Raw genomic sequence first — 72,089 nt, 5'->3', positions numbered from 1 at the left:
CCCATAGAGTTCCATGCGACAGTGGACATGCGTTTTCCTAACACTTGTAGAGCCTCGACCATCTCCCCTCTTCTACTTGGCAGGAATGCAGGAAAGAGAGGTAGCTGTCTTGCCCAAAGAAGAGAAAACATGGATATTTACCTTATTCTAAGCCTCCTTCTGATGACGGCAGATACAAAAACCGGAAGTGGCAGTTGAAATCCATCAGCCGTGGAGATAGCCCTTGATTTCTTATTCTTAACAGAGAGAACGTTCACTTTTGCTTTGGGCCGAGAGTGCCTGCTCTTTGTAGCCGAGCACATTCCTGAGTACCTCTGTCAGTTAGAACCTTTCTCCCTGTTATCTTTACATCAGCGCTACTTCACTCCTGAGCATGCGTATAGTTCCGTAATGTACTCACTGCTCCTTGTAAGTAGACCTGTCTCTGACCTGCTCTGATTTCCAAGGTTCCCTTTGGTTCACAAGGCAGGGCCTCCTTTCATTACTGACTTTCATCTGCTGCTCTCGTGTCCCTCTCCTTGCCACGAACGCATGCTCACCTGGGCAGAGTGGTGCAGCCATCTTGCTAAGTCCCTGTGAAAAAGAAATACCATAGGAGCTGAGTCAACAAAAGAACGGTTGTTCAAAAATAATTCAAAATTATTGCTGGGGAGTTTGTATTTATTTATGGCATTTTCCCCCCTCTCTGGCGGTATCGGTATTGAGAGCGAGGCTTGATAACCATCATTAGCTCAGCTCAGTTCGGCTCCGACCAGTGCCTTGACTCAGCCAGCCCCATTTCAAGTTTGCTTATCCTTTTTATCAAAATGCTTGCACGTTGCTGCGAACCGTCTTTCTTCCAGCCTTTGAATTGGGTGCAATCCTTGTTCGACCGTGTGTAGTAACACCTTGTGTGACCTCTTTTACCTGTGTGCCTTGTGGCTTGCTTCTTGTCCCCACCCCCACCTCGGGGGCACATCTCTGGGACTCCTCATAACTGTGTGCTCATTTGGCTTCTAGAAGGTTCGTTATGAGTTGGTTTTGGCTGAGTAAGCTGGGCTTTCATGCTGTTCACTTGTCCCTGTATAAATACTACCTTTGTCCCCTGGCTTGAGGATTTCATAATGGGGAGAGACAGATTAGCAGGCCTCAGCGTGACACCAGTGAACTGATTTAGCTGCCAGCTCTGTGCTCTTGAGGCTGTGTCTCCTCTGCCCCAGGATAAGACACTGCTTCCATGACAGTCGGAAGCTGGGGGCAGGAGAGTTTCTGCTGAGACAAACCCTCCTCGCTTCTTGCTGCCAGGAACGTTAGAGTCCATCTCCTGGGATCTGTCTCCTAAGCCCTGTGGACTTACTCTGACTTGTCATCTCATGACATGTGTCATTTTTCATTGCCTGTAGAGGCCCTCCATGGTCTGGCTCTAGATGATTCTAGTGTCTTCCTTTGGAGCTTGGAGATATATATGTATATATATCTCCACACACATTTCCACTGCTATTTGCCCATTATATGTGTTTGGAAGGTAGGTTCTCATTTCAGCAGAATCTGATTTATTCTTTTGGATGTGTCTGATCCAATATATTTCAGTACATTTTATGTAAGATTAATGCAATAAATGTGGCAGTTAATCACACACTTCTTGAATATTTATTATATATATGATAAGGATTTTATATTTAACCCTTCTAGAGTGTTTATTCTATGCTAATATTTTATATACACTACTCATTTTTCATTTCTCTTCACTCGCCCTGGCTAACCTACTATGATCTAGCTGTTCTAGAACATAGACTATAGGCCAATCCTGCTCCTAGGTGTGTGTCCATAAGGACTCAAAATGTAAGCCCCAAAATTTATACAACCCAAATTTCCATCAGCTAACAGAATGTCATTCACTCAATAATAAATTCCAACACATACTGCAGCATGAATAAGCCATGCAAATCTTCCATAAATCGAAGAAACCAGACACAACAGTCACATACACATTTTTACAAATAACAGAAGAGGTATGAACAGGCAAAGCCCTTGAGAAAGAGACTCAATATTAGGGGCTCCTTTTGCTTTCCTCATGTCCCGACAACTTTCCACATCCTCTCGTTCTGCCTCTGGTATGATGACTCTCTTCATTTTATAGATGCAAACGCCAAGATGTGCAAGATCAAGTCCTTTGCTTCACACCTGCTTAGAAAGATTCCCAGTCCCTAGGATGAAGCCTGGTCTCATTCTGAGATCTGTCCATGATCCTAGTTCACAAGGTGTTTTCGTCCTCAACCTCATGACCTGGAGCGGTGTTCCCTAACCAGTGTCCACAGGTAGAGCTCAGCCCTAAGACACGGTCTATGTAACCCAGGGTTAATCTGCATTGATTAAAAATCTGAGTTTGTTGACAATGTTGTAACCTTATACCACTTCACTGGCTATAGTCAGAACACTGGGCCCAGACTTTTTAGTCTCCATGACAACCATTTGATGAGGGGAGTAACCAGTGGGCCCGGGATACTTTGTCTAGGTTTCAACAGGTTTTCTGCTGGCATTTTCAGTCCTAATACCAGGGCCATCATTTAGTGGTATTTTTTAATAGTACATTTAACAAAAAAAAAGTTAACTATTTTTTTGCAATGTGTCTTTAGAAAGGGACAAAAAGGAGTGAAGAGTATATACGTGCAAAAAGAGTGAATAATGATTTGCATATAAAAATAGTATTCTGTGTTCCTTTCCAAATAACATGACTGGCTAGCTCACGCCTTTGTCGGCTTCTGTGGATAGTGTGTGTGTATGTGTGTGTGTGTGTGTGTGTGTGTGTGTGTGTGTGTGTGTGTGTGTGTTAGAGTCAGCAACGAAGATGCCTTGGATGAGTTGGAACTTTCTGAATCATTATTTCTTCATCTGGGAAACCAGAGTATAAAACTGCCTAATGTTGAAGAGCAAGGCAGTGATGAAGAGGCAGAAAGTTACTGTGTGAACCAAAGAGTGTTATAAAAAGTTAACACAGTCTCTGTGCCCTTCCTCGACTTCATATGTCGAGATTGTAATCTTGAAGATTACCAGCACCGTTTGAAGATGAGTAAGCCATGAAACGGAAAGGTTAATCTGCTCAGTCATGATGACAACCTTGAGTTCTTTTTAAGATAATCTTTCTGTTGCTTGATGTAATTCCTAGGAAAGGGACTTAAGACATTGCCGTTTTTATAAGCAGCCTCCTGTCACATGTGGGTATTTGGGGGGAACCCCTTCCTGTGACGGAGGAGAAACAAGAGGTTAGAAAGACCCTGGCATTAAGATTGTTTATGAAAGTGCCAAAGAGTTACACTTTGTGGGTATTGTTTTATGAGACCCAGCACGTTCGTGGGGAGGCACTTACTCAAGGGGCACGAGAGAGCCTGCCTACAAGAGGGGAAGAGAAAGATTCTGTCTTGAGTTGCATGGTAATGTAATGTGCACAGAAACTCTCCACTCCACATCAGCACTCGTGGTACGGATGCTATGCTCTCTCTCTTCTATTGTTGGGTTTCACAAAATTGTACCCCAAGGTGTGCATTTTGGCATACTAAGTTGGAGGAGTGGTCTTGGAGAGGATCCCTTGAGTTCCGTCTCCTTTATCCCAACCCTCCCACAAGTACAGGAAAGGACTTACTTTGCTTTAAGACCAAACCCACAAAAGATCACAACTGCCTTCCATTCTCATGAAGGAAGATCATAGTCTATCAAAGTGCATCCGCACAGGGGTGGACTCTGTCCCAAGATAACGTCTCTCTTTCAGAATCCAGAGAGTCACTTTATAATCTCATGTCTGTCTCCAAGCCTATCCACTCCCTTGAGAATCATTTACTATCTGATTAAATTGCCTCTATTTCCCCCAGGGTTTTTTTTCCCCCAAATGGAGCAGGGTATACAAGCATCCCAATCTCACTGGGTTCGTGGGGAATCACACTCCTGAGCCTTCTGAGACAGTGAGGGGTCACGCTAACATCTGAACTTCAGTGGCTCAGTGGAGGCACAGTCCCATGACTGCCTCCTGCGCCCACCAGCAAACTGCTGTATCATTTCTCCTGACAGTCTATGTGTTGTCAGTTCGTGTCAGTCAGTACTCCAAGGTGAAAGGGAGGGGGATTTCCTTGACCTTTATACCATCTGAATAATGAGGAAGGCAATTCAAGTAGCTAAGTAGTGACATCTGGGTGCCCTGCCAAGTTTCACCTGTTTTCTTTCTAAAGAATTTTTGTTTTGTTTTGTTTTGTTTATGGTACTGGGAATTGTATGTATCACATGCTAGGCAAGGGCTCTGTCACTGAACTACAGTCTTAGCCCTTTTGAGTTTTAGACAGGACCTCACTGAGTTGCCAAAGGCTGTCCTTGAGTCCTCCAGTCCTAGCCAAGGAAGTATTTCTGCTGCACCCATCTCCTGAGCAGCTGAGGTTCCAGGCTTGCCCCATCAGGCCAGGTTTGTAAAAGTTTTCATGTAAGAATATCTATGTATTCACTGTCTCAATACCAGTGCTGAGGGCGTGGTAATTTATGGTGTTTGGGGTAATAACGATCGCCCTTCACTGATCTTGCTTGGAGCACACGTGTTTCGTTTTCCTGCCCTCCTCACGGGTCCTCGGCACTGTGACTAAGGATACAGCCAGGTATGACTGAGTCAGATAGCACGCCTTTCAGGAGCTGATTTCAGGCTTTGTCTCAATATCTCCAACTTCTGAGCTTTAGCCCAGTGCAGCTTAGAGTTGTCACAGTGAGTCAGCAAGAGCTTAACTGCTTAGTGTAAACCAGGAGCACCGTCCCATGGGAAGGAAACAGATCATTCCTGTCCTCCTGCTAGCTCTCTTTGCTTTTAGATCGATATGGAGGACCACCTGATACCCGGACAGCAACGAGAACGAATGCATTCCCTGGACTGACAATGCTTTCCTAACAGGTCATTGGCTATGGTGATAGGTACGAATGGAAGAAAAAAAGTGTGGCTGTTCTTAATCACTGTGCATTGAGACAATCCAGGGAATGTGCACGTGTAACGCTGATGTCCTCTCTTTTACAATGGACCAGCAGCCCCCTCCCTCTGCAGTCTTCGGTGCCCGTGAGTCCCTCACGACTGCACTTTTACTTCAGCCATGGCTCTCCTAACACCATGTAGCTCCCTGGCTTTCCAAACCCATTCAGAAACTTCCAGTACCAAAGAAACACTTCCCTTCTTAAACTTCCCGACTCTAGTAGTCCTCTCAGGATTTATGTGAACTTTTTTTTTTATTTGTTCCCAGGCTCTTTTTTCATGAATTCTCCTCACACCCAAACACATAAGTTCCCCCAAATGGTGGATACTACCTAAGTTTTGATTGAAGTGACTTATGATTAAAAATGAAATATTTACTTCTGTCAGCTGAGCAAATATTTCATTTGCTTCAGCATGATTAATGGGCACCACCATTTCCTGCTTTCAGGGAACTATTGTCTGTTGAGAACTTGTTCCTCTGGGTTTTCCTTTCCTGCCTAGCTCAGATATAGCTTATGAGGTCTATGAAGTTGAATAAGGCATTATACCCTTACTTAAAACAAGAAAAACAAACCCCAAGTTTCTAGAGCCAACACAGAACACTCACCCCTACCTACCAGAATTCACACCATTTCCTATGGGAGACCATCATCTCAATGTAATCCTGACACTGTCCAGCTAGAGGTGGGACCTTGCAGGTAAAGTGCTTTTAGAGACTGGCTCATTTGAGATACCAAGGAACACAGTAGGGTATGGTACATCTTTCTTCCATTAGCTATAGACCAGGATCCCATCACCATCTACATGAATTTGATTAATCTGCTAGCATGGCTCATAGGACTTAGGCTTACTGGTTTATTGTAAGAATTCAGAAAAGGACCCAGATGAATGTGATACACAGGACAGGGTATATGGAAAGAGAGATGGAGCTTCCCTGGGCTCTCTGGGCCTGCGTGTGCGTGTGCGTGTGCGTGTGCGTGTGTGTGTGTGTGCACACGTGCACATGAGCAAAGGCCAGAGGGTGACCAGAGGTGTCCTCCTCTGTCACTCTCCACCTTAAGTTTTTGAGGCAGACTCTTTCTTCCTGAGTCTAGAACTCGCCGTTTGGCTACACTGGCTGGCAGTGAGCTCCGAGCATCTTCCTGCCTCTCTCTGCCTTTTTCGGGTGTGCATTACTATGCCTGGCTTTTTATGTAAGTGCTGAGGTTCAGATCTCAGGTCCTCCAGCTCCAGCAGCAGACTCTATCCACTTAGTCATCTTTATGGCCTCTTTAGATTTTTATTGAGCCAGTTGATCAAATCATCGTCCCCTGTAAGAGCTTAGCCTACAGCGTCTCTCCTTTCCATGGAGGAAGAGGCTAGAGCCTAGAACCAAAAGTTCCTGCTCTCTAAACATACTTAAGTCTTCCAGTACCCACCCTTCCTCATTCTAATCACATCTAAGAGCCCTTAGCCACCAGCCATCCCAGCACACGAAAGGACTTGTTCACTTCATAGATCCCCAAAGCATTTAGGAGCTGAATGACAGGAAACAGGAAGAAGACTATGTATCATAATATAACCACTGATATCTTACCATAAATCCCAGGTACTCACTGTGGTTCCACTCCCCACCAACTTGACACAAGCTACTGTCAGTTGGAAAGAGGTATATCCAATTGACAAAATTCTTCTATCAGATTAACCTGTAGGCAAGACTGTGGGGAGTGTTTTTTTTTTTTTTTTTTTTTTTTTCCGGAGCTGGGGACCGAACCCAGGGCCTTGTGCTCACTAGGCAAGCGCTCTACCACTGAGCTAAATCCCCAACCCCGGGAGTGTTTTCTTGATTAATGCTTGATAATTAATAGACGATTCTGGGTTGTATAAGAAAGCAGGTTAAATTTAGAATGAAGAGCAAGCCAGTAAGCAGTATCTTTCCATGGCCTCTGCTTCAGTTCCTGCCTTCAGGTTCTGTTCTGGTTTCTCTCCATGATAAACTATAAGGCGAGATTATACCCTTACATCCCAAGTTGCTTTGGTCTTGGTGCTATGTCACAGTAACACAAAGCAAACTAAGACACCTACCAGGCAGGATGTTTATAGAACAGTGGATGAGTTTGCCTAAAGGAGAAGGAGCTGAGAACTTCCCCGGTGCCAGACTGCTGGGCTGGTATTGCAGGCTCCATAATCTAGCAATGTGGTAGTGCCAAGTTCTCTTTGCCTCAGTTTCTCTGTGGGGAAATGGAGACGGCCATCACAGTTTCTCTGCTGCTATGAAGGATAAATACCAGAACAGAGTTACCTCCTTGGAATTGGCACATGAGTGTAATTTCTGTAGAAGTTGCTTGCAAATTTCTTTTGCAAACTTCTAAGATAATTTTTTCTGATGTAGCAATTTTTTGTTTGTTTGTTTCTTTGGGAATTCACATCATGCATCTCGGCCACACTCATTTCCCAGTCCTTCCATGTCTGTCACCCCCCCCAAATAAATTTAAATTTAAATTTGAAAAAGTCCAGTTTGTGTTATCTATATACTCACTGGAGCATGGGCAAACTCTCAGTGGCCTGGCTTTTAAATAAAACTGAATCTCTTAGTTAAAAATGGCTGAGGGAGGGGTTGGGGATTTAGCTCAGCGGTAGAGCGTTTGCCTAGCGAGTGCAAGGCCCTGGGTTCGGTCCCCAGCTCCGGGGGGGGATGGCTGAGGGCTTCCTGGGGTTTTGTGAATGTTTTTAATGCTTTCTCAGTAACACATAGCTGGCACAAAGAAGCATTGGAAACATAAGCATTTCATAAATGTATTTATCCTCATGATGGGGGGTACTAAGGCAAATATTTATGTTAATATATTTTGTTGATACCACCAAAAATTTCACTACACTTTTATATGTATCTTAAGAAAAACAATCTTTATAAGTTAGTTCAAAATTTCATTCCAGCTTTGTTACTGATTAAAACATTTCCTCAGTTTATAATTCTCAGCCCTTTGTGGCTCTAAGTGATTTTTGAGGTACAAATATATTTTACTGTAATGGATTTTGTTGAAGTTCTGGAGTTTCTGGGATATGTTGATGATTCATTGATGGAAAACCCAGAACAGTACCTGGAAGCAGGTGGTGCGTAGAAAATCTAAGATTGCATGTGGAAAGCACTTCTGAAGTTCACGGTGTGGCCACTTCCTCTGAGACCATAACTCCAGAGTTCACTTGAGCGCAGTCCTTATTGAAACACATTTGAGGGGTTGGGGATTTAACTCAGACCCTGGGTTCGGTCCCCCGCTCCGGGAAAAAAAAAAGAAAAAGAAAACTGAAACACATTTGAATAAAATAGCTTATCAAGTGGGATGGGGATTGTACGTTTAAAATCTTACAAGTGGTGATGTGACTGTGTGGCAGTCAGCGCTAAGATGACCAATTACGTGAGGGAGAGACGGGAAAGAGAGAAGAATGAAGCGGTATGTGCGCTGTGGAGAGAGGCACGAGGAGATGCGATCGCAGTGAGGACCAGGCAGATGTGAGCGGTCTGCGCTGCCCCATGTCTGGGGCCCAGGTCCTATCACAGGGCAGGGTCTGTGTTGTTATCCAGGGCCCGTGTTACGGCGTCAAGGTGCTTGCGGGTGTCCGTGGTCTGTGCAGCAGCCTGAAGCCATGCTGGTGCCTGTGGTCCACGTGTCCACCGAGATCCATGTTGATGTGAACGCCTGCTCTGTCATCCGAGGCCATGGTGATGTCTGCAGCGTGGGCTCCCCCCAGGAGTCTTGTCTGGGTCCATGGGTCTACTGCAGCAGGTGGCTCATGATCGTGGTCTGTACTGTCACCAGAAACCACGTAGAGGTCCACGATCTGTGCTCCCACTGACGGAGAAGAGCAAGGAAGCTACTTTTGCAGTGATAACGATGATTTGATTGCAGGTGCATAGTTGAGAAAGAGGGACATGGAAGGCTTCTGTGACAATCCCTACCCCTAACCCCAACCCTCTCAAAAACAGCAATGGCAGCCTAAACAGGAAGCTGAAGAGAACTCTTAAGAGTGGTAAGGATGCTGAAGTTCGCTCTCCACAACTGATGGCTTCTGGTGGGGGTGCAGAGGGGACTCGGTTTTATTTAAGGGCCAGGCCACTGAGAGTTTGACCATACAACAGTGAGTATATAGATAACACAAACCGAACTTTTTCAAATTTAAATTTAAATTTATTATTCTTTTGGGGGGGGAGTGACAGACACAGAAGGATTGGGAAATGAGTGTGGCCGAGATGCATGATGTGAAATTCCCAAAGAAACAAACACAAACAAACAAATTGCTACATCGGAAAAAAATACCTTAGAAGTTTGCAAAAGGAATTTGCAAGCAACTTCTACAGAAATTACACTCATGTGCCAATTCCAAGGAGGTAACTCTGTTCTGGTATTTGTTTTCTTACAGGATTTCCAAATGGTTCGATAATTCCTGCTTGGATGGTGTTGGGTAGAATAATAACTTACTTGTGTAGAAAGATGTGACTTTGATTCCAAGATCACTCATGTGGCAGGCAGAACAAGAGAGCTGGGTCATTTTTGAAATGTCTTTCAAGCAGACGAAACTTAAACTAGAACAAGTCAAAAGTTAAACATTATAGATTTGACAAAAAGTCACTTATTTTTTTTCCTCACCTAGTTCAAAAGTTGGCACCAAGATCTCTAAATAGTATAATGTACTAAAAAAAAAAAAGAAAAAGAAAAAGAAAAACCCTTTTATTTGATTCATTTATAGTTCTATTTAATGAATAGCGTTTATCTTTATTCTCTTTTTTTGCTCATTATAACTTGTTATCAAATTATTTTATTTATTTATCAAGTTAATTTTTTCCAATTATGGAAAATGACTTAGGAACAACCAGTCAACTAATTAAGTTTAGAAACTATCACACCAATAAAGGTGTGCTGTTACCTTTCTGTTAGCAATTATAGATTTTAACTAATTTATCAGAAGAGTGACTTTAAACTCCTCTACCTAGCATATTAAAGGTCAACCGATAGCTGGGGCTATAGCTCAGTGGCAGGTAGAGAGAGCCCTTGCCTAGCATGCTTGAGGTCCTAGGTCCTAAATCCCTGGTATTGCCAAGGGGAGAAATGTGTGAGGTCTCATTGACACCTTGAAGTGGAAACCAAGGCAGTAACTCAAATAAGGCAGAACCTGAAGAGGCTGGAAATAGTGTGTGAAGGTTATTCTTGCTCTCATAGGTAGGTCAAGTTGGTTGTTTAAGAGCAGAAACTAGGCAGCCAGACTGACCTGAAGGCCAGAGAAAAGTCTGTTGAAAAGCCAAGTATTTCCTGTGATGGAGCAGAGCTTTTCTCTAAGGCTATAACCTTTTGTGCTCTGTAGGATGAAGCAGCTTGTCTGGGCGGGGCCGGCTTTGTTGTCTGTTTCCCCTTCGTGCTCTTTAATGGCTTTCTCCTTTGCTTTATGCAGGTGTCAGTCACAGAAGCAAAATAGCGTGCCCTCTTTTCAGATATGAGTAATGGCTCCATTCAGCAGAAGTCTGAGATCTGCTCACAGCACATAAGTGATTCCAGACGCCTAGGCAAGCGCCCTCTCTTCCCCTGTCTATCACGTATTGTACTCTAATGGCCGGAAGAGCGAAGGCAGGGTTAGCCATGGCTTTTACTGCTCTCTCTCTGTCCTGTCCATGAGGACCACATCAACGTGATCTAGATCAATGTCATTCGTTTGCAAGGAGAGGAAACAAACTTAAGCAGACAATGAGTGGCTTCTCGTTTTCAAATACATTTTATAGAAATATAGCCAAGCGTCCTATAAACCTCTCACACGGGGATCAGTCAGAGCTGCTCCCGTGTTCTCTTGTGACCATTGCGGTACCGCTTTCAAGCGTCCTTTCCAAGTTGATTTAAAACCATCTGTATATTGTCTATATGAATTTCTTTTTAAAAATTAAAAAATAAACAAATTATAAAGTGAAGACTCTCAATGTCACCAACTTCGGGCCTCCACAGGTATCCTAATAGGTGAGTACACACACAAGCATACAATACACATACACTCACACACACAAGCTACAGCATATTCATACACACATACACACACAAACATATAACACACACATACACATACACACACATACACATACACACACATACACATACACACACATACACACAGGTACACACACAAGCATACAACACACACTCACACATATATATACACATATATATATACACACAGACACACACAAGCATGCAATACACACATACACACACATATACACACATACATGCACATACAGATGCACTCACATGCTTGGCAAGTCCCCTATTGCCAAGTCCCCTATCGCCAAACCCTACCTTCAGAAGCCTAGCGTGGATGGCGCTTAGAGGCCAGAAGCACAGCACCCTGCGTTCATCAGAAGATCAAGATGACTGAGACCTTTCCATCCTCTGCCCCTCGTGTTCTATTTTAGGCTTTTATTCTTTCTAAACATGATTTGTATGATCCTTGAGCTTAGCCTCTCATTTGAAAGAAGGCACCAGGATGGCTAACACTATTGCTGTAAGTCTCTTGCCTCCTACTTTTGTGAATCTCCCTCCCTCTCCTTCTCCTTCTCTCTCTCTCTCTCTCTCTCTCTCTCTCTCTCTCTCTCTCTCTCTCCTTTTCTCCCTCTCTGTCTGTCTCTCTGTATGTCTGTCTCTGTCTGTCTCTGTGTCAATGTCTCTGTCTCTGTCTGTCTCTCTCTCTCACACACACACATACACACACACACACTCTTTAGAGAGTGTGGGTAGGGGTTATTATGGGTATGTGGTTATTGGTTAGAATATAGTCGACTCACCTGTGGTTACACCAGCCCGTGGGATATGAAGGTGGGGATGGGAAGATACTAGGATGAAAAAAATGTAAATAAGAAAGAGAGTGGGTTTCAGGAGGAAAGGTGGGGGTGGGGAAGAGTTAATAAAGACAAAGGGCTATGAAAATCACGAAGAAACTGCTTTATAAGCTAATGAACAATGTGATGTAAAAAGAGGTTAGAATGCAGTACCCTACGTGGGTAGAAAACGCTGCTCCCAGATCTCATAGGTGGTCTTTTGTTTTTTAATTAAAAGAACAGCGTCATGTGCAGCACACCTCCATGTGTTGTTAGGCAGAGAGACTCCAGAGACTCCCAAAATAATATGATCTATTGACCTTGCTCTTGACTGCCCACCAGAAGTGGCAATCTTCTATTCCTGAAGAGAGCTGGGACTAGGCTGGAAGGTCCCTCTCTGCTGTTCAGGTTGCTGGGAGAGACAGTGTGTCAAGGGTCCTTACTCAGCCGTGAACCCTGCATGCTGGAATCTCTTAGGCGAAATGCAGCTCAGTGGTACCACAGTAGCATGGCCGTTGGGGCAATCCACCTTCTGATTGGATTGGAGGCCCACTCTGAGGGAAGGAAGACGGACTTGATACTGTAGAGCAGAAAAAAAAATCTGTTCTTAGGAAGGTTGTAGGGTCCATGGGGAACCTACTACATTTGATTTTGGTGTTTTCTTCTTTCTAGAAGATGATGATACAAGGAGTTGCAACATGTACATGAATCCCTCCAGCCAAACTTGATGGGACTTTGTGCCACCTGGTGGTGTTGGCAGAAGTTTCGTTAGTCTTAGCTGTTATATCAGGACCCCATATCCAGCCGGTTTTAGTTTCAGTTCATTGTGGGACCGGTCATCCCTGTCCCATTTGTGTGTGAGCCCAAACAGTATAGAGAATGGGAAGATGTTTCTTTTCCTCCTTTGAAGTTGCTCCTAAAGTCCCGCTGGCAGCTCAACTCCTTCACCTGAGCCCTGCGTGAAGCTTTAAAGAGAGACTCATCAGCCTGGTTAATTGATTGACTGCTGGCTGTGAAACGCTGTGGTCTTAGCTCTCACAGACGGAGATGGGTGTTTAATGAAGGAGATGGCTATGAACTCATATTCTGGGATAAGGACAAGAGTAAATCAAGTACATGCTGTAAGGATCTCCCAGGCTTTGTCCTGTACAAGATCGAGCTACTACCAAGGGCAAGTGCAGGCTCTAAGCCAGCTCCGATGGTCTCAAAGAGACCTGTGTCTGAAGCTCACACATTAGCTCATGGCTCAGTCATGTCCAGCATCTGACGTTTCCAAGTCTCGCCTGAGCTATTGTTCTCATAATCCTATTATCTGTCGGCCCCACCAGCACCCCCGAGTTGCTATTTTTTTTTTTTTTTTTTTTTTTTTTTTTGGTTCTTTTTTTTTTCGGAGCTGGGGACCGAACCCAGGGCCTTGTTCTTCGAGGCAGCGCTCTACCGCTGAGCTAAATCCCCCAACCCCGAGTTGCTATTTCTAAAACAGAGACACATACGAGTGATGTGAAGGGCAGACGAATTTGCGCTTTTCCCAGGTGATATTTGAGTCGGGCCTATTTCTTGTCTGGCTGTTGCCAGAGAGCTGACATCTTACTTCCTGATTTCTAGCTCACTCCCTGCTGGAGCTCAGTCTCCTAGGGCTGGCTGTTTGGAGAACTCAGCTGGCACAAAATCAGAAATTTAAAACTTCATGCTCAAGGGACGAGCACTGAGCATTCGGCATGTCGTAGCCGTGGCTAATTTAGCACCACGTAAAAATGGATGCCATTTGTCAGAGAGAAAGTTAGCTGTGCCGGGTAAATATACTATCTATCTCTTTGAGCAGTTCTCTGTGGTATTTGGGGGAAAATTCTTACTGCATGTAAAATGACAAAAGTTACTCGGATAAGGCAGATTTCATGCCTGCGACGAGTTCCTGAGAAAAATTAACTGAAAAAGGAGGCAATATTTATTTTTACCTAAAGGTTTCAGCCCACGGGCAATGGGCTCCATTGCTGTGGACGTAACAGAGGACTGAATGTTACCACATGGAGCAAAGCAGCTCACCTTGAAGCAGACAGGAAGCCAAAGGGAAGATCATGTCCACCATTTCGGAGCAGGCTACGCTGACCTACACCCCCTTGACACATCTGCTGTCACTCCCCAAATACCACTGTACTGAGAATCCACCAGGGAATTAACTACTGATCAGAGCTTCAGAGGCCTTAGGACTCAATTACTTCCTAAACTGGCAACAATACCAACACAAGAGAAGCCTGTGGGGGCGAAAATCATATTCAAACCATGATATCCCACTCCTGAGACTCAATGCTCATGCGTACTTTGCAATATAAAATTAAGCCCACCTCCAAGAGTCTCCGATAGTCTTGACATTTCTCAGTTTAAGTTAAATATCTCCTCTGAAAGCAAATGTATACTTAACTGCGTTTCTCTGCAGTTTAATTTAAAATGGGATTATAATTTAGTTTACTATTGTTTATAATCTAATGTATGATAATAATACATTATTATCATTTAATAAGATAACAATTTAAAAATGAGATTACGTCCAGTGTATGCATGGACGCATGGCCCATGATAACTCTGCCTGTTCCAAAGTGGAGGGATAGGAGAATACGAAGGAAGGATCAACCCCAACCAGATGGGAAACCTAGAGGGCAAACATTAAATTCTGTAGCTCCGTGTCGAGGAGCGAGGCGGGTGAATGACGTCATGACGTAAGCTCCACTCACTGGCGCTTGTGAAGCACCGCATTCATGGCTTTGTTAGTTGCAGTCCATGTGACATGTTTCTTATTGATTGCCTACAGTTTTCCTCCATAGGCATTTAGGATTTGGGACCTCTAACACCCTAAGGGTCTATATATCTGTCTTAAGTTCCATGCACACAACTTCATACAGGGCCTTCCCATAGTGATCTTAACCCTTCTTTATGCTCTCAACCCTCATCACCCCTAACCCGTCCTTTGAAATCGGAATGGACGCCTCCGTGGGCCCACCATCCTTGCATTCTTGTATGCATGAAAACCCAGTATCACACAAAGAAGTGCTAGTGCTTGTGGCCCACTCAAACAGCAGTTCAGGCTCCCCGGAGTGTCAGGAGAGCCAGATGGGGAAGAAATTCCCTAGGTGGCCCTGTAACAAAAGGAGACTTGGCTCTCTCTTCTCAAAGCAAAGTCTTTGAAATGAGTTGAAAGCTTTATATAACTGAGCCCAGGATTTGGGGGGATTGAGTCAGGCATCATCTCTCACCTGATGTTCCATTCAAAGGTTGAGGCTTCTTTTTCAGGGCTCTAATCTCTTTAGAAACCATGTTTTCCTTGACCCCAACAACCCACACCCCCAAAACCTTTATTCACTGAACAAAATATACACAAACTCTTCGCCAGAGGAAAAACAAATGGTCTTTTGTCATATACCTAGTCTGGCCTTCACTCCTACCGTCTGAGTTCCACTGTCACTGACTACTAAGCCAGATGTGCTCTCAGGGTTCTAGAAGTTTTCTTGCTTCATCTCTATCGGATCCTCACGAGGGTAGTCAGACCCTCTGCATGCCTGTGAGCATTTGTCTTGTGAGATCAGTCAGGCCGCCCACGTGCCCGTGAGTACCTGTCTTCTGAGGACAGTTGGCTGTCTACGTGCGTGTGAGTGTCTTGTGAGGATACCCAGACCATCTGCGTGCCTGTGAGCGTCTGTGTTCTGAGTTCCACCATCACTACCTGCCAAACTAGTTGTGCTTTTAGCCTTCTTGAGTTTTTCTTGTTTCATCTAAACTTTCCCACATCCCTCTACTAAACCAGTCCCAAAGGCTTCTGAGCCACATTGTCAGGAAAAGTCATAGAAAGGCTCCCACTGCCCTATGATTGATTCTGGGTGTTCATTTATTCACCCCATGTGACATTAAAAAAAAAAAAAAAGAAATCAACTCCCAAGGGAGGAGTATTTATTTTAGCTCACAGTCGCAGACACTTTAGTCCACGGCTGTCTTGTTTCACTACTGTGCTTTGGGCAAGACTGGACATCATGGCAGGAAGTAGCCAATGAGCAGAACTGTGCACTTCATGAGAGACAGGAAAAAGAGTCAAAGCACAGATATATTTTCCAAGTCATGTTACCCAGAGAGCAATTTCCTCTTACAGGACCCCCTCTCCTCCTCTCCAACACCTCCCAGCGATGCTATCTCACTGTAAATGTATGGAAAGAATATTCTCTTGATTAGGCTAAGTATTTAGCACTTTCCCAATTGACAGCTGAGCCCCTGATTCATAAGCCCACAGAGTCCCTTCACACTCAAACCATCAAAAGCAAAGGTTTAAGGCAAAGGTTCTCAACCTGTGGGTCTTGATTCCTTTAGGGGTCAAAAGACCCTTTCCCAGGGGTCTCCTAAGAGTATTGGAAAACATGGATATTTATATTACAGTTCATAAAAGTAGCAGAATTACAATTATGAAAGTAGCAACAAAAATAATTTTATGGTGGGGGGGTCACCACAACATAAGGAATTAAAGGGGTGTAGCGTTAGAAGGTTGAGAAGCACTGTGCTAGGGTGATAAGATGCTTCTCAGACAACGCTTGTGTATGTTGCAGGAATGTCCCCGACTTGGCAAAAGTATATTTGTCTTAAAAATAAGGACGATGAATACCCTAGGTATTCTTGCCTTCTCTTTCTACTTAAAAGCACATTTTGAAGCTTTCTTGTACTCAGTGTGAAAACAGAAATTGAAGGATATTCAAAAGAGATGTTAGGTAATGCTTCAGCCACCTAAAAATGAATCCTGTCCTTGGAAATGTTTAATTTTATAAACTCTGTGAGCAACTATGGGATTTAAGGAACTATTAATACATGTTGGTTCATATCTTGCTAAGATGACATCCAACATAATAGATACTATTAAAATACTTGGGATAGTCAGGTGAACTTGAAGTACTGTGTACACACTAATTTATCTCACAGGGATTTAGAAAGGACCAGCAGACCATTCCTGTTTTAATATGCTCTGAGATGAGTTAACCCAGAAACAGTAATGGGAAGGCAGATTTAATAAAAAGGAATAGCCAACATATTACGTAGATGTCCCTGTGGCTCAGAGACTGGACATTTGTGCCCTCAGGGGGAAAATGATGAGGTCAGACAGACTGGGATAGACCAAGGCTGGCACTTTTGCTGCAAAGTCTGGAATCAATGTTGATCTGATGGAAAGCCAGGCGGACAGTTCAACTGAGGCATTGATCCACCAGGAGGCCCTGTTTGAGGTGAGACTGTGTTCCCAGAGACCAAAGCAAGCGAATAGAAGGACAGGGAGGAATACGGATGCAGGGTCCTAAAGATCTGGGGGACCTAAGTGTCCAGGAAACATGGAGACCTCTGGGGATGTTCAGGTGTTCAGTGGCTACTTGTGGTCACCTCATAGTAGATGCTGCCTTAGGTGAAGGAGAGGGAAAATGAGAAGAATGACGTTTCAGTCCAACACACACATAAAAACATAATATGATCTTCATTCCTTAAGTCATGAAATAGCTGTTAAGTGGTTCAGTACTTTTTTTCTGTCATTTCCAAGATTCTAACCTCCAATGGTACTGATTTTCAGAGCCCCCCATTCTTATGATTACTAGAACATTCTTATTTAGACCTGACTAGGTTTTAACAATAGACAGCATGCCAAGCTTTTTTTTTTTTTTTTTTTAATATCTGAGCTCACACGCCTATCAAATAAATAGCGATGCTGGGAAATGTCATACATATTTGTACCTGTGAACTTTGTGCTGGGTGTTGGTGTTTTACAGTGTTTTTCATATGTAGCAACATAAAGGGGTTGTAACCTTTCTCTGTTAAATTCCAACCTGTAAACGTTTTAGTCCCTGTAACCAACACAACTCTGCCAGCGTAGTGAGTGCGATCACCGGCAAGAAGACACACGGGTACCAACAACGTCCTTCTAAACAGGCGGAAATCACCTCTGTCGTCCGTAGTTGACCCGTGGTGGAAACAGACACACAGACAGCAAATGGAACAATAAATCTCACTCTCCCTTTGAGCAAGTCTTTCTTCCTAATTGTCCTTTACTGAAACAGGGAAAGTAGGGGTATTTCTAGTTCCCATTTGTGACATTTTTTATTCCCATCAGGTAACAGCCTGAAACGGAATCCCTTCTTGCTTTTAAGACACAACAAAACTAGGATATCAGAGTCCAATTTTCTTACAACAGATGAACCCCACTTTTTTATACTTGCATAGAATAAGGCCCCGGAATCTTTGAAATAAAGCCATTGATCCACGAACCTGAGCCAGCTCAAGTGCCACTCAAGTGGCAGAAATTAGTTTGTAAGCCGGAAAGATTCTTTTTTAAAAACTGCTTTCCTAGTACTACACTGTTGGATACGGCAGCCGTAGGCATGTGTGGCTTTGAACAACACTTACTTTGTTCAGTGTGTTCATGAACTACAAGCAGCCTGGCTCCACACTGTGTCCCATTAGTTGCAGAAGACATGTGTGGTGGAAGTCCTACAATTGAAAAATGCTAACGGGACACATTGACATTATTGTAAATACAAGCGAGCATAATTAAAATTGTTATCTCTCCCTCCTTTTTAAAGAAGCCCATTTCCTACTCCCCACCGCCCATCTAGTTTAGCTCTTTGCACACAGCATGCCTCTGGTAGCCGTTTAATTACTACTCGCTGGCATCAGTTCCTTCTTTCTCCAGCTTCATTGACAACAGTGGCCATTGAAGGAGCCTCCATAAATGTACCTTCTTGTGTAGCTTGTGCACACGAAGAGTTAATAAAAGACCAAGCAAATATAAATCTCTTCTAAAACCTAGAAAAACACCAAAATAAAAGTCGAGTAAAGGGCTGAACAGACAGCTCAGTAGTCAAGGACACCATTTCTTCTTCTTCTTCTGGGGGACTTAGGTTCAATTCCCAGCACCACATGGTGGCTCACAATCATCTACAATCCTGGTGCCAGGGCACTGGTTACTTTTTTATGACCTCCTGGGGTAGCCGGTACACATATATTGCAGAGACACACATGAAGACAAAAACACTCATACACACAAAATATAAACAAATAAATTGAAAAATAAATAAACAAATTGGAGGGGGAAAAAGCATTGAGTTAATTACTACTTGAAGAGAAACACCCTAATTAAGATCCAGTCCGCAGGCTTACTTTCCTTATCTTGGAACTGAAGATACTTCACAATGGGAAGAACTTGATGCACTCTTAATTCTTTTTAGCTATTAACATATTTATTGTCTGCCAAGCCGTTAAACTGAGGAGCAGAAATCCTAGCCTTTGCTACTTGTGAATCAAGGGTTGGAAACAGAATCTTTGCGAGTATCATCAAGCTAAAGTGAGGTCATTATGTCGGGCTCTAATTTAATATGATGATGTTTTTGTAAGAAGGAAATTTGGCCCTGGAGACCAAGAGTAAGGAGAATGCTATTCAAAGACACAGAGGCACACAGGGAGAAGACAGCCATGAGAAAATGCACAGTGACTGGAGTGATGTATTTATAAGCCCAAGAATGCACAGGTCAGCTACCTGATGGCTGCCAGAAACTGGAGACGAGCATGAGTCGGATTCTCCATGTAGAAGGAACCAACCGTGCCGGATTCTTAATGTTGAGTTTGTAGTTTCCAGAATCATGAAAGAGTACAGTTCTCTAGTTTCAAGCCACCCAATTGATGGGGATCTCAGGAGACTAATGTACAGGACCATGGCCAAAATAAGCCAAATTCTGGAATGTGCTAGGAACATTTTGGTCTTTGCTGTTTATGTATGTCAGTGGTTAAAACACAGTTAGTAACCTGGCGGTCTTGGCAGGCTATTTTTCTCTGTTTTCACTTTTATTTATCTTTCATTAAGATAATCTGGGGCTTCTAAATGTCAAATGGAAAGTGGCCATTCTAACTTTTCCTCTTTTTGTTGTGTGAATCCAGGGCCATTGCCAAGGGCAGTTTGGCAAACTGTCAAGGACTGATAATATGACCGACAAACCTGATATGTCAGCGATCGTTCTACTGTATTAGCTTTTTTGAGTACCATGAGCTCATAAAATATAACAAAGCATTGTACTGTCTAAACTCTCCTGAATATATGGCCAGTGTTCATGTAACTCCTATTGTCTTAGTTTGTGCCTGTCAGACGCAACTTTCTGATGTCTTTGTTCTCTTTCAATGCCTTTCCCCTTAATTTGATCTATATTTGATGACTCAAATCCAAATAATACCATGTACCTGGCATATCAGAAGCATACATCCACACTGGTAAAATCTGTGCTCCAGTGTTACACCCTTCTAAGAGGCTCACTATCGAGTCAGAGGTAGGACATTTTCCAGGAAGAGGTATTATAGTAGCTAAAATGTATTGCCTTGCTCTCTGGCTGTTTGACAGAGGACAATCCTTTTCATTAAACTACTGAAATCCTCATTGTTGAGCTAAGAGGCCTGATGATGATCTCAGCTAAGATTATGAATTCAGGTCACCTGGCTACAAGGTCTTATCTTTATCTTGGCTTTCTGCTAGGATATATTCTACGCTAGCTTGAATATTGAATGTTTTCTTTACCAAAACCCAGTGTTTCCTGACTCTACAGGTTGTGTCAAGGTTTCAGGATCTTTCTTGTGTTGAGACACTAGGTCTTATAGATGTTACCCAACTGGAGAGTGACCAGGACCATGTGGGTACCATTTAAAGTTACATTTTCTCCAATTCGGCCAGCTCACCAGAAAGATACCAATAAAATCAAATTTAAAATAGTAAAAGTGGTTATTTGCAAGTTTACTTACTTACGTACTTATATATATATATATATTTGGAGAGGGGTCGAGGTAGAGGGTTTAAGCCCAGTACGTCTTTCGAGGAGCACCTAATATTCTAGCACCACCTGCTGTCAAAATGGCCAACAGAAGAAATGGTGAGTCAGAATAGCTTCTGAGACAAAGCCGTAATTCTACCTGCCCCACATTTCCAATTTATAATAAAAACTTAAAACTCCTTAAAATTTCCAGAAATTATTTTCATAGATAATATAGCCTCTAATATACATAATTTAAAAGGTTAATATAAAGTCAATTGATATGAAGGAAGGGTATGACAATGTCAGTATATCGTTCATTATCAGAGGCAACTGTGGCAATGTCCTATCAATGCTCACTCTCATCGTGGGATCTCTGCTAAGGTGGAAACAAATGTATCAATACCTGTCCTGAGGTAGGGATGAAAGGCTCATGCTCGTACTGTGTGTGACATTGTCACAGATCTGATTTTTCCTGGTGGTGAATATCTAGGTGACATTCCAAAGGGGGAAAAAGTTACTCTTCACCTGATTAGATGAGAAGGTGACCAACAAAACAATTTCCGTTATGTTAGTGCCATTACAGAAATAACGAAGTATCATGGCCAACATTGTTTATTTAGATTGAGAAATACTAATGCGGTAGTTAGTTTTTTGTTAGTTTGACCCACAAGCTAGAGTCTGGAAACAAACTCTTGACTGAGAAAACACCGCCATCAGCATAATCCCACAGGCAAGTCTGTGAGGACATTTTCTTGCTTCGAGATGATGTGGGAGGGTTTCTCAGGCCACATTGGATGGTGCTAGACCTAGGCAGGTAGACTGAGGTGCTATAAGAAAACAGGTTGAGTGGATCATGGAGAACAAGCCAGTAAGTGGCATTCCTCCACGGCCTCTGTTTAGTTCTGCCTCAAGGTTCCTGCCTTGAGTTTCTGCCCTGACGTCCCTTAATGGTGGACTGACTGGGCGGAAGGTGAAATAGCCATTTTCTCACCCAAGCTGCTTTTGGTCAGAAACAGACAGCAGACGAATACAGCCTGCGTTCCTTAAGCATACCTCTGGATTTGCCTTCCCGGATGTTTTCAGAGATGAATAACTAAAGAGAAGACCTACCCTGCATCGGAAGCACCGTCCCAATAGTCTGGAGAGCCAGATAAAACGAAAGGGGGGAAGGAGGGAGAACCATGCCATCCCGTCTGCTTCTCGTCTACCACGTGATGCGCCCCACTTGAGGCTCATTTTAATATAAACAGCCAACTAAGGTCTGAAACCTTTGAAGCTGAGTCAAGACAAACATCTATGCCACGTATTCACACAGCTGTGATAAAACTAGTACAGAAAATGCAGATCATGAATGTGAGTTGTGATGCTGTTTGTTTACATGGTGCTTTTTTCTTTTTTTAGTTAGCATAGCTAAGCGATTTTCATGCACACATATCATTGAACTTTGCTCATGTTTAATTACTATGATCTTTACAAGCTGTGTCCCCTCCTCTCACAAGTCCATTTCCTGCTTTCAAAGAGCTCCCCGTGCATGTGCGTGCTCATGCGCGTGCGCGCACCCACCCACACATACACCCCCCCCCCACACGCACACACGCGCACACACACACGCATACACACAGCATGCATGGCTCGTCCAAGTTCTAGTAGTTTAGTGTATTTTGGGACATTTAAAAATTTTAATTCTTGTGGTCATTTACCTCTTTGGATAAGTTCATTCCTAGATATTGTAAGAGATATCAAACAGGAGTCTTTTCTATTAAACGCTATAAAACTTGTGTTTAGGACAAGGAGTTAAAATTTTCATCTCCTCCACTTTGTAAGAATTTTACACAAATGTTTTAATCCTTTCTACTGAAAAAAAAAATTGTGAGGTCAGACCCTAGTTAATGGGGAAAAGACACAGCCATCACCAGAATTAGAATAAAAACCAAATGCATTGTTGTGCGTTCTTGGTGTGTGTTCTTCTTTGCACGCATACCCTCTTGATCAAGAATAAATCATGCCACGTCCACTTTCTTTGGGTCCTGAGTCTCATTTGTAACAGTAGCGTGAAAGAGATTGTTTTCCTGATTTTTTTTCTAATCATGTTCTAATCATGTTTGTCGAGTGGGAAAGCTACTGAGATTTTTTTTTTAAGATTCCCTATATAGTTGAGGAATATAATGTTTAAAAATAATATTACATTCTAGCCTAGAGAAATCTCTAAAATAGGCCTGAGAAACTGTTTTCTGTAGTGTTTGTATGAAATATTAGGCAGGATTCTACTATGTTCATTTGATCTCTACTGTCATAACTCTGATGTTTCTTTGTTCCCATTATTATTTTTAATCTGGGTGATCTGCCTATTGATTAGAGTACTGAAATCACTCACTATTTTTGTGCTTTAAATCCACTAAGGTTTGTTTTATGTACCAACACTTGATACCTTTACATATAGAATTGTTAGTGGCTGATTGTTCCCTTGATCAATATGAAATAATCTGTATTTCCTCGGCCTAATTTTGGCTTGAAGTTGACTTTGCCAGGATTCTCAAATTTACCTTTATTGAATTTTATTTTTGGTCCTTAATATTTGGAGTTTGTTAAGAACTCCAAATCAGTCACCTTTTAATGATAGTCTTCTTTGTTGTGTAGAAGCTTTTAACTGGACGCAGTAACATCAGTCGAAATTTGCAACTTATTTTTTAATTAAAAAACCTTTTTTTTACATTTATTTAATATGAGGGCAGGGGTGCAGTGGTTGTACATTCCACAGTGCAAATGTGGACATCAAAGGACAACTCATTGGAACTGCTTCTCTATATATGTTCTGGGGATTGAACTTGGGCCATTGAGCTTGGTGGCAAATGCCTTTACCTGCCGAGCCATCTCATTAACTTACAACATTGACCCCCACTCATCTTCTCTTTGTTGTCTACTAACGGTCTTTGAGCACAGGCGAGCAGACTGGGTGGCTTTCATAAAACACAGGCAAAACCAAGGCCCATCAGTGTCAAGAACAACCAGCATCTGGAGGACTGGTGAGTAGTTCCTGTGTATTGAGAATTTTGGGGTTTTTTTAAAAGAAATATTATAAGAATATGTTTCCATCTTTTTGCTTTAATCCCAAAAAAGCAAAAAGGGGGATACGGGGCTACTTCTGATAGCAGCTGACTATAATTTACTTCATTCCCAAGTAAAGTTTTTGGTTTTTGATTCAAAATCAAGGGGTGTGATTTTGCCTCCTACACACAGTTCTGGGAGTGTGACATTTGGAATTCTGGGGACTCTTCAGAGGGTACATAAATGCTTGGGCTCCAAGGGGTGGTCTTGCTATTGGTGCATTATCGTTGGTTGGTTTCTGTTGATTGTGGTGGGTTGTGGTTTGTTAAGTAGAAGAAGAAATTAGATATCTTGACAGTGAAAATCAAATTTGCCCCAAGGAACTGGAAGCCCCTAATCAGCAGGAAGCAATCTAAAGAGAATGTCATCCCCTTTCGCCTCTGTCCTTTTTGTTTTCTATCTAGTGTTAGGGGGTTGAAAGGGTGGAAGAAAAGGGGTGGAGAAGGGTGGAAGAAAAAAAACCCACAAAGTTGCCAAAAGTCCGGCTCCATTCCTGAGTAATTGAGAGCTCAGAGCCAAGACTGGGAAAGAGCTGCAGGGCCCTGTTGGTCGAATAATTTCAGAGATGCACTAATAATGACTAGATCTGCCTTCTGAGAAATCAGAGAGAGTAGCTCGAAGCTAAACTTGGAGCTCTGAGGGCACAGCTGCAGCCCAGAGCTCCCTGACAGCTTCTAGCTCCAGAGTGCAGAGACTTAACACTATAAAGTCAGAGTGCCTCTGGCACTCACTCTTGGAGATGTACTGAAAAGTCATTGGGTGTCATTAGCACTCGAAGTTCAGAGCTTCTAAAACTAACGGGACTGTTTCGTATGTTCATGATTTCTGTCTAAGTAGAGCAGAATCAATCTCAACCAGTTGGCAACACTAAGAATTTAAGGTCTTAACTGCATAAGATTTCCTCAAAGATCCAAGTCTAACGTCTCCAAGACTAGAAAAATTCATCTTTGAGCCCACAAAGAAGTCAAAATTCATGGAGTGTACTCCCAGGATACCATGGATAATATGCACAGGGTAGTTAGCTCATTCCAAAGAGAAATAGGGAAAAGTAAATGATGGGTAAGGAAAATATGAAACCCAGTAGGCAATATATTAAATCTGAAGTTACTTGTCTGACATGCGGGTCAGCCTGTGGAGGGATATTTGCTCCCAGATGGAGCTGACACAGTTCTTTCCTTGGATATATTTTCCACACTGACTTCAGTTCCTCGTCTAAGGAGACTGGAGGTGCCTACCCCCTTTATCTTCCCAGCCTCCCCTCTGAAGTTTCAGCTTCATCGTTTCATTCTCGTGGATCCAGTATGCATCAGCCTGTGGGCAAAGTGTTTGCAGATACTTTAAGCCTGTATCACATGGTTGGGCTCCCAAACTTCTTTTTTCTTAAAGAAGCAAAAGACAGTTTGGCAAACTTAGCAACTTGGGTTCACGAACTGTAACAAAGCTTAGCATTGTTTGAACTTCTGAATTTATGGCCCGTGTTCACCTGGCTCATTATAGGAGCTACCATGACCTCATAACACTTGCCTTTCAGAAACCTACAAAAGTAGAGTGTGGTGTGGGCAATGCCAATTCTGCTCCCACCAGAAAAACTATGTGGATCTTCCTGAACTGTGACAATTGATCTGCGCGTTGGCAGGTGACTGTTGAAGCAGTTCTGGATGAATAGGGCACTCATGAGCTCTTGAGTGAAAGGATCCTGCTCTGCATGGTTGTGGTTTGAGTGTGAAGTGTCTTCCACGGGCTCCTGTGTTTGCACATCTGATTCGCAGCCGGTGGCACCATGCTTGGTGGAAAGAATGAATGTCTGGTGGAGGTGGGTCACAGAAAGTAGGTCTTTGAAAGTTACAGCGTAGCCCTGCTTCTGGCCTGAGCTCTCTGCTTCTTGTTTCAGGATTTCATTGCTATGAAGAGACATCATGACTTAGGCATGTTGACATGTGGGTCAATCTGTGGAGGGATATTTGCTCCCAGATGGAGCCGACAGTTTTTTCCTTGGACATAATTTCCACACTGACTTCAGTTTCTATTCTCTGGAGACTGCATGTGCCTGCCACCTTTATCTTCCAAGCTTCTTATAAAGACAAACATTTAATTGGGGCTGCCTCACAGTTTCGGAGGTTCAGTCCATTATCATCATGTTGGGAAGCATGGGTGGGCAGGGAGGCATGGTGCTGAAGGAGCCGAGAGTTCTACATCTATCCAAAGGCAGCCAGGAGGAGACTGTCTTGTCCAGGCAGCCAAGAGGCCAGGCAGAGGACCTTTCTACATTAGCAGAGCTTGAGCATCGACCTCAGAGGCTGCCTACAGATCAAGACACTTCCTTCAATAAGGCCACATCTATTCCAACAAGGCCATACCTCCTAATAGTGCCACTTCCTGTGGGTCAAGTATATTCAAGCCCCCATATTCCTCATCTCCCAAGCTCTGTTGTGAGCTACTGCCTGTATGGATGGAGATGCCTTGTTCTCCTGACAATGTTGGACTTGTAACCCTCAAAACTATAAGCCAAAAAAAAAGTCTTCCTTCTATTAAGTTGTTTCAATCAGGTATCTTATCACAGTGACAAAAAAGGTAGCATAAAAGCCTTTGAAACAAATCAATAATGCTACACTTAAAAAATAGTTTTCTCTGTGTGGGCATTTTGTCTGCATGTATGTCTCTTATCATGGAACCGTAAGCCAAAATAAGTGCTTCCTTTTCTAAGACACTTTGGTCATGTTGTTTTATCTCAGCTGCAGTAACAACAAAAGATAGCTTACATACAAAGTTTTTCCTTTGTTTCTTTTTACCAATGCTGTTTTCACCTTCTTTAGTTGCATCTTTATGTGTGCATCTGAGAAGTTTTCAAATCTTTTAACTTCCCTCCTTTTTCGTCCTCTTACTGAAAATGTGACTAAAAGAAGCCGATAATAGCCATGCCACAAAACAGATGCTTACTTCCCTGAAATTGCCTGTCTATAGTAAGCTCCATCACTGTTAAGGTTTGTCTTTCACAAAACCTTGGGTCTGGACAAGAAGTCAAAAATCATTTACCATAGTGCTATAAGCATGGCTGCAGCTCCACTATTCATAGAGTCTTCATTTCCATGTAAACCCAATCAACTCGGACTTTGACGTCCACATTTCTATCAACATTCTGGTATGAGCCCTCTTTAGAATTGCTCTCTAAGCTCCACGTAGGGGCCAAACTTCTTTAACAGCTTCTCCATACATGTTGTTCCAAATTCTTCCCACAACCACTGCTAAAGGTTCTTCTACATTTAGACATCCAGAAATGACCTCACTATTTGTTCGCTTTATGATAGCAAGCATAACTAACTTAGAAAGAGAAAAGATCTACTTTGGCTAACGGTTGGGAAGTTTCAGTATGAGACCAGGCAGCCTCATCCATTTGGGCCTCTGATAAGGACATCCTACCAGTATGGGTGCTTGTGATGGGACAAAGCTTTTATACTGATTCCTGAAAGAATCTGAGAGAGTACTAGTTAGGGCCTTATAACCACCTCATCTACATACACTACATTGTTGAAACATAGCTGGAGGGTGAGTCCCTAAGATGGTGGCCTTTGATAAGCTGGGAGGACAGGAATAGAAAGGTGTAGGCAGGTAGGGATTTCTTCTGCATTGAGCTTTAGAAACATGACTTCTCCCTCAGTGGACTATTGGGAAAGATGAATTTTACTGTTGATCATGTAGATACAGTGTGTCCTTGCCTGTTCTGGTGGTTACTAGAATGTTTGTAAGAAATATTCATTCTATCTCATTCCTTTCCTGGGTCCTGTGTACTTTCTGTAGGAAGGAATGCGATTTGGAGGCACACTCAGGAGTTCACGTTCTGATTTGTCTCTAGTTCCTTGGCTCCTTCACCTTCTTCATTCTTTCTGCATGTCTGGGGTAGTAAAGCGTGCCCAGACTTTTCCTTCAAAGATGTTAGGAAATCAAAGACAGAACAGACAAGCAAAGGTTGAGAAGAAATATGTTATGGAATTCTGAGGAGCCACAGATTTCTGATCTGTTCTTTTAATGGATAGTGGTAATTAATGTTGGCCATAGGTAACTCAATGTAGAAATGTCATGATATAGACTACCTTCGTGTTTTCAAAATGTTTTCCCGTATGTTGCTTAATTGTATATTTATAAGAATTTGATGGAGTAAGCAGGGCGATTATAATTGATAGTGATTCCTACAATTGCAGAAACTGAGGTCCAGATTCCAGACCATGTGTTTAGCAATTTTGTTTATCAATTCTAGTTCTTCATTTCTCATTTTAGATTGCTTTTCAAGGACCATAGAAGAGGCAAATAGGTGTCAACCCTTGTGACATTTCTTGAAACTTGATACCATATTACTCCTAGTAATGCTGAATTTCCAGACTATTATGGGGAGGATCTTGGAGGAGTTTGAGGAGGGGAAGAACATGATCAGAATACACTGTATGCTTTTTTTTTCAATTACAGAAAATAAAAACAAAAATATTCGGGTTGAAGCTTCCTCCTTTGTTTTGGCCTCTCTCAGTAAGATCTGCTGTCCATTTAGCAGCTACTCCACGAGCCCCTGCACATACCCCTGTAATTACAGATATTGCATCATACAGTTATAATTTGTTTACCTGTCTCCCCAGCCTCCTGCTTCATTTTCCTTTACCCCTAGGGATGGTGAGACACAGTCTGTTCATCTTTGCTCCCCCATACACGGAACGTAAGAAATTGAAAAAGTAAGTATGCATTTGTCTGTAATTTGTCACACCTGTAGCCTCAGGCAACTTGTGTGCATCTTCTTCCCTTAAGAGCTATGTGGACTCACCTCTTTACAGTTTAACTGATATTATTTAGTTAGTGTTCCATTTACTGCTATTGAGATATGATACATAATAAAATTATAGTTCTTAAGATTATTTTTTCAAGTATATCCAAATGCACATATTTATAGATTTCTGTATGTCATATATATGATGTACATGATATATATCTATATCTACAATATCTATACATGCCATATATATATATATGTATATATATATAAAATTTTACTTTCAGTGAAAACAACTTGAAACTACATAGCAAAAAAATAACCTAAATAATAAAGTTTTAAAGAACTTCTGAAATGAGAAACCAACGAGACCAAAACACCAACTTCTGCAGTCAATGCCTTAGGTTTATCCTAATACAAACATAATACATTTAGTTGAGGATGTTGTTGGTTGTGTGACTCTTTTAGAATTTATATGCATATTTTTAAATGAATAAAAACTGATTTAGTTAATTATTACTATAGTTTAGTTTGTTTTGAGACAGGATTTTTCTATCTAGCCCAGACTTGCCTTGAACTCATTGTGAAGCCTAGGCAGGTCTTGAATTCAGCCTGCCAAATGCTAAGACGACAGGCTGCTTTTTACTTTTATTGATTTATAATAACTGTCATAGCATACAGACATGAGTGATCACGATTTTTTTCAAATGTCTTCTACCCTTGTAAAAATTCGTTGGCATGTCCATAATTATGAGCTTCTTTTCCAGTTGAAATGGTCCCGTGATAATGGAGCCAGTGCCGTGTTGTTTATACTCTGAAACATTGCTTTAGGATTGTAGCCAATGGTGAGCCTCGATGAGAGCTACTGTAGCATTGTTTAAATCACAGCAGTCTGCATAGGAAGAGGAAAACAATTCTTGGGGAGAATGCAGGTGGAACTGTGGCTGAGGCTGTGAAGGGCTTGGGTGATCACGCTGAATCAAGCCTGCATGTGATGATGGGTGCCCAAGTCTCCAGCATTAGCTTCTTCACTGGAGGATCCAGGGAGGCCCCAAGTGTCCTAGGCCTGGCTCAAACATTGCTTGTTAGATGGGTGGCTATGACATTTTTACTGCGATACCTCAATTAATTCTCTGCTGACTTTGTACTCTGGTATGGTGCAATCAGGGGTTTCATGTGTTAACTAAAACTGGTGATCCTTTGTTCCAAGTTGCCAATTCTCAGACTGCTTGCACAGTTTGGGAACTTTCTATTTGACTTGTAAGCTTTTTATTTATTTTCTTTTCTCCTTTAAGCCCTGCATTAGCAGTTATCATGTGTTTCCTTAACACTGACGTCTGATTGACAGTCTGTATGCTGTATGCTCCTCTCTCTCTCTCTCTCTCTCTCTCTCTCTCTCTCTCTCTCTCTCTCTCTCTCTTTTTTTTTTTTTTTTTTTTTGTCAATTTGATACAGGTTAGGGTCATCTGCCTCCATTAGATTGGCCTTTAGGCAAGTTTATAGGGGCATTTATTTAATTAACAATTTACTTGAGTGTAAGGCTCAATTAACAGTGAATGATTCCATCCCTGGGCAGATGGTCCTGGAAGTCTACATAAGGTAATTGAGCATGAGCCTGGAGAGCAAGCCACTAAGCAGCATCCTTCCATGGTCTCTTTCATTCCTGTTTCCAGGTTCCCGTATGATTCCCCTCATGATGGATTGTGACCTGGAAGTTGTAAGATAGAATATACCCTTTCCCCCTGTCTTAGTTATGGTTTCTATGGCTGTGAAGAGATACCATGACCACAGCAACTCTTACAAAGGAAAACACTTCACTGGAGCTGGCTTGCAGTTCCAGAGCTTTAATTCATTATTGTCTTGGCAGGAAGCATTGCAGGAGAAGGGCAGAGAAGGAGCAGAGAGCTCTACATCTTGACCCACAGGCAGCAGCAAAAGACGGTGCCTCACTGGCCAGACATCAGCATATATGACCTCAAAGTTCATCCCCGTTGTGACACACTTCCTCCAGCAAGGCCACACCTCCTAATAGTGCCAAGCTTCAAACACAAGAGTTTTTGGAAGTCATTCCTATTCAAATCACCACACTCTCCAAGTTGCTTTTGGTCGTTGTGTTTACCCCAGCAGTAGATAGCAAAGCAGGGCACAGTGTGGTTCTCCAGAATCAAGCTCACGATTTATCATCTTCAGCCTGGTTTCAGTCAGACATTTTGGCTCATTCACAACTTGGTATGTTGGAGTTTTCAGCCATTTATTACCACCTTTTTATGTTCTCACATTTCCAAACTCTTTTCTAGTCTCTTGGGAAAGCCATTTTGTTTTCCTAAAGAAGACATTTTTTGTGGTTTTAATTTGTTCTCATCCTATTTTTTTTACTGATGATAAGCATTCTTAAACGCTTTAACCTCCCTTATAGCCCACCATCCACCAGAGGTAGTGGAAAAGAAAGGTTATTAGGATACAGAGGAAGTGGACTTGTTTAGAAATTGTTCCTCTGAGCAAATCCCATTTGCGTTATCAGGAAATCAGCAGTTTGGTTCCTAGGAGTCATCAGCGGCAGCTGATCCACTCGCAAACACTTCATGAATATACCGACTGTTCAGTTCGGCAGTATCTGGATGGCAAACACGAATCAGCAGTGGTGGCATGACCTAGCAGAGACAGCCAGGCCTCAGCCAGCATCAGCAGGAAGGACAAGGACCACCAGGGATACCAGAAGTTTTCTCAGCAAAGTGGAGATCAAGAAGCATTGCAAAGCTAGCTATGCAAGCAAGCCAAGCCCTCGTCACTGTCCGCTGAGTCCTATTTATACTCCCTCCAAGCCTCACGTGTCCTCCATAGGTCTTGCCTCACCTTGTGACTTGCCTCAGCACGTGAGTCTGTTGTAGCAAAACTCCGCAGACTCTGTATCAGCTGACGTCACTCTGCCAATCAGCCAGAGTCCTTAGAAGTGGCAAGAAGCCACCAGAGCACGGCCAGAAGTATCTCTGTGTGTTTCTCTCTACGAATCACCACAGAGCTCAGCTATGTATTGTGAGCTGAACCAGTATATGCGTGTCCTTAGCAAAGAATCCTTCATCACTCGTCCTTTCACCTGCTCGCTTTAGCAACACATCCTTTCCCCTGTGCCTGTTGCAGGAAAACATGTTTGCCCCAGGAAAACACCATCTGACACAACTGACTTTCCAAATAACCCAGAAGCTTCCACTTCACGTTTTCCATTCAAACTCTCCGTTATTTCTCTCTAAAGCTCCTGTTCATTCTCCTGAGAGCCTTTTCGTGCATTTTGATTCGGTCTCTTGGAACTGGAGTGATTTGGGTATTTCTTTCAGGGACCACGTCTGTCTTTAGGGCTGAGCCTTCAGCCTCTCGTGAGCTAAAAGTTTGTGAATTTTGCTTTTCTTTATCGAGAAAGTCTAATGTATTCTCAAGCAAAGAGGTGGTTTTGTTCAGATCTTATTTGCTTATGGATTATTTATTTATTTTTAATGTTTTATGCGTAGGGGTAGTGTGTCTGCATGTAACTAGAGTTCCAGCTGGCAATGAGTGACCATGTGTGTCCTGAGGCTTGAACTTGGGTCCTCTAGAAGAGCAACCAGTGCTCTTAATCATCGAAGCATCTCTCTAGCCTGGCTGTTATGTATTTATTGATGTCTGGGATCAAGCCCAGGGCTTTTCACATGATAACTAACACTGTACTACTGAGCTACATCCTGTGATAGGGTCACCTTTCTTGGTAAGTGCTGCTTAACGTATCACTTATAGCTTCAGAGGACTGTGTTCTAGGTGGGTGGCTGAAGGCTATGTGATCTGCAAGCATAATTGTGCCTTAATGCACATGGTACTATACTCATCTGCCCAACCAGAAAGATCTATTGGCTAATTCCCTTTCTATCCTTAAAATATGGACTCCGTATTATAAACTCAGAACTAGTAGTAGAAATTATAATCTCCAGGGAACCCGAAGAACTGTATCTAGTGTTCCATCCACCCCAAGACTGAAGGGAAAATGTCCCCCAGAGGCTCAGTTAGTGAAGTACTTGGCCCCCGGTTAGTGGCACTGTTCAGGGAGGTTGCTGTACCTTTGAGGTGGAGCTTTGCTGAAGGAAGTCCGTCCCTGGGGCTGGCGTTTGAGTGCTCACAGTCTCTCCTCACTCCTGCTCAAGGCTTGGGTTTGAGGATGTAAGCTCTTGGCTACCTGCTGCTCGACATCATGCTTTCTAGCCCCAGTGGACACTTACCCTTCTTTCCTGTAAGCCAAACACTCCGCTAAGTTGCTTTTGGTCACGGTATTTTATCCCAGCAACAGAAAAGAGACAAATCTAAGATACTGTGTGCCTGTTACAGACTTCTAGAGTTTATTATTAATTTTTGGCAGTTAGCAGGCTCTTGGTGTCTCTAAAGGATGTTATAACTCTACTTCTGGTTGCCAGTATTCAGTCTAAGCACCATTATTGATAGAATTGAACCTGGCCAGAGTATTCTTTTCTCTAAACAGACACCCAGCAACCAGGGTAGAGGAGACCAGGGACAGCTAAATCATGCTCTGCACCTTTGCTCACTGCAAAAATGGAAAGATATTATTTATGCAGTGCTTAGAGAAAAACGGAAAAGGGTGAGTGTGGGCAGAGAAGCCAACCTGTAAGCCCTGGGCACTACATACTCCGAAGCAAACCTAGGTGGGATCCTCAAAGCCTTACTAATCATAGCCACTTCCTGCACACACGTGTGCTAGTGGTGCATACTGTGGCAGAGGGCTCATGAGCCTACATGCTAGGATGACGCTTAATTCTCTCCTGGTTTATTTATTTCTTTAGCCCAAAGCCTTAAGCTTTCAATAACTGCCAAGCAGGTCTTCTCTGCCTTCTGTGTGTGGAGGCAGGTGCAGGAAGACAGAGGCAGTGGCTTGAATGTCACCAATGGCACCTTCATAATGAGGTGGGTCTCAGGACAAATCAATGGGAACATCTTAATTTCCCACAGGTCAGTTTTTGTCTTTTCAAAACAAGCATCCCTTGGTGGGGACCATCAATGATAACTCTATTCATAACCATACTGTTTTCTGTATTTGGCTCCTAAAGTCGCCCTAGGGTCAGGGTCCAGCCCACTAAGTCATCTTCAGAAGGAAGCCTTTGTTAGGTATCCCTGCCACAGAATTTGACACCTTTGATTTCTTTAAATAATATCTCACCTTCCTGATATGCTGGTGACTCCAGCATGGAGCTTCACTGTTCTCTCATTCAGGACTTTGCCACGAGTGACTTGTCTTTAGCATCTTTACCCATGAGGGAAACAACAGAGCCACTAATGGAGACTTGTCTGAGCTTTTGAAGGTCACCATGGTTTGGGTGAAAATATCTTCCTAGAAAGCTCTCTGTCTCCTGTTCTTGAGGCAGAAATGGCCTTGGGTGTCTAGATGTAAATTCAAACTTCTCAGGCTTATCTACATTATCAGGAATGTGGTTATCTAAGGAATTGACAAACACTACCTGTTAACTGTTTTAGCTTTCTTTTAGGGTAATGGAACCAGAAGGGATATTAATCCTGGAATACAAATATGTAGCTGTATCATGCACACACATGCACACGCATGCACACACACATACAACATACACACACAATTATGCTATCAGATGATGGTTATGTGTATATCCATGTGTGTGGATGTATATAATTTGAGAATTGAGCAATCACCAGCTAAACAGCGAAGCTAGCTCTGGCATGCGTTAGAATGCTTGGCAGTTGTAAGAGAAAGCTATAATTAAAAATAATGAGGGAATAGCCCCAGAGATATCAATCTTATGAGGTTGCTTAATAAAGAAATAAGCAGTAAAGATTTCATTGCCTAACTTCTTTCACCTATAACTCTTCCAAGCAATTTTGTTTCTTGTCTCCAGGCGGTATGGGTAAAGTTCTAGCTATCATGATGGTGACTTGATTGTTCTCGCCACTAGTGATTCCTGGGTCAAGAGGAAGTGTTTTGCATGTGATTGACAGTCAGCAAATGCTTGTTGATTAAATCAATGAGTAATGTTGGAACAGAAATGAATAAGGAGTAAGTCATGATGACTAATTACTGCCTTCATTCACTCACCCAAGACAGATGGGTTCTGATGTAGAGTAGATATCTTTCTAAACACTGGACATGTAGCAATGAGTAAGGTAGATAAGACCTTCATTCTTAAGAAGCATATATAAATGTATGTATATGTATACACACACATATATACCTACATATATAGATAAGCCATATATGTACACACACACACACACACACACATACACGAGCACGCAGGTTGTTGAGGCAGGGTCTCTCTGTGTAGCCTTGGCTGTCCTGGAACTCCCTCTATAAAACAAGCTGTCCCTGAACTCATAGATTCACCTGCCCCTGCATGTCAAGTGCTGGGGTTAAAGGCATGGGCCACCAGCTCTTGGCTAAGGAGCATATTCTTAAAGTGATGCCACAATGTAAACCAACAAGAAAATATGCCACGGTGATAGACTATGGTTGGTGATGTGAATACATTACAAGCCGGAAACTGAGAAAAGGGTCTTCCGGCAGGAGCTGGGGAGAGCTGTGATTATGGCCAGAAGCACAGTGGTGAAGTCAAGAGAGGTCTGGAAAGAAATATAAACCACACATAACTAATAACTTTCTCATGCTCCTAACAGACTCCTACAAATACAGGTCAGGGTGTCAGCCTGTAGGATGTAGGCCTAGGCGCTGAGAGAGTGTAGCCAGGCGTAATGGCGAGAAATAACCAGCAAAGGAGTTGGCTAGAAAACCTCGACTAACTCTGATCCCTTTGAGGGCAGACCTTGGGTTGAATTTACCTTTCTCTCCCCTGGGAGAGACCTAGAGAACACAGAGCTTGCCAAAATATGGGCTTGTTAATTTAATTGCTCTTTGTAGAGTTAGCTGGCTTTCCTTATTTAATGAGTGTTCTGGGCAACAGAGCCACCTTCTGGAAGGTTGCAGCTCTTTACCATCCCGGAGGAAGCCGTACCTTGTTCACAAGGGGGTTCTAGCTTCAGATTGGTGCCCGGCTGAATTGGATGAATATTCCCTGAACAGTGGCAAGAATCACTCTAGCAGCCGTGGCTGCACCTGTGCAGAATGAGGATATAATAAAACATCTCTCCACTTGCAACTCTTCAGTCAACAGGATTTATTAAGGCTTGGGGATGGAGGGGGGCAGACCACAGCCATTTTATTGTCCTCCTCATCCCCCCAGGACTACTCACAATAGCAACTCAGGATAGATAGATGCACATCGGTCCTCTTTTATGATCTCTGCATGTCTGCTTTCTCCCCTAGACTGTCAGATTCGGAGAATTCCTCATGGGGCTGCAGTGAGCAGTGTTAGTCACAGGTATACATACAGTGGACACTCAGGCTTAGGGCAGGAGGAATGTCAAAAGGATATTCAGAATTCTGGATGGAGAGGGAATTGGAGATCCGGGCTGGGACCAGTGAAGAGGGCATTTTACAAACAGTAGATGCTTCTTGATGGTCTGTGGGATCTAGATTTCTGCAAACGCTACAGGCTTACAGCATAAATTTCATGGCCTGCTCTAGACCTCCCTGTAAGGATGCTGGGTTGAGACAGAGCATAAAGGTAAAGACAAGGTGGCATTAGGAAGCTGAGTGTTCATTTACTGACCAGAGGGGGCTCTTATCCCTGATGATGACCATGGGGAAGGTGAGTGGCTAGTCATTTTATATAGACTGTGAAAACTACTTTTCTGGAAGGCTTTCTAACCATGTGCACATAAGACGTTTTTCCAACACATCTGCATCTAGCTAGGGCCCATGAATAGAGAAAGGAGCAGATTTGATACAGAGTCTCCATACAGACCTAGCAAATATAGGTCTTTTGCAACTCTCCCCTTTAGCTGAGAGTGGAGACAGAAGGAAACAGAAAGCTGGAATGTGGAATCTTTGGTGAAGACCTGTGTCTTCAGACAACAAGAGTTGGTTCTGTCAACCGCACCTCTTTTTTGAGCAGGCTGTGACTAGGGGTGGAGCTAAATGCTGAGTACAGTTATAGAAGTTTCCCTGTTCTGGAAATAACAATGGAAGCAAGCCAGTGTTTTTAACTTTTGGTCACCTCTGCGGTTAAAGTTCAATATCAAGGCAAAATTGGAGCTCAGGTCAGGCCATATGGAAAGGCTTAGGGGAAGCAGCTGTGTAAGGCCTTAGGCTAATCAGGCTAATGCACCTCTCCAATTACCTTCTTTCTCACTACTCCCCGCGGAGCCAGCTTGATCCGGAATTGGGTGGAAGATCGGTGTTTTCATGAGGACATAAAACTTACTCCTAAATCAAACTGTGAATGTGGCTAAACAATGACAATAAAAACTTTAGTGTTTCTGAGAACCAGCCCCATGAAGAATTCCTTCCTCCTCCAAAGTTCTTGAGATGGACCTCTGTACCACTTCAGTGAGGGGAAAGTCTAAGTACTTTCCAACGCTTTCCACCAAGCTTGGACCAAAACATCAGAGCCAAATAGTTACTCATTTCAGACATCCCTATGTAGCCTGGATGGGATTAACATTGCTAAGTGATTTCACACCTGCCTTCAACTGTGAAGATAGACCCGTGTGTGAATTGGACAGAGTAGAGACCGGAAGAGAAAGTTGGGATTACGTGGGGTTCAAAGCCAGTTCAGAGAGTTAGGGCCTCTGGCTCCTATGCTCAGACCTGGGGCTTTGGCACCAGCTGGCTTTTGTTTGCATTGCAGGTAGTCTCATGTGGCTACAGGGCCCAGAGAGCCTTAAGACTACAGTGTTTCCATTCAGTACGCACTAGATAGGACTAAGCTGACTTCAAGAGTATAACTGAAGTGCTTGACTAGAGCAAGGCTCAGTCTGTTATGTTGGTTACCTGCCGCTGGCTCATTTGGAAAGCTGGGATGGAAAAGCAGGGTTAGCGGGAGGTTTCTGCAGAATAACAAGGGTCTGTCTCCTGTATATTTACTTCACTGCCAAAGAAGGTGAGTCTGTGTGAAACGGTCTCCGTTCAGGGAGACCAAAGCAGGAACAATTATACCTTATAGGTTAAGGTTCTGTTTGCAGTTAAGACAGTTAAGAATAAATTCCTAATTGTCCCGTGCACGTTAAGGTTTCAAAATAAGCTCCCACTTGTCCTGTGTTATGTCCTTGCGAGTTAAGGTTTCTATTTGTAGTTAAGAATAGTTCTTGTTTCTTAGATCTGATGCAAACTGCCAACCATGTTTATCAACCTAAACTCGAGATCCCATTCACACGGTGTATATCCCTACCCTTGTTCCTCCTTGTTCATTGTATCTTTCTAACAATGCATAACAGCCAACTTCCTCACCCCTGGGAACACCTATGTCTCCTAGAAAGAGAACCTCGAGAGGCTGGCAGGGCCTGCTCTCTCCAATTCTGTCTTAGCACCAGTCAGCTGGCCAGTTCCAGGCGCACCCCGAAATACAGCTTGGTTTGATTGGACAATAGTGGATTTGGTCTTTTGTCCTGGAGGTTCTCGGGTAGACATGGGATGAGACTTGACACGCAATTTAACTTGTAGGTATCAGGACTGACTAGGAACAGTTGATTTCAGACATTTTAGCCACTCGTGCTGTTTTATACCTCTTTCTTTTTTTTTAGTCTCAAAGCTGTTGCAATATTTTCAACGCTTCAATGATAGTAACAACAACTAAATAAGAAAAGCATAAACACTCCAAGCACCAAAGAAACAATACTCAAAACTGCCCGCATGTGAGCATTGATTAAACTCTTTCTGTATGCAGCTTTATTAACAGTGGCGAGGTTACAAAATAACACTACATACACTTTCCTTTGTTGTTCTTTATAGGAAACCAGAATGTTTTAAGCCAACAAGACTGCCAAAACTTGCTGGATAAACAATCACAAAAACATTTTTGTAGGAGTGTCCAAGATAAGCATTTGAGGTCAAACTCCCTTTGAGGGAATGCTAAACAGCACATTATGGGGTAAATTGTTATTATTTTAATCCCTTAGTTTTAGTGATTTAGAATGGAGAATATTTGGTATAATTTGTATTGATAGGAAAAGAATTCCTTCTATTGCTGCCTTGTGCCAGAGCTGGGGCAGTGGTCCGGCTCTCAGCAATTATGAAGGTTGAGTGTGTTGTAACTAAGGAAAACAGATGCAACGGACTGACTTTGTCCATTTAACTTAATAATTTAGTTGAATTCTGAACACACTTGGGCAGGATGATGGGAGTGAGGGTGGGGAGCCTACCTCCCATTTCCAGAGAACTTCTATTTACATACGTGTTGTAAAACACACATATTATCATTATTACCCTGTCTTAAAACATAGAGCCTTTCGAGACCACTTCCTTATTACCTCAACTATAATACTTCTTCATATCCCCACCATCCAGTCACTGACCTTCTATTTCTGACCCATCCTTACAACAGGAAGTGAACATGAGATGCGCTCAGTGTACTGAAATTAACTCGTCAGTTGGAGATCTCAGGTTGGCCCAGGAGCCCAGGGAAGATGGACATACTCTATTAAGGTCTGGCTTCCTGGACACATTCTTATTGGCCTTCTGGCCCGTTTAGCAAAAGGCAGCTTGGGTTTTATTGTTTTGGCTGCTGGGTAACATGGTATTTTCTGATAAACTGAGCTAGTACATGGATTTAATCATGGAACTCAGGCATTAACAACAACAACAACAACAAAAAGAAACACACAAGTCATTTTCTGTGAGGAAAAATAAACAGAAGTGCATGTTTGGGTCCTGACTTGGGGCTGTAACTGAATATAGGTAAGCATGAACCACAGTAAAACCATGTAAAGTTGGAAAGCATGCTTCCGGGGAGCAGCAACCTGGAGATGGATTAAAGACTTGGAAGGTGACAGAACATTTTGAGTCTCCTTGTATTTGTGTCCCTAGCAGCAGTGCAGGCTATTCTGGGACTCAAATAATCACTTTCAGGTTCCATACTCTATCAACCTCAGTGCATGCAGGACTCGGTAAGCCCGGCTGTGTTATTTTCCAAGTCTTCGGATTAACAACACAGAAAATAAGTGACTGCGATTTGCCTAGCTGTAAGGGGCCTGTGGTTCATCTCTGGAAAGCTACCGTGTGGTACCTTACCGGCTCCAAAGGAGATCTCTCTATTTTCTGTCTCCCTCCCCATGTTTTATAATCCTAAGATGTTACAATGCGCTGGCTTTTATTTCATGTAGAGCCCTAGGTCTTTCTCTTCACCCCTACATTCTCTATTCGAGGAGCAGTGATTGGCACGCATAAGTGAATTACATGTTCGTTCACTTATTTGTAGCCCACAATGCAGCACCTCCTCTCTCTCTCTCTCTCTCTCTCTCTCTCTCTCTCTCTCTCTCTCTCTCTCTCTCTCTCTCCCAGTGTCCTGTAGGCTTTTCTGTCATAGAGCTGCGTGTATACTGCCATGAGAAGATGCAGTGGCTGCCCTCAGCAAGTTGTGGCCAAACGATGCGTTGAAAATGGAATTTATCTCACCGACACCATTGCATCGCTGATAATTTAGGAGCTCGGCCAGTGATTAACTCGCTCCGGAAAACATTTCCTCACAGAGTTTTGTTTTCCAACCTGCACAATCATGGAGTAAAAGAGGCAGGCACCTTTAGATGTTCCCTGTGATTGGTGAACCGCCTCTTTCTCTCCGTATTTCTGTGCTAATGATGTCTTCCTTATTTACATGTTTACAGTCTATTCCTGAGTGCCAGCACTGAATGCCCCAAACAGAACTTTTTTTGTAAGGGGTGATGAGGAAGGTTATTTCAAAACTGTTTTATTGGAACCCCTTTTCACAGTTGGAATAGAATGTAGCTATCCCTCAGTATCCTTGGGAGACGAGTACTAGGACATGCCCCATCCCTTGCTAGATACCAGTGCCTGTGACACTCATGTCCCATCTACAAAATGGCATAAGCTATTTACGTGCAACCTGCTCACATCTTCTCTAAGTTATATCATTTTAAGGTATTGTCATATCAAATATAATGCAATGCAAACTGTTGCCTTGTATTGCTGGGCGGGGGGAGAAATATTTGGTACATGTTTGGAACATGCAATTTTTTTTCAGATATTTTCATCCTGGGTCTAGCTGCCCCTACAGATGTGTTAACCCACAGACAAGGGGACTGGGTTTTAGACATGACCATTACAACTACAACACACATGTAGTATGGAAGGCTGGGGTTGGTGACAACCAAGATAGAGGTCCAGATGCCTATCCAGCCCTCTAAATTCTCTAATTGTACAGAAGGCATCGCTGATAGGCACTTCCTTCCCAGAACAAATATGCCATGAAGAATAAACTGATATATTAAGGAAAATATGCATCATTTACTACAATTCTTCCCCTTTCTTCCAAACTTGGCAGATGACTCAAGGAAATGATAACAGGAAAATACACTTTGCTAGGTGTAGTGGCATATGCCTTTAATTCCAGCACTCAGGCGGCAGACAGACAGATCTCACTGAGTCTGAGGCCAGCTTGGTCTACCAATGAGTTCTAGGCCAGCCAGAGCTACATAGTGAGACCTGTCTCAAAAAAAAAAATACACTTTAATTCACAAAGCAATTTGGAGAAAGTGGTATTAACAAAGGTAAATCATAAAGAGCATTATTGTTGGCTTACTCTTTTAGGTTAGCTGTCAGCATTCCTCAGTGAGGAACCCACCTACCTATTCATCCGGTGATTGACAAGTCCTAGAACCCCAAATATTTCCTTCATCATCTCCGTGTAAAAGAGGGGTCAGTAAAATTACTGCTATTGGCTTCCCAGCCAAAGGCTAAGCTGACGTTGATAATATTCAACAACTTATGTTATTTGGTGATTATTCGGGCTAATGTCAGAGGTTATATCTGTGTAGGATAAAGCTGTACCGGGTGGTACATGTCTGTAATCCCAGCTACTGGGTAGGCTGAAGCAGGAGGAATTTAAATTCAAGGCCAACCTGGGCAATCTAGTAAAAAAGAGGGCTATGAGTGCTGGCACATCCTTTTAATCCCAACACTCGGGAGGCACTGGGAGTTTGAGGCTAGCCTGGTCTATCCAGTGAAACCCTGTCTCAAAAATTAAAATAAAACGAGGGCTGGATATGTAGCTCCCTGGTAGAGTACTAGTGCGTTCCAGGGCTTAGGTTTGCCATCCAGTGCTAAGAAAAAAAAGTCTCTGTAAGGATAAGAGACAAAAGTGGAAATATTTCTAAGAAAAATGCCAAATGATTTAAATTTTCACTATCAATCAAATGACAGAAATCTGTTTCTTTTCTGAGAGTAGAATTTTATGATAGAAAATGTCAGAAGCTTCAAGGACAGGATGGGGCGAGGGGGGCGGGTACACGCCATTAATCCCAAACTGTCACCGTGACGTTTCCCAGGTAGAATGTATTGCTTTCCATAAAGCTTTGTGGTTATGTCATGAGATATTCTTAAAAATTCTTTCCAGTCAAGTAGGGGGAAAGAAACTTTAATGTTAAAATATAGAATTAAGGCTATTATGGATGTGGACTATTTTAATTTGGAAATGTGAACTGGGTATTTTCAACGTCCCCCAAAGAATCAGAGAGGAAAAATACTCCTTTGGATAGGAAATCACATAGTCAAGTAAGTTTCACGAGTACAGCGTGGGAAAATCTCAGCGCGTGTGTGACTGCTATGAATTTAGGAAGCGAGCCTCCTTGGAAGAGCGCCTGTAACAAACTCCGTTGGCCACCCAGTGGCTGCAGAGTGAAATTGCTTCTTTCGTTGACTAATGGCCCTTTATTTTATTGGTGGAAGATTGGGGAGGAAAGACTGAGGTAGATGGTGCTAAACTAAGAATTTAAAGCCGTCCAGGCACTCCTCTGGATCGATTTGAACCACCATCACTGTAGTAAATGGTGTATATTTTCCTGGTGGCCCACTCACAGTTTGACCACATTGGGAAGCAATGCGTTCAGATACTGACCGGCACGGAGGACACCGAGCTGGCCCGTGACTCGCGGGACACGCTGTTGGGCATGGCCAGCGTGCAGCAGGACACGCCCACGGTGGCCTCGGGCAGCTCGTCGTCCTCCATCCACTCGTTGAGCTCCGGGTTGAAGCACTGGATGCATTTCTTGTACTTCTTCTCGCCCTCGTTCCAGCCGCCCACCAGGTAGGCTCGCCCGTGCAACGCCGAGACACCCGCCGTGCTCACACCCACGGGCAGGGGCGCCACGAAGCTCCACTGGCGGGCTACCGGACTAAAGCTCTCCACCGTGAGCACGTCCACACGCTCCCCGCGCGGCCCCAGCTGGCTGCCCCCCATCACGTACACCCTGTCGCCCAGCGCCACCGAGCAGTGCCAGCCTCGGGGCGTGCTCAGCCCCGGCAGCTCCTGCCACGCGTCGAGCGCAGGGTCGTAGGCACACACGGAGCGCGAGTACGCGCTGCCGATGTAGCCGCCCGTCACGATCACGCGGCCGTCGGCCACGGCGCTGGCGTGGCAGCACCGCGCCACCTCGAGCGAAGCTTTGGGCTGCCACTGGTTGGTGGAGGGCACGTAGCACTCCAGCGAAGCCAGGCTGCCCTCGGCGTTGCGGCCGCCCACCGCGTACAGGAGCCCGTTGAACACGCTCAGGCTGAAGTGCGTGCGCTTCTGGTTCATGCTGCCCAGGTGGATCCACGTGTTGAAGCGGGGATCGTACCTGAGATGAGAGAGGACAGTTTGATTGCGGGAGCTGGGGGACCCAAGTGGCAGAAGTGGGAATCCAGACCTTGTTCCCACCCCCTGCAGGGAAGGGCCCCAGTTCAGCTCCGCCTCTAACTTCCCCACCAGGCTACAGCTAGTGTCTCCCCCTCCCCAGATCATTCAGAAAAAAAATGCTGAGTGGATGGATGGGGTGGTGGGGGGGAGCATCCTCATAGAAACGGGGATGGAAGGATGGGATAGGGGGGTTCCGGAGGGTAAACTGGGAAAGGGGATAGCATTTGAAATGTAAATAAAGAAAATATCTAATAAAAGGAAAAATTAAAAAGAGAAAGAAAGAAAGAAAAGAAAGGATACTCCCTTCTCTCCCCATTCAGAAGATATTTCCTTTAGCCATACCCCCAAAAAAGCAAACCAAACCAAACCAAACCAAACCAAACCACGAAAGGATCCCACCAAAATCTCTTTCCTGTAACAATTCTTCCTCACCCCGTCCCGTCCCCGGATTTAATGGGCCACAGGATAGAAACTGGACATAAGAGGGAACGGTACATTAAAGGCAATTCTACCCATTTTTCAGACGCCAATACCCCTAGCTCTTTCTTGCTGCTTAATTAGGACGGGAGTTGCCTGATTAGTTTCTTCTCCTAAAAAGTTCTCACTGGCAATGTCTGTCTCGGCCATTCATTGCACTGTAGAAAGCTAAGCCACCCCTCTGAACCTGTTAGAAAGAAACCAGTGGAATTATGTGTGAAAACATCAACAAAGGCTTGACCTCTCTTTTTTTTTTGGTTTTTTTTTTTTGAGCTGGGGATTGAACCCAGGGCCTTAAGCTTCCCTAGGCAAGCGCTCTACCACTGAGCAAATCCCCAACCCCTAGGCTTGACCTCTCTTGATAAATAAGCAAGTCTTTAAAAAAAAAATAAAGAGGGGTTGGGGATTTAGCTCAGTGGTAGAGCGCTTGCCTAGCAAGCGCAAGGCCCTGGGTTCGGTCCCCAGCTCCGAAAAAGAGAAAAAAGAAAACAAACAAAAAAAAAAATAAAATAAAATAAAGAACTGAGTACTGGTCTGAAGTTACGGCTTGGAGGTAGAGTGCTTGCTTCACATAGGCAAGGCACTGGGTTCAAGGCCCAGAACCGAGAAGGAATAAAAAGTCTAAAAACCAACTGCTTGGATTCTTTATTTAAAAGAATATATTTATAAATAATATGAAAGTTAAATTATATGAAGCATATGCTATAATACAAAATATATTAATTATATTGATACATCACATGCACATATAAATATCGAATTATATGTATTAAGTATGTGTGAGCATGTGTGTCCGTGTGAATGTGTGTGCTTGTGAGTGCAGGTGCCTTTAGAGGTCAGAAGAGGATGCTTGATGGCCTCGGGCTGGAGTTACAGGCTGGTGTGAGTGGCACTGGGAACTAAACCTGGGTCCTCCGCAAGAGCAGAGGGTTGTAAACCTCTAACCTATCTTTCCAATGCTTTGTTCGGAGTCTTGGTGAGTGGGGGGTAAACACACAGGAGACAGAGAGTACCCTAAAACTTTTGTCCTTGGTTATGTTTCATTTCGTACCCTTGCCATGACATTCGCACCTTTCGTGACCACTTCACAGACGTGGAAGTTTAACTATTTTTACCAAAGACAAAGGTGATATGCATTTTTGGACAGTGTAGTATGTTTTTGCCCTTTTTAGATGTGTTTAAGTAATGGTATCTTCTATGTGACTCAACCCTCAAATATTTAAAATTAATTAGCTGCCCTGTTTTAATAATTGTATTCAATTTACCAGCTATGAGTATCACAGCTGTCAATAGAGGAACTTCAAGACAATTTGGAATATTTTATTGTTTTTTAATGTTTTGCTATCTGTGTGAATATATGTGTGTGTGACATGCGTGTATATGTTGTGTGTAAGTGTGTATATGCTGTGTGAGAGTGTGTATGTTCTGTGTGACAGTGTGGGCCTGCACATGTCATGGTGCATGTAAAGTATTTGGTAGATAACACTGGGTCTTGGTCCTTGCTACAGACAATGTGCCCTTCTTTCTACTGCCTGAGCCTGTCTCACTGTCCCACAAGCTCCTGGCAACTCTTTTGTTCCTGGCATTGTCTCCGCTATAGGGGTGCGCTGAAATCACAGGCTCACGCCCTTCTGTGTCTGGCTTTTTCTGTGTGTCTGAGGAGCTAGCCTCGGGTTATCAGGCTTCTGTACTAAGCACTTTACCCACTATCCCCTATTGCAGATGGGGGAAATCTCTGCTGTGTCTGTGTCAAATAAGGGTCAATAGTTAGACTATGTCATGGACTCAATCGAAAACCAATCCAGTCAAGAAGTGAACAAATGAACTGAGAAGACAACTTTCAAAGAGAAAACATTAGTGGCCAATAAATATATGGGATTTGTTCAATATTCTTAGCCATTGGGGTAATACAAATGAATACTTCTTTGAGATTCCATTTTACCTCAATCAGAAAGGATATTGTTAGGACAACAAATGACAAAAAGATTAGTGAGGGTGTGGGAAAAGAGGGATCCTTAGTCACTGCTGGTAAGAGTATAAACGGTGACTGAAATCAGTATGGAGGTTCCTCGAAGTGGAACTGTCATCTACCCAGAGGATGTGAACCCTGAGAACTCCGAGTCAGCACACTGGAGAGACAAGCACTCCTATGCTTCTTCCTGCACCATTCACAGTAGCCAGAAACTGGAATCAGTCAAGACGCGCAACAGATAAATGTGCACATAGAATGTCTGAGAAACGCACAACAGAAATGTTCAGAGATTTAAATAATGAAAGCACGACATTTTGGGAGAAATAGATAGAACTGGAGAGCATTATGTTAATGTATAAGTTAGATCTAAAATGACAGTCCCAAGTTTTCTCAAATGCAGGATTGCAGAATTTAAATCTCTCTGTGTCTCTCTCTATATGTATCTCCCCCCATGTGTGTGTGTGTGTGTGTGTGTGTGTGTGTGTGTGTGTGTGAGAGAGAGAGAGAGAGAGAGAGAGAGAGAGAGAGAGAGAGAGAAAGAAAGGAACCATTTAAGGGAGGAAAGATTTTAAGGGCAGGGTGGTAACAGATTCATGTGATATAGAAACAGAGGGAGGACCCTAGGGAACCACAAAGGGACCAATAAGAGAGAGGCAGAACAGGGAAGGAGAATGGGCAAGCAGTGTGCATAAGGCATAAGGGGTAAAGGCATGTATGTATAAATGTGCCAAATCAAATTCACCTCTTTGCATGCCCACTGAAAAATATTGAAAAGTGAAAAAAGAAATCTAGGGTGCATACGTGTTGGATGCACTTTATATGAAATGTGCACAATGTCTAAAGTATTGCTACTACTACTACTACTACTACTACTACTACTACTCTACTATTACTCTACTACTACTCTACTACTACTACTACTACTCCACTCCTCCTCCTCTACTACTCTTCTACTACTACTCCTCTACTCTTCCTCCTCCTCTACTACTCCTCTACTACTACTACTACTACTACTACTCTACTACTCTACTTTTACTACTCTACTACTACTGCTACTGCTACTGCACTACTACTACTACTCTACTACTACTCTACTCCTCCTCTACTCCTCCTCTACTACTACTCCTCTACTACTACTCCTCCTCTACTACTCCTCTACTACTACTACTACTACTACTACTACTCTACTTCTACTACTCTACTTCTACTACTCTACTTCTACTGCTCTACTACTACTACTACTGCTACTGCTACTACTCCACTACTACTACTCTACTACTACTACTACTACTACTACTACTACTACTACTAATCTACTTACTACTACTCTACTTGGCTAATGAACTAAGATAACAGGCATTATTAATTCTGGGTCCAGGCAGTTTCTCCACATTTCGATTCATTGGCATTACCAACAAAGCAATGGGTACCTGCAGAAATTGCTGACTGCATGCTTGGCTTGGTTTCTCGCATCATTCTGGTCCTCACCACCTGCTACATAAAGGAATCCATCCATCACAGCCACACACTGATTGAAACTCTTGGCGGGCATTTCTGTAAGCTTGCTCCATCCATTTTCAGGGTCTCTATATAAAACGTCTCTACTAAGGGACTTCTCAGTCAGGCCAGGGCGTCCCCCGACAGTGATCAGAACCCGGCAGCCGCCTCTAATTCTTGTCCGCCTAGATTGCAACGTGTTCTGATGATAAGGTAGTAAGTGGTAGTTCATAGCATCCACAAGCAGTTTATGACAATCAGCGTCTTGCATCATTCTCGGTACGGTTTGAACGTAATTGACCAGGTCTTGTGCAGAGATGGTACCAAAGCGAATATTGCTTAAAAGATCCGCAGCGTGCTTCACTCTCTTTTGGTCGAATTCTATCCATTTCATTGCAATCTGGAATGCTACCAGCTCAGAAGGCAACTGCAAGTCATCATCTATGAGAAGCTCATTAATCTGTTCAAACGTCAGCTTCATAAATTGTTCGGAGTCGGCAAATTCAATGAAGTTATCCCGGATAAATTTCTGGGCCGTTGCTTTCGCGTTTTTCAAGCCGTATGTTTCAGCCATGTTAACAACATACATGCAGTTCTCAACACTGATCTCTCGGATCAGAAAATCACTGCACATCTTCACAAGAGTGTGGATCTGGAGGTACACAGCAGCAGAAATGATGCTTCCTATTGTGTATAAAGAAAGGGTCAGCTTTCCCGTGTACGCATATGCTATCACAGTGGCTAGGCCTAAAGGGGCGATATCATTGAGGTCTACCCTTTTCGTCGACGGATCGTTTTTAAGGATATTATAGAAGTACTCACTGCAGGAAGCCATCACTGACTTATGGACATCAAAGGACTTGGTTTTGGTACCGATGACCAAGTCACATAGAAAGCTCTCTTGACGCATTTTACTTAAACCTTCCAGGAGGTTGGGGCCATAAGAAGTGTCTGTTAGTTCGGAAGAAACACAGCTAAGGCTGTTTTCTACCCCCAAGAGCCCATTTAGAGCATTCAGCTTGTTTAGGGGGCTGTCTTCCACGATGATGGTCATTTCATTGATCTCGGGTTTGTTCTTCTTGAGAGTCTTCTTTTTGGGTGCCATGTTAGCCACTGCGCTGTCACAGCCCACAGCTCACTGAGGGAGAAGAATATGAATATATTTTAATTGTGCTTTGGACTTTGAAATATCATACCAGAAACTCTTACAGGAATGGTTTTGTAATTGCCTAAAGCACGTTGATCCTCAAACTATATTTAAAGACATTAAGTGAGACGCACATCTCAGTGACACTCTTTCAAGACTCAGACATTTAATATGATTCTAGAGGGGTGTGTATTTTCAGACGAAATCTCTTAAAGGATGGATTGCCAAGCAATTCTGTCCCAGCAGCAATGAGCAGTTCTCTGCTTCCACTGTGGAAAGGCTTAACCAAGAAGTGAATTCTGACTACCTTAAAGGTTTTCCTCTAAAAAAATATTAAAGTTTAGGAATCCATGCAAAATTATAAAATTTTATGAAAAGAGGACCCTTTTAGCAACATCAGTGGAACCTACAGTATTTGAAGCTATACCTGCAGTTAGAATTTAGCGACCCTTACATAATATGTAGGGTTTGCCAGAGAATTTAATGGAAAGGATCTGTATTTTTGTGACCTACGCTCTCTGCCCAAATAGCACTCATTCCTGCACATGTCTAGTAGGACATAGCAGGACAGCAGCATGGAACAGGAGACCAGAGGATCTGCTTGTTTGAGGCACTCATTTTTTCTCACTTTGCTCAAATCGTCATAGTCACGTTCATACTTAATAAACATATGTCCTTTCTCGTTGATTTTTGCAGTTACTTTCCAAAATGCATTGCCCTGATGCGTTGAATGCCCCCTTGTTGGGTTTGTTTAAGGAAATTTAAAAATACTTTGTTCATCAAGAGATTATAAGATATCCATCCACTACTGCATGAATGGATAGCAGTTTTCTGGAAGTGATGGTGCACAGTGAACGTGTAAGTTGTGCTCGCAAGACAAGGTGGGACAAATGCCAACTGAAAGGAAAAGGCTACATTTATAGCAGAAATGTAGGCCTAGTCTGGGTCCTTGGAAGAACCCAGATAGCCAATGCTTTATTTGTGCACGTAATAGGCTTTCAGAGAAACCCTGAACTTGGAAGAATAATCTGTGTTCCTTTTAGACTAAATGGCTAAGTAGTCTTGTGCTAACTAGTTTCATGTCAACTTTACACAGGCTAAAGTCTTCAGAGAGAAGAGAACCTCAATTGAGAAAATGCCTCCATAAGATCATGCTGGAGACAACCTTAAATCTTAAAATTGATGGAGGAGGGCCCAGCTCATTGTGGGTTTCCCCTAACCCCCCACCCCAGCTGCTGGTCTTGGGTTCTATAAGAAATTAGTCTGAGCAAGCCATGAGGAGCAAGCCAATGATTAGCATTCCTCCATGGCCTCTGCATCAGATTCTGCCTCCAGGTTTCTGCCCTCGCTTCCTTTGATGATGGAGTGGAAAATTAAGGTGACTATAGTAACCCCAACGAAGACAATTTTGCTTCTCTATTATTAGATGCCTTTTTCTTAGTGGCGTGTAGTATAGAGGTGATATTTAAAACACAAATAACTGATAAACAGAGGCCCTGCTAACCAGAAAGGACCCAGGCCATAGCGTTGAAGCTGGGTCTCAGAGAGCACCCCGAGGTGACCTGTATAATTCTTCAGTTCTACATCATGATGGGGGCCAGGGCATCCTGAGAGACTTCCGGAAGGTTTTTTAACGTTTTGATATGCTGAGGCTCTGGGGGAAATTTCAGCAGAAGATTCTGAGCAAATGTGACTGGTGGACTTTAGAATCAAGGATATCTAATTTATGGTTTTAAATGTTTTCTTCTACCCTGTTAGTCTCGGTGTCATTTTTACATGAGCCATGTTCCTTTCCTTAGTAAGTTTCCAATTAGCTTACAATATTAGAACTGTTAGCTAGAAGTAAGAGTAGGGGTGGGAGCAGTGGGAGAAGGTACTGCAGACACTGGAGCAAAGGGGAGGGTGCTTTTGCAGGGAGTCAGCAGCTGAAGTGTTTTGATGGTTTTTAGCCAAAGAGCAGGCTGTAGCTGGTACTGCACAAGACAGCTGCAATCCTAACAGGAATTACTTCTGACTGGAAGAGCTGGACAGCAGAGTTTGTGGGAACCACATTCACTAAACCATGAGGGGAGATTCTGCAAAAGATTCAGGAAGGAGAGACCCAGTGGGATCTGGAATCTCCCGAGAACCCTGGAGATGACAGTCATCTGGAGAACTTAGACTGTTTTTCTTAAACTCTTTTTAGTATGATTTCTCAAAAGAAAGAGGAAAACTTGGAATAGTTAAGTTCATAATTCTGTCAGTGCCACAGCAGACAGCTAAAGCACAAAGGAAGTGGTCACGGCGTAAAAAGAAAACAGGGGGTGGGAGGGTTTCCTCTTTAAGTTGGCTCTTGGTTGTCATTTGTTGGTTTTTGAGACAGGGTTTCTTATCTCAGGCTGACCTTAGACTTTATAGGTGAGGGTGATCTTGAACTTGTGATCCTCTGGTCTCTCTACCTCCTGAATGATGGAATTACAGGTGTGCAGCCATTTGTCTGGTCTTAAGTGGTACTAATCGAGCTCAGAGCTTTATGGTTTCTAAGCAGTCAAATCAATTAAGCTATGTCTCTACTCTCCACCTCCCAGCGTGGTTTTGTTTGTTTGCTGTTCTTTTGAGCTGCCAGGAATCACATTCTAGTTGACCATACAGCCAGCAGTTCACACCCCCCCCAGCTTAGTTTCCATATTTTCTGCGAAGTGTTATATACAACATGAATGTATAAAGCCTGTGGAAAATTTACGTGCACGCCAAAGTGTGCAAGAGCAGCAGTCAACCTTCCTACTGCTGTGACTCTCTAATACCTCACGTTGTGGTGACACCTGTTGGGGGTTGGTCTGGGGCTGTGTATACAAATGCTAAATTCTGCAGCCCCAAGAGCTGGTTGCCCCCAGAGGAGAGAATGCTCACACCCCAGCCTTTGTTGTGTAAACCTTGCTCCCAATTTAAAGCTAGTTGGTTAATAAAAGGCTAGTGCCTGTGATAGGGCAGGGCAGAGAGAAAGGCGGGACTTGAGAATCCAGTGAGAGGTCTTAGGGGGAGACCAGGGAAAGAAGGAGAAAGAAGATAGAGAGAGGAGGAGGCCACCATGAGAGGAGATGGACCATGAGTACGTGTCCAGGAGAAGTGTCTCTGGAGGACAGGCTGATGGAGTAAAAAGACAGCTTGGGGGAGACTCCAACAGCAAGTAACAGGGGACATATGGCTGGGATGCAAGTTAGAATAGCTCAGAAGCTGCCCAATCTAGGCTTACAGCTTATAAATAAAATACCAGGATTTTGTGTCTTTTATACGAGCTAGCTAGAGTAAATCATTAAATTATAGAACCCCAACCATAAAATTATTTTTGTTGGTACTCAATAACTGTAATTTTACTATTGTCATGAATTGTAATTATAACAAATTGTAAATGACAAATATCTGTGTTTTCTGGTGGTTTTAGGGGACACTTGTGAAAGGGTTGTTCAACCTCCAAAGGGGTTTCGACACATAGGTTGAGATCCACTAGTCTAGAGCAGTATGATCCTATAGGGCTGTACGTCATAAATGCAATCTAAAAACCTGAGAAGCTGCATCGGAAAGGTAAAAATGAATAGTTAAAATCAATGCTAATAAGTGGCTTATTTAAAAGGGGTAAACATGGGTGAAAAGAGGGAGACAGAAAAGAGAAGGTAGGGGAAGAATTAATCAAAACTTAGTAGATACTATGGAAAAGTAATATGGAAACTCACTACCTTGTAAGCTAATTAAAAACAAAACGTTAAAAGGGGCTATAAAGAGAAGTAGAATTGGCTAATGCTATTTCTAGAGCCGTGGCTTATTTATCTAAAACTCTCGATCTTAGATTGCTACATATCCTTATAAGTTGCTTATCAGGGGGGCTACTGAGACATTAAGGTGGAGCCAAGCTGAACTAGAAGTCTCCTCCTAGCTTTCAAAATGCTGGAAGGCATTAACAGGCTCCAGGGGAAGAAAAGTCATTGACATTCTCACCCCGTATGCTGGGATTTACTGTGCTAGCAAGCTAATTGTGCACAGTGGTGCAGTAGCGGCATGAGGCTCTGGGGGTAACCAACCGCCTTCTGCAGGGAGTTGAGGTCTCCTTCCACAGAGGGAATTCATACCTGATAGGAAACCTGGTCAAAAACCCATGATGAAGAAAGTCATTGGTTTAGGGAGGAATCTACTATGGATGCTTGGGTAAATGGATGCACTGTCAAACTGTCTTCTAAATATCTATGCTCAAAGGCAGCCATAACCCAGTGCCGCTTTCAGCCTTGGGCAGAGAAGCTTTATTGTATAGTGAGCACCAGTTAGTGCAAAGAACCTAGTTGGTCAGAGTGCTGAGAACTGGGTGAACTGTTAAGTGTGCAGTCCTATATGTGACATCTATATTACCCCCTCCAAGGTTCAGATGACACTGCAGAAGAGGAGACAGACAAAGTATGGCCTAAAGGATGAGGAGGAATGTCTTAAATAGACATGTGGACATAAATTGGTCATTACCCAATTACAGAACCTCTGGGTATTTTTACAAGACTAGAAAATGAGGCTGTCAATATTCCATCATGGATGGAGGAGGGCCTTGGCAGTTAATGGTGCTGGGGGCGGACAAACCATTTTCAGAGATGTAGCCACTGGGTAGTTACTTATGCTCCAGTACATAATTCCCTGCCCATTCTCATCCAAACAACCCTGATTAATGACTCTGGATGGAATGGATGGATGGATGGATGGATGGATGGATGGATGGATGGATGGTTGGATGGATGGATAGATGGATAGATGGATAGATGGATGGATGGGTTGAATGAGGGAGAGATAGAGACAGAAACAGAGGAATTTCATGGCAAGAAGGGTTTCAGCAGGAATGAGAGGACAAGAGAGGGCAATGCCAGGTGTACATGTTCAAGATAATTTATATGAAATTATTAAATAATTAAAAAAGAAAATAATACCTGCCTCACAGGGTTGCTGATAGATACAATGTTTATCTTGATTGTCTTTTTGATGGTGTTTAGACTCACCGTGAAACACACATCAGGTGTTTACACAAAGGTTTAGCTGGTCAGCAGCCCTATCCTGCCTGTGGATGGTAACACCCCACGCTCCAGTCCTGGACTCAGTGTGGCCAGTTCCTTATGCTTCTGCCACAGTACGTCCCTGCCATGACCATTACTCTCAACTGTAAGGTACTGACTTCATTAATGAGAAAAGTAACCAATGCAGAAGACTGGTCTGAAAAACAGGGCCGTTGCTATGATAGGCATGACCATGTAGCCTTTCTATACACCAAAGCCAAGATACTGAGAGAGAGAGAGAGAGAGAGAGAGAGAGAGAGAGAGAGAGAGAGAGAGCATGGACATAATCCCATTCACTATAGCTTCAAAGAGATAAAATAATGTAAACCTAACCAAGGAGGTGAAAGAACACTACCATAAAAAATTTAAATCTCTAAAGAAATACTGAGAAAGACACTAGAAAATAAAAAGACATCTTATGTTCGTGGCCTGGTAGAATTACTGTTGTGAAATGATCACCCTACCAAAAGCAGTTTACAGATTCAATGCAATGTTTACAGATTCAATCAGAATACCTACTTCATTTCTTCCTAGAAGTTAAAAAAATTCCCAAAAGGTATACAGAATCACAAAAGACTCCAGATAGCCAAAACAAATCTAAGCAAAAAGAAGAGTCCTCAGAGCGCTTACTATTCCAAATTTCAAGATGGACTACAGAGATATTGCAAAAGACCCACTATGGTACTGGTACAAAGACAGACATGAGAACAGTGGAACAAAATAGAACATCCATGCATGAATACACAGAACTACAGCCATTGGATATTTGACAAAATGCTGAAAACTTACACTGAAGACAAGAAAATGTTTTCAACAAAGGGAAAGGTGCCCATGGGCAGGAGAACAAAATTAGACCTGTATCTATTTCCCTTCATAAAATTAGCTCCAAATCGAAGACCTCAATGTGGGACATGAAATGCTGAAACATAGGCAGTGCCCTCCAAGATGTATATCTAGGAAAGGACCTTCTGAATTAGATTCTATTTGCAGAGGAATTAAGACCAACAGCTGACAAGTGGGACTTCATAAAGTGAAAAATATTTTCTACAGAAAAGAAAAAAATTGAGTAAAAAGGAAGCCCACAGAACGGGAGAGAATCTTTGCCTGTTATGCATCTGAGAGAGGATTGATATCCAGTTCATGTATACATATATAAATCTATATATAATATAAAACTAAAAATAAATATAAATATGTAATATAAGATATATAGTCAGAAGCAAAGAATATATGTAATAATGTATATAAATATCATGCACACATTTTATATATATTCTTTGCATGTATTTATTTATATGTGTACTCAGAAACAAAGAGTGAAGAAAACAAAGGTCAACTAAAAGTGGGCTGTGGATCTCAAAAAATAAGTAAAAATGTTACCTCAGAAAGTGTTCATCACTTTTAACAATTAGGGAAATGCAAATTAAAACAACCTCAAGATTTCAATCTCTCTCTCTTTCTCCCTTCCTCCCTCCCTCCCTTCCTCCCTCTCTCCCTCTCCTCCACTCTCTCTTCCTCTCTCCCTCTGCCTTATGGATGTTGTTCCTACATGTGAGCTCTCAGCTCTGCCTGCCTGTCTGCCTGCCGCCATGCTCCTCAGCGTGATGGTCATGGACTCCAACCCTTTGGACCATGAGCCCTCGGAGTTACTTTTATTAGTTGCCTTGGTGTGGTATTTTATCGGAGCAATAGACAAGTAACTAAAATACCACTCCTTGTTATGCTCAAAGGACTCCATATCATACCCCAAAGATACTTTCTCAGTGTGTTCATTGATGTCTGTTCACAGTAGCCAGGAAATAGAAACAACACAACTGTCCTTCAGCTGGTTGATGGGTAATGAGAGTGTGATACATGCTCACAACTGGTTACTACTCAACTGTAAAGAAGATGAAGTCATGAGATTTGTAATTAAATGGAACTAAAGGATATACTGAGTGAGATAAAGCAGACTCAGGAACTTGCATGTTCTCTCATTTTAAGCCCCAGAGATTTAGATGTATGTATTGAATATGGTAAGGTATGTAATGAATACGGGTGAATATGTAACCTGTAGTAACCATAGAAACCAGGAAGGCAAGTGGGGAGTGGTGGGAAACAGGTACTATGAAGGGGCAATGGGAAAAAATGGTTGGGAGGCTTTGACTAGGGGTAGGGAAGGAGGAGAATACAGAGGGAGAAGAGGGAAATGAATAGCACTAAGAAGTTTTGAAAAGACATATGAAATCATACTATTTTTTGTTTAACTAAAATTCTATACAGATACATATTTAAAGAAGCTACATCACTTGGGTTGTTAATCTTCTCCCCAATGATCTAATAAAGAGTTGTTGGTTAGCAGAGTCCAAAAAATCAGTAATAAAGCCTAGTGCCGCTCTTGGATGTCTTCCCGGATTTGAAGGTGAGGATCTATGTTTGAGGACACCTGTACTTTAACATAGACATAGGACTTGGAGGGTTGGAGCTGGAACTGACCTGCAAGCCTTACCCTCAAGGACTGGCTCTCATTGTATCAGAAGGACACCAAGTTATAAAAGCAATCAGTAGCCCTCCCTACCCAGTCATAAAGCCTATGAGCCACCAACGTGAATGGACAAGCAAGATACCCCAGATGGTGAAATAGTGACATTTGTATCCCGAGAGTAAGCAACAGCCGTATAATTGGATTCAAGGCTGAATCAACTGGAGAGAACTCATGCCTGGCTGTGAACCTCGCCAACCACCTTTGGCTTCAGAGGTCAGACACAAGAGGAGAAGTTACTACACTCAAATTTCTATACCATTGTATTTCTATTTTCTAAATGTCCACCCTTATACCCACCAATAAGAATAATTCTCGCCATTCATGAAAGGAGCTTCTCTTTGCAAAGACTGGAAACTTTTATAGCGATCCACACTGATCAAAATGCAGTGAATAAGTGAGCATGGGGTGCCCAGCCCTGACCTAGACATCTGCAGCACGGCTCCTGCACAGGCTCAGGGAAAATCATGGAAGATGGGGAAGAAAGACTGTAATGCCCGGAGGTTCAAGATGCCTATTAGTAGATGATGTCTTCTAGACAGGACAGGGGAAAGGCATGGGTGCAGGATATTTGATTACATGGTGAACCATGAGATTGTGTTATTTACTAAAAAAATCCCAGTTTTTAATTGTGAGGTGGTTCAGGGCTAGCATACACCTTTAATCCAAGAGTTTTCTGTTTTTGTAAACAGGTTTAAATAAAGTCAACCATAGGTGAAGCAGGGAACAAGGAGACAGGAAGTGAACGTAGAAGTTAAGAGGAAGTCAGGAGGATGGACAGAGAGACACAGGAAGTAGAAGGGAAGGGCATTTAGGTCGAGGGATTTTGGAGACCACAAGGAGAAGGAGAACTTCTTTTTCCTTTTGGGATGTCAGCTGAGGAGGAAGGTCAGCATTGCACCAGGCTTTCACCTAGCATCTGGCTCTTGAGTCATTAGTCATTGAGATTTTGGTAAAAACACCAATCCACCCATGAGCTCTCAACAATATGGTTCCCTGAAAAAGACTAGTATAGTAATTCTACTGACATGCCAATGCAGATATATACATATATGAATATATCTTACCTCATTTTAATTTACTCATTTGCCTACAATAATCTAGAATATTCCTTTTCTATTTCAGGATAAATCCCAAATGCATTCTATTAATTTTTTATTGAACTTATGCATGAGCTGAAAACTAGAAGAGGCTTTAACCGGGTCTTTATAGCTTTCCCCCCATAAGCTAAGTTCATGCTTCGTGGCCAGCCACTTTGTGTGCTAGCACTTGGTGGCCTGGTCATCACCATGTTTCCTGTTTACCCAGGAGGCTTTGCTCAGGTCACAGAGCACCGAGGAGTGAGTTCCGCTGCACTCCCACCTGGGAGAGGGGCTTCAAGATTCCTTCCCCACTTTCCTGAGTCCCATGCTGAGTTGTTCTTCTCACTCACGGTGGCTCTGACGAGTTCTTACCTTCATGCTCAAAGGGAAGAAGAACTTTTCAGAGTGGTCTTGGAACTATTGATGACATGAGCTTTCACAGGGTTCCTGCCATAGTAGGAAATGCTGAAGAGAGCCGGTCGTCCACAGCATTGGAGCTTGTGAGACGAGCACGGCCAGTCCTTCTCTGCCCTTTGCTTTGTGAGTTAAAGAGGAGACCGTGCATGGGGTGTAAGGGTTAAAGGAGACTTTGACCTACTGGAGCCCACCGAAGCCCTACCTCCTACCTTGGAAGGTACCCAGATATAATAATATTTAATAACTGACTGTCAATGCTACCACTGTCTCCTTTCCTCCATGCCCTGTCCCTCTAGAGGTGTTCTCCCTGGAACTGGGGAGAATGATAAGAATGGGTACCACACCATTCCATAGGCCCTTCCTCTCTGCCTACACGACTCTTGTCTCCTAGGCAATTTCCACAGTGAGGTGATGGCATAATATATTCTATACCTGATTAGCAACTAGGCAGGCTTATGCAAATAATCACATTGTCCATCATCTTTAGTACTTGCCAAATTTAAGTACATTAATAATTCCAAAATATAAACCACCAAGTGTGTATCTAAATGTAAACAGAGACCTCCATTTCTCTGTAAATCGTTTTATAGACCTAGGATATACACAACACATAGGGCTTGTTTTATGTTAGAGTCTTGGTTATCTACTTTATATAATTCTATTTTTAAAGTTTAAATGATATAGAAATGTTAAAGTAAAAATCTTATACTATGCTTATTTTACAAATGGAAAAATCAAAATTCAGAGAGTTAAAATTTTTTGTATAATCACACAATTCATATGTGATGTGTGTTGGAACAAAATTCAAACCCACACAACACCCCGTCTCTGTTTCTCTTTAATCCAAGTTCAGTTAGAGCTCACAGAAGAGGAAAAGCTGGCTTTTTCCAATGTGAGAAAATTGAGGCAGAGTGAGGAAGACACATGACTTATAAAATCAAATTATACACAAGGAGACTGTGAGAAAGTTCTTTCCAGCCCCAGTTGTCAAGGTATTTTTGAGTGAGAAGTAAAGTTATTGAGGACACATAAGTTCTGTGGGCTTCTTTTTCATGTTAAAGGTGGTAAGGATACAAAACGCCAGTAGGTTGGGCTAGTCAAAAATATAAGTGCAGAGAGAGGAGGGTTTTATGAAATTAATTTGTTGATTAGGTGACTATGTACTTCTTTGTAGGCATCAGATTGAACATGAAATTATCACTTTTTTCTTAAATATTGTCAAGGTCATACATTTAACATAAGAGTTGCAGTTCGACTTATTTACAGACATCGTAACTCTAAATACAAAATTAACTACAATCTGATTCTCTGCATTCAAGATACAGGATTAAAAAAAAAAGAGATTTTGGCTTTGTTGAAAAAAAATATTTTTTGAGACAGGGCCTCTAGAGATAGGTCAGGTTGGCCTCAAAAATCACAAAGATTCAGCTGTCTGTCCTCTGAGTGCCGCGATTAAAGACGCACCATCAGGGCCAGCGGAGTTTCAAGAGGCATTTCTTTGATTTGTCTTTTATGTTTGTTAGGGAGTTAGAAATTGAGTTTATAATCATTCCCCAACTATGGCCTGAGGAAACTGAGTCTTAAAGCCTTAAATTTCTTTGCTTATCACAGAACTGAAACTGGACTTTGGTATCAGTTCTTCTCTAACCATGTGCAAGGCTTGACTGAAATGCAGTGTTCTGGGTGTTAGTTTTGTCAGGTTGGAGCGATGTTCCCATTAATTCTGTAACCTTACTGGCATTTTCTGCCATAGGTGCCGGGGTCTGGTCTGGAACTACTTCCTCTCAAACAGCTGTTTGACTCCCCAGAATTAACTCTTTCTCAGATAGACATGAGTCTGATGAAGACGAGGTTCTTTACATTGGATATACTCAACTAGTTCTGAGTTATCACTCAGCAAACAAAATATAAGATGCATTCTTAGGATTTCAGATAAATCAGAGCATACACACATACACACACACACACACACACACACACACACACACACACACACACACACACACACACACACTACTTATCCCCAAAGCTGGTTTGTATTGGTAGTTTATGAGGAAGTTCAAGTTGAATAGGGCACCCTGCATTTTTATCCGGCAATTCCACTCTGAGTTTGGCTCCGGATGGCCCGTGAGCCCTGAGGGCTATTCTGAGGCCCACAGTCCACGTGTCTTCATCATAAAGTGGCTCAGTTAAGTTTTTTGTTCGTTTGTTTTTTCTTTTTTTTAAGTTCCTGAAAAAGTCCACAATCCAAAATAAGTCTAGAACCACTGCGCTGAGATTGCCACGAAATGGAAACGTCGCTGTGCCCTCACTTGGAAGCGGGCATGTCTGTGTAAAAGTATTGACTTTATAATAAAATCATTCCTGTTCTCAACCTGATCTCTGGTCAAAGCCTGCAGAATGGCGGTCACTCATGTGACAGCATTCTTCCTACCGCCCACCACCCCGAGCATGCACGTGTGCTGAAGCATCACTGTAGCTGTCATGCGCCGGGACCGGGATCCCACAGGACTTCTGGCTAAGGGTGAGAATCAGCTGTGCCTGCTCCCTGCCCCTGTAGCATTCCAAGAGCTGCATCTGTCATCTGTTGGGCCCGTCAGCTCTGTCTCCCGGAATAGAAACAGGCTCGGCCCGGGCTGCCCATTTTTAGTTAAGTCTGTTGAAACAGGGAATCCACTCTGCCATTTTGACACCAAAAAGATTTTTTTTTAAAAAAACGTGAAACATAGATCATGGTAACTATATGTACACATTTAGAATAAAACTCTATTTATTTTCTGTCAAATGACAAATGTAGGGTATTTGCGGGGGCGGGGGCTCAGTTTTGTGGAGAAGTTATATTTTGGGGAGTCAGAGAGTTCATTTGAGTTTGGTATTACTAACTCAGCTAAAACTGGTCAAATTGTGTCTCTCCTAACCTGTTGTGTTGACTAAACCACATGTTTAAGTGGTTGCTAATGAAATTAGAGATGGAATTCTAAACTCCCGAGCAAGCCCTAGGAATTTTCATTGTTTCTTCTTCTCTATAAAATAGTAGAAGAAAAACATATATGACTTAGAGATTTAAGACGATCATTACAAAGCTCATGTAATTTTACTTTTATAGCATATCACTCATACATATCAGTTACTGTGTCTGTTTCCTTGGTTACAACATTTCTCAAATTCCAGGACAAAGTTTTCTGTCTCCCAACTTCAGATCAAGGGACATGACCTGTGGCACCCAGCTGGAGATACCCTGCAGGACAATAGCTCGACTGGCACCAACGTTCAGACACCCCCACTATCTCCCACCCACACAGCCATACACACCCTAGGATCCAGGCGGCAGTTGGTAGTTGCGGTCCCAGCTTCTCTTTCCTGGTGTGAAGTGAGAGCCCGCTGGTAATGGGGAAGGTTTAACAGCAGACTCCTTTGGGGATGTGATCTGTGGAAAGAAAGGGAGGGCGGGGAGAAGGGAAACCCAGTGAGGAGTCACCAGCAGCCGCCTGACAAACCCTAGTGGCAGTAATTTTTAGAATCACCCCTTGCCATCTCACTGGAGCAAACAGGCCGAGCCTGCGCGCTGGCCTGGAGCAGCCTGAGCCCTCCTCTCCCTCTTTGGTCTTCAGCTTGAGGGCAACGCTGGGGAAGAGGGCGGTGCCCTGGTTGGTAGAGAGGGGTTGGGTTTCCTGACCTGGCCAGGTTGTTTTGTTCATTTGTTTTTCAGTCAAGGACTCAATGGGTGCGAGGAAAAAAATTAGCTAAATGGATATTCGGTTGCAATTGATGGAAGCAGGGGCTTGAGAAGAATTGTAAGAAGAGAGTTGTGCGCAAAAGTTCGTTTCTAGGAAGGTAAATAGCCGTCACCTCAGGTCCTGTGAGGAGACTGGTTATAAATAGACTGTTCTGTAGAGGAGGAGACATGTTTACTGGGACAGGAGCTATTCTGCTGCACTTCGGTAGGGAGTTGACATTTCATAGTTTAACAAAGCCAGGCTTGTGACCAACCCTCCATCGGCCATTGATTCACAGGAGGGTCCGCGATAAACACATTTGCGCCGAAGCATGCTGGGAAATGCCTACTTTGGCAACATTTCATTCAAGAAAAGCAATTTGGATTATTGTAACTCACAGACGGCTTTTAATAAGCACCTAGGGTATGAAATAACCGTTCTGAAGGTTATCATCTTTAGTAACGGGCAGATAGATCATTGAAAAGAAACTTCCTAATTACTCTGCATCAGTCAGAGGTCACCTGTGGCCTACTGAGAAACCTTTCTGCATTCTTAAATGCTGGAGCTACAGAAACGTGAGGAGTCCCAGATATTGGGGACAAGAGAGAAAAATTTTATTGAAGAGAGGATTTAAAGACGCCCAGAAGTTCCCAAGAGCCAGACTTATGGGGCAGTTGTGTAGCAAGAAAAGTACAATTAAAATGTGTGTAGCTATGTTAAAAATAAGCCCAAATAAGTAAACACCAGAAAACCAATGACAAGATAAGAAAAATGGGAACCAGCTGGGTTCTAATGACAAAAGGGCAGCTTGGGTAGGATCTAGCCCTCTGTAAACAGGAATAGAAGTTAGAGAAGCTGCAAGAGAGGTATGTTGCAGAAAGGGCTAGCTTCTTTCCTCCCATTTCTGCATTTCCCTCTACCCTTCTTTCTCCTCTTCTCCCTCCTTGTTTCTCTCTTTCTCCCTTTTTCCTTCTTTCTTTCTCCGAGACCAGGTCTTCCTATGTAACTCACAGCTAACACAGAACTTACTATGTCGCCCAGGATACCCATGAATTTAGCTTCTTGCCTTAGTCACCTAAGCGCTGGAATGAAAGGCACAGGCCACCACGCCTGGCTTGGTCTTACATGTTTGGATTCCACTCATGGATCCTTAGCACAGAGTGTGGGAGAAGCAAACTAGGGCAGTTTATTTAATGGTTCACATTGGAGTCATTCTTCTACCTTTGGTTTTGAGATGAGGTCTTACTATGTTGCTCAGGCTAATCATGAAACCCTAGACTCAAGAGTTCCTCCCACTTCCATCTCTAGAATACCTTGGTTTACCTTTGTATTCCAGTAAGCCTCACTATCTTGATGCAGGTAAAGGGCCAAAGCATTCAACCCTGCTTTCCATATACTGAAAACCCACCACCAGGCCACTGCAATGGCTTAAGCAGGCAAAACCCCTGTGTGAGCTCAGTCTCCTGGACCTAGGATGAAAAGGGCAGGACGGCAGGGCTCACACGTGCAACTCCAGCATTCCTATGGCCAGGTGGGAGGTAGAGACACGGAGCCCACCCGGAAGCTCACAGGCCAGCTTGCAGTGGCCCCAGTGTGTGGTTATTCCCAGCTGTGCACTTTCAGGAGCAGGGTGGCACAGTGAAGAAGCAATAAGAATTCTCACCTCATTCAGGCTGTGGGAAACCGAGGCCAAGTCCGGGATGGAGGACACTTTAGAAATTATTCCTGTGGAGAAGGAGAAAAGGAGCAGTTCCATACACTTCTTGTGAGTGGCTTGTGAATTGAGACCACGGGAGAAAGTCTGAGAATCTGCCATGAACAGTAGGCAAAGTACACAGACTATGTGGTTAGAGCGGCCCTGCGAACAGAGGATCACGACGGTTTGGTTTTGTAAATTTGGCCACCATCCACAGCTGAAGCTGACACTGATTGGGGTTCAAGTCTCTTTCATTTGAGGGGAGTGGTACTGGGCCACAGCATCCCCATAGAGGAATCCTGAAAACCCAGAGCCCACATGACTCCAAAGAAGCCATCTGTGTGGCTGAAGAAGACGCTGAGGAAGATCACTGCATATTACTCTGAAGAACGTGGAAAAATGATATCATCAAAATAATACTTTTTAAAAATTACTGATAGGCAGTAGAAAGGGGGCATAAGACATTGTCCTATGGGGAAGAACTGAGTCACAAAAATATCACATTATCAGTGGCTACATTGCAGAAGGAAAAAAGGCAAGAAATACAGAAATCCAAAGAGCCAGGAATGGGAGAAGAGGGAACTTTGGCTTGGTGGAATCTCATGGTGGCGGCAGATATTTTGGACCAGGACCAGGAAGCCACTTTATTGGGGGTGGGGGGTATGGAAGTGGATGTGGATTTGCGGGTGGCTACCCTGGTACGTAGCCCTGGTTATGGAGGAGGAGAACTGTGATGGAAACCTGGCTATGCCCAGCAGGATTGGGGCAAGGGAGACAATTATGGCGACTGCAGAGAAGATGACAATGACTTTGGAAATTATCCTCACACTCTTTTAGCCACAGCACAATGAAGAGGGAAACTTTGGAACATGGAGGAATCATATATTTCAGGAAGCTATGGTCCCGAGGGAGCAGAGGAAGTAGGGACTATGGAGGCAGGATTCGATGCCGAGTTTCTTCTTACTTGCTGTGGGATTCAGGATATAAATCAGAGAGGACGAGTGCCCAGAGGAACTGAGCAGCTTAAGGTTATCAAACTGTGTTCAGAAGATTCTTATCTGCTGACCACAAATGTGGAATGATACAGCTAGGACACCAGAGCACATGCAGAGAACCATTCTGTGAATAGACTGGGGTATTTAATGACACTACCTTATTGTATAGATAGGATTTCGCGCACGCACGCACGCATGCACACATACACACACACACACACACACACACGCATGCACGCACACATACACACGCACACACATACACACACACACACACGCATGCACGCACACATACACACACACACACACACACACACACACACACACACACACACACACCCCTTTTCCAGTTTCTTTCCTTGTTAATTGTTTCTAGTGGTCTTTGTAAGGATGTACAGGTATTCTTTCTTTGATAGTGTTCAATTTGTAAGTTTCAGGTGATGTGTGAAACCTTTTTTCAATTTCCTTTTCTTTTTTTTCCCTTTGGTTTTTCAAGACAGGTTTTCTCTGTGTAGCCCTGGCTATCCTGTAACTCTCTCTGTAGACCAGGCTGGCCCCGAACTCAGAGATCTGACTGCCTCTGCCTCCTAAGTCCTGGAGTTAAAGCTGGTGTACCACCACCCATCAGTGTGTGAAACCTTTCTAATAATATTTTTCCAAAGTTTGGATCATGGTATAATAAGATGTAATGGTTTTTCTTTAAAAATGTAAGTGTGTGTGTAGAGTTAAGCTATTGTACATTTATAATTTAATAAACATTATAATTTAAAAATCAAATGAAATTATGATTTAATAAAAGTACAATAAAAAAGTACATATAGTTGAAAGAAGAGTTGGACAGTAAATAATAGTCTTAGAGTACACTTGGCTACTGCAGTACGTAAACTGGCTACTAAGTTACCTACCACTTAGACCACTAACAGTATGTAATTGTAAATGCTATTCCTCACAGTAACACAGACAGGAGTTACTTGAGCACAGTGTAGAATTTATTTTACAAGGTAGGTCTGGAGGAGGGCAGTCGAGAGCTCGCCTTTAAACAGGCTCATGAGTAATGCTGATACTGCCAGTCCAAGGGCCATATTCAGCTAACAGCAAGGCTTTGGAACTCTTGAACAATGGCCTTACTGGAAAGGCATGGAATCTGGATGCAGTGGCATCCGTCTGTTAACCTCAGCTAACGGGGGCTGAGGTAGGAAGGCGCAGAGTTTGAGGGTGTCCAGGGAATCATAGCCAAAGGCTGATGGGAGAGGAGAGGAGAGAGAGGGAGAAGAGAGAGACAAGGAGAGACACCGAGTGACACACACACACACACACACACACACACACACACAGAGAGAGAGAGAGAGAGACAGAGACAGAGACAGAGACAGAGACAGAGACAGAGACAGAGGCAGAGAGATACAGACAAAGAGAGATACACACCCAGAAAGAGACACAGAGACATGGAGAGATGCAAAGAGAGACAGAGAGACATATAAATAGGCAAACAGAGAGTGATAAAGAGACAGACATACAGAGATAGAGACAGACAGAGACACAAATAGAGAGACAGAGAGAGTGATAGACAAAGAGACAACACAGAGATAGAAACAGACAGTGAGAAAGAGAAAGACAGACAGGAAGACAGAGAGAGAGAGAGAGAGAGAGAGAGAGAGAGAGACAGAGACAGAGACAGAGACAGACAGAGACACAGAGAGAGACAGAGAGAGAGATCTTGAGAAGTCAGAAAACAAGAAAACTTGTTTTTATATGCAATGTTCCTCCCAGGCTTGTGCTTTTTAACATCTGCTTCCCATCTGGTGGCACCGTTTCGAGAGGTTCTGGAAACTTTTCAAAGTTGAACTGAGCTGGTGCAGGCCCCTTCCTCCTCCCTCTCTGATTTTTGTCTACAATATGAACAACTGTCTTCTGCCACACGTCCCCCCCCCTCCTGTGATGTTCTACTCAAATGTGTGGATCGTAGTGACCATGGAGTAAACATGGAAACCATTAGCTGGGGGGGGGGGACCTTTCTCACCCTTGTTTCTGTCACATATCTCATCTCCATTTCTTTCTGACCCGGAGATATTCTCTATACAGCAGAATCAGGAGAGCCCACTGCACATTTCCCTTGGTGGGTGTTTTGAACAGCAAGTAGTAAAAAATCACTCAGTATGTCACACAGCTAGCACAATGGGAGAACAATGATCAGGCTTGGGCTGGAGTTCCGGTGAGCAGTAACTTGGAACCAGAGTCAGACCTAAGCCTCAGGACATAAGGACCCTGAAATTCTGACACAGAATTTCCCATGGCTGTGGACTTAAATACGTCAAGTCAGTTTTCCTGAAGTATCAACAAGGGTTGAAGAACTAATCTGACTCATGCACTATATACAAGCACTGATGTTTTTGTCTTCAGTAAGAGCAGCTGGCTTAAAGATGGGCCACAAGAGACAAGAAACACTCTTTCTCCTAATGAACACGGTATGCAGAATCTTTGCCTGAAAGAATTTCTGTTAGGGACAACTCACTCATCTCAAAGAACGGGGTGAAGAGAAGAATTTTCAGATAATACACCTGAATCATTCCCATGGTCAAGGGGAGAGAGAAGGGTATGCCTTATTATTTCAAACACATAAATTTCTAGCAAACAATACACAGTTTGAAAGTCTGTCAAAGGCCTTTGAAAGTCCATGAAACACAAACGTTAATGCAAGCCGTAGCTGTCTCTGTGACTCTGCGACCTCTGAAGCGCCAGCCGTGCTTGGGCCGTGCTCAGCGATGCTAAGAGGCTCTTGATAGTAATGGAGCTTGCCGGTCACATGCTCTGCTGAGACGTTTCAAAGGCAGCAGCACTGTTTTGTCCGTACCAAGTTTGTAAATGTGGAAGTAACATATCTCAGGCTCTTCTGAAAGTCTGCACAGTCCTCAGAAGACAGAATACGATTCTCTAGTGACTGCAGGAACACACAGTAAATGAACGTTGCCCCGAGTTATCAAATAGCAGAAAGAAAACCTCCTGAAGAAAGCTGGACTCTCGTCTGGTATGGTACGACTGAAGGCTCAGCCTCGGTGAAATCTAGAAGCCTGTGGTTTAGAGAGCTTAGCTTGCTTTTCTGGCTTGCCAGCGCTCGGCTCAAAGTTATAAGTCATTGCCTCATTAAGATTGTGTAAATTTGTCTTTTGACAATTTTTGAAGAATGTATTAATAAATTTCCCATTAATAATCTGCTTTCAGCTACAAATTACTGAAGACACTTCAGAATTAAACTAAAACATAGATGAAAATGTACCTAATAGATACCTACTGAATAGTCCATCCAACAGAAATAAGAATACATATTTTTCTAGGCAGCCGATGTTACCTACTCCCATAGTTACGGTCAGAATACTGCAGGTTCTTGGCATTCCCTGCTCAAAGATAATAAACCACCTCTGAGGTTCTGAAACAAGTCTACACACACACACACACACACACACACACACACACACACACACACGTACATACACGCAGAGACATGCACACATACAAGCACACACATGCACATGCATGCACACACACATTAGCTCTTATATATTATCAGATCTCAGTGTACAAAAAGTTAGGAATCAATAGTAGGAAAACTGTAGAAACCACACAAACACTTAGTCATTAAACAATATACCACTTTTGAGTGATCCGAGTCATTGAAAAAAAAAATCGGGGAGAAAATTTCAGAGTTCCTGGAATCCTGTGAAAATGAAACCAGAGCTTTTGGGACACAGCGGATACAGTTTTCAGAGGAAAGTTTTGACTTGGAGTGCTGCCATTAAAAACCCGGAAAGGTCTCAGATAACCCGATGACGTAGTTAGATCTGAGAAAAACAAGAGCAGTTCAAACCCCAAAGCAGAAGATGGCGAGAAATAATATATAAATCAGAGGCAAAATTAATGAACTGGAGACTAAAAAATAATAGGACATAGGACTGATCAAACGAAGAGTTGGTTCTTTGAAAAGATAGGCAAGATCGGCAAACCCTGGTCATTTAAACAAAAAGTAAGAAAGAGAAGGCCCAAATTAATAAATTTAGAGATGGAAAAGGGCAGGTCACATAACACTCCAACAACCACCCCATGTAACTGAGATTCAAAGTGTCAATGGGAAAGGCTAGCTTGTAGCCCACAGGGCTCCTACAATTATGGTCAAAGTAGTAAAGTAGTCCAGGATCTCAGGTTTCCTGCTCAGAGACAGGACCTGGGTGGCCCCATACTTTCAAAGAATGAAGCCTAGTACAGATATATACAGCTCAAGGCCCAGTAAGGGGTCAAAGGTAGTTTTTTTAAAAATAAGAATATTGAAGGAGACGGTTTCAGCTGTCTCAGGCTTTGATGTGCGTACACAAGCTTTGCCTGGCCTTTTAAATATAAATTTCCTCGGCCCCATGTTCTCATTCGTACTCATGTCTGGCCCTGCCTCAGTCTGAGAAGAACTAGCCAGGAGGATTGGATTGGGGCTCTCCTAGTTTATGTACATGGGGGCAGGAAACGCTTTGAGTGAAGGGCTGACAGAAGGAAGAAGCATTCCATGTAAGTAAGACGTCATACTTAAAATGAAGCAGACCAACCCACCCCACACAAACCATATTCGCATTTGTGTAATGGCAGCCCCATGAAAATTTCATTTTGGAAACCTGAATTATATGGGTCACGGTCAATTCAGCAATGCCACCTGTGTGTCACCAGAACCGTGAGAGCCATTCCAAGGCCCAAAACGGAATGGCTGAATAAGCAGTGAGGTCAGCAGCTATGTGTGGTGTGAGGAGAGAGCACTCCATGACACTCAACTATAATTGGACATTCAGATCGCTAGCCAGGCCAGGCCACAGCAGAAGGGGGTCAGAGCCGGAGCAGTCAGTAGCAGCAGTAGCAGAAGTTATGTTAGCTGGAAGCACATAGCTCCTTGTGAAGCAGATAAACCTCCAGCAAGAGGATTTTGCATGCTGAGAGCATTTATTCTTCCAAAAATAAAAACCAGGCAGATGGCTCTATTGGTGCTTGTCACCAATCCTAATGACCTAAGTTCGAACCCCACTCCCATGTGGTGAAAGGAGAGAACCGACTCCTACAGGTTCTCTTCTGACCTCTGTGTATGCACCATGGCAAACATATATATTCTCTCTCTCTCTCTCTCTCTCTCTCTCTCTCTCTCTCTCTCTCTCTCTCTCTCTCTCTCTCTCCAAAACAAATAAGTAAAATAAATGAAGGATAAAATCAGCTAATTATTCGTTGTGACAACTGTACTGAATAAACTGAAAATAAACTGAAGAATTTAAAAATAATAACTTCAACCTTCCCATCAAGTTAGATCCTGCCCGTCCTTCACCAGGGTCTACCAGGGTGAGTCACCCTGATACTTCCCTACACGAATTCTCCTGTAATGTCAGCACCATGGAAGACTAAGACAAGAGGATGGGCAAGTTCTAGGCCAGTTCTACATAGTGAGATCTTGTCTCAGAAATGAACAAGGAAATTATTTTTTGTTAACAACAACAACAACAGCAACAACAACAACAACAACAAACTTGGTAGGCATCATAGATAGTGTAACTGGGAGATGTCTCCTGGGTGTCTTGTGCTACTACCTGAATCTTGCTCTGTTATCTGAACATTAATGGCTGCTTTTAAAAATCTCAGAAAGCTTTGTGGGAGAAATATGAACTATAAAAAGACTAAAATGTGTTTTTTTTACATAGGTAATTATACGAGGTAAATAGCACAAACAATTAATTGAGAGGCCAAAATCCAGCCTTTTCCATGATTTATTTTTAAATCTGTGCTTGTACTTGCACACAGAACTAGTTCATGCAAATATGAACTGTTGTAGTTAGGGTTTTACTGCTGTGAACAGACACCATGACCAAGGCAACTCTTCTAGAGGACAACATTTAATTGGGACTAGCTTACAGGTTTAGAGGTTCAGTCCATTATCAATCATCAAGGCAGGAGTATGGCAGCATCCAGGCAGACACAGGGGCTGGAGGAGCTGAGAGTGGGTTCTACATCTTCAACTGAAGGCAGACAGGAGAAGACTGGCTTCCAGGCAGCTAGGATGAGGGTCTTAAAGCCCACCCCCTCAGTGACACACTTCCTCCAGCGAGGCCACACCTCCAAATAGTTCCACTCCCTGGGCTAAGTATATTCAAACCACCACATGAACCATGTAAATCTTCAACATACGCACACATGCAATCTTTATATGTTGAGCATGGTGTGACTCCCCGTCAAAACAACCCGAGCAACGTCCAACCTGCTTTAATGAAGCATACAATAAATATGGCCGCTCTTGAGGAATGAGGTGACAGTATGATAACGGTGACATGATATTAAAGAGACAAACAGAAAGGTCAAACCTACAAAACCATGAACACCAGTTGGTACTTGCCTAAAGCTGTGGGCAGTGATAAAGGGGTGGTTGAATGGTTGAGTTTTTGAAAAGACACCACTTTTTAAAGATCAGGCCTTTCTGTTCTTTGAAATTGACACAAGAAAGTAACATGACTTGTGGCTACTCTTACCCCAAAAGCTGGACATGAAGAGCTCATGTGAAGCGTCAACCTGCCTTCGTTCTTCACAAAGGAGACTCCTCAGTACTTCACTTAGACGAAATTTAAAAGCTACAACTGTTCTATCTCGTTAAATTTCTTGACATGAGAAAAAAAATTAACAGCAAACCTAGCTTATTCATTCCCCCATACAAACTACTGGTAGGGAGATTTGAACCACTACCTAAATAAAGTATTGATAACTTCCTTTCTCCTGTTACTCCTCCCCTCTTCCTAGGAGAAACACAGTACCTCATAATTTATGCAAATTTGATTGTCTAATATGTATGTATTTTGAGATGACTGAGGACTGGTTATCTGGAGGAGGGTGAACACCTACAAGGTGCTTTCCTCACAGTTCCCACTTCCCCCACCTAATGGAGTGGATACGGTTACTCTGAGCCTGAGATCCAGAGACAAAGGCTTTCCGAGAAGCTGACATTTGAATTGAGAAATAAGTAACAGACAGGGATTGTGCTGAACAAGAAATCTGACTCCCAGGGAAGAGCAGCAGTCCCTTCCTCCTGGCACCTTCTTGCCCAATGCTCAGTTTCTCCTGAGAGAGCTTCTGAAAAGACAATCAGTCCCGATGGGGCCACATGCTCTACCCCTTCACTGAATACTCGGGTAAGTGCATAGGATTTTCCTCTACTGTCCCCTCTCAGTCCCACTCCTCATTTTCCTGTTCAGCCTGGATTGATCTATTGAAACAGGAAAGGAAAAGCAATACTTTCTTCTCGTTCAAAGCCTGAGGCAAGGAGACCATATTCCCTTGTACCTGGCTGCCTTCTTTTAAAGTAAAAAGAAAAACATTTATCTTAATGTATGTGTTTGTGCCTGTATAAGTGTGTATGATATGAGTGTGGGTATCCTCAGTGGCCAGAAGAGGGCTTTGAATCCTCTGGATCTGTCATTACAGGCAACCATGAGCTGCCTGACATGGGTGCTGGGAACTGAACATGGGTCCTCTGGAGCTATTCTCCAGGCCCTGGCTCTCATTTTATAAGGACTAGGATGGGGCTGAGGTAGGCGAGGTAGGGGCTGGGATCTACTTCTCCACCAATCCTATGAATGACTCCAATTGTGGACACAGCGTGAGGCAGTGTTTGTTTCTGTCTTCCAAGCACAATGCCCTGCAGTGGGGAACAGAGTTTACCTGACAACAGGGCACTCTGATGTAATAGCTGTTGTAGGGGAGTTCAGGCAAGTGTGAGCTCAGGGGCTGGAGGACCTGCAAGCCACCTGAGCTATAAGGAGTCGGTGGCTGTCTAGGATCTCTGCAACTGTACAAAGGGCTGAGGCAAGGAATACACTTGGGATGTGAGCTTGATACCCCAACCTCACTCAAGTGGAAAGGAACTAACGTGTCCACAAAGGAGGACTAAGAACGTTTCAGTCTGACCAAGCTTTTGCTCTTTGGGTACGAGCCCACTTTGACAAATGGCTTTGCTGCTGGCTGGAGGTTGTCATCCTAAGAAGTGACATTCCTCACCTAATTAGTGGACTAGGCATCACCACACCTCCACAATCTTATTTTATACACATTGTAAAGAAGGAAATCAGAGAGTTTACCACATGACAGTTGACTGAAGCCGAGCTCACGTACTCATGTCCTTTTACTCTGGGATGAGGAAATGGAGGCTGTGGCTGCCACCATCACCTGACCATCCTGGGTGCAGACCCGGATAAAGGCAAACCTGTGTCTCAGTCTGTTGCCTTCCTATAAGGAGGGGCCAGCCAGG

General features: G+C 43.1%; 1 protein-coding gene across 1 annotated transcript; it reads right to left on the bottom strand.

The window, feature by feature from the left end:
* Nucleotides 1–38,231: 38,231 nt before the first annotated feature.
* On the bottom strand, nt 38,232–60,740 carry Klhl31 (kelch like family member 31). The gene is made up of 3 exons (XM_032910010.1): nt 60,690–60,740; nt 47,084–48,288; nt 38,232–43,145 (listed from the first exon to the last, which is right to left on the bottom strand). Exons 2-3 carry the CDS (start codon nt 48,253–48,255, stop codon nt 42,413–42,415), a joined length of 1,905 nt encoding a protein of 634 aa, XP_032765901.1. The 5' UTR covers nt 48,256–48,288; nt 60,690–60,740; the 3' UTR covers nt 38,232–42,412.
* Between the last annotated feature and the right edge of the window lie 11,349 nt (nt 60,741–72,089).

This window comes from Rattus rattus, chromosome 8 (assembly GCF_011064425.1).
Source record: "Rattus rattus isolate New Zealand chromosome 8, Rrattus_CSIRO_v1, whole genome shotgun sequence".
Lineage (NCBI taxonomy): Eukaryota > Metazoa > Chordata > Mammalia > Rodentia > Muridae > Rattus > Rattus rattus.
This window is presented reverse-complemented; position numbering and strand designations above follow the sequence as displayed.

What these genes read in the sequence shown, in the direction of transcription:
- Klhl31 (XM_032910010.1), bottom strand. Translation starts at nt 48,255, where the DNA reads ATGGCACCCAAAAAGAAGACTCTCAAGAAGAACAAACCCGAGATCAAT. An exon ending in GCAGTCAGCAATTTCTGCAG is followed by an intron (nt 43,146 to 47,083) that starts GTACCCATTGCT and finishes CTCTCATCTCAG; the next exon opens with GTACGATCCCCGCTTCAACA.